The sequence below is a fragment of the Acartia tonsa genome, chromosome 12, assembly GCF_053477335.1.
Source record: "Acartia tonsa isolate MP-2025a chromosome 12, ASM5347733v1, whole genome shotgun sequence".
Lineage (NCBI taxonomy): Eukaryota > Metazoa > Arthropoda > Copepoda > Calanoida > Acartiidae > Acartia > Acartia tonsa.
The window spans coordinates 35,847,916-35,920,004 of NC_137271.1; the positions used below are offsets into that span (position 1 = coordinate 35,847,916).

At 35.9% G+C, this 72,089-nt stretch overlaps 1 protein-coding gene and 1 long non-coding RNA gene across 2 annotated transcripts; both read left to right on the forward strand.

The window, feature by feature from the left end:
• The first annotated feature begins 5,714 nt into the window (after positions 1-5,714).
• LOC145333659 (uncharacterized) lies at positions 5,715-6,397 on the forward strand. The gene is made up of 3 exons (XR_013884572.1): positions 5,715-5,846; positions 6,138-6,190; positions 6,362-6,397. It is a non-coding gene; the product is annotated as an uncharacterized LOC145333659 (long non-coding RNA).
• An 11,348-nt stretch (positions 6,398-17,745) lies between these two features.
• Positions 17,746-29,242, forward strand: LOC145333074 (uncharacterized). Its single transcript, XM_080178220.1, has 10 exons — positions 17,746-18,045; positions 18,559-18,618; positions 19,066-19,291; positions 19,719-19,768; positions 20,144-20,240; positions 20,737-20,815; positions 21,233-21,376; positions 21,828-22,110; positions 22,389-22,729; positions 28,053-29,242. The coding sequence occupies exons 2-10, from the start codon at positions 18,576-18,578 to the stop codon at positions 28,524-28,526; spliced, it is 1,737 nt and encodes a 578-aa protein (XP_080034346.1). The 5' UTR covers positions 17,746-18,045; positions 18,559-18,575; the 3' UTR covers positions 28,527-29,242.
• The last annotated feature ends 42,847 nt before the right edge of the window (positions 29,243-72,089 follow it).

Sequence of the window (72,089 nt, forward strand, 5' to 3'; positions counted from 1 at the left end):
AAAAAAGTAGATTCTTATGAACAAATGTACCTATTGGGTTTTTATGTTAGGAAAGCTTCATATGGGTCTTATTTTTTCCTACTCATCCGCCAGTCCCATTAAATGCAGTATTAAAATGTTTTTTTTTTTGTTTTGTCCATTAAGTATGCACAAACATCACCTGTTTATCTTTTGTGTCATATTGCCTTGGGAATAATCATTTGTGACAAATTTTTGTGTTCAAATAAATAGAATGGCACATGCTAATGTGATGTATAGTCCCTTCCTCCCTGCCTTGAGAGCATTGTATGTATTTTATATATTAACTTTTAGTTCTTGTGTCACCCGTCTCGGAGCAAGTCTTTGCTCTGCGATTCGGCACGAACCTAAAAGTGTAACCTTGTTATTATATTTAATATCTATATTTGTATGTTTAATCTGTCTTTGAATTAATACACTTTATTAGAATATTTAGCTGTTTATTCTTACTATTATTACACGTCATTTTGGCGCAGTAGTGTAGTACGAATCTATAGCTCAGATTTTCTTTTGACTGTATTATTTCTTTGCTTTGTTTTTATTCAGGATATTTTTGTGAGCGATGAAGGTGGACATTGCTCATTTCAAGAAGCTGTCTCCGGAGGAGAAGCTTGAGTACATCTTCGAGTCGATAGCCTCGTTGCAGGGTGATATAGCCTCGATGCAGGGTGATATTCAGTCCATTGGGGATAAGCTGGATAACCTGATTAACCAAATGGCGCTGCTGGAGACGAAGGTTCAGGAGTTGACGGATAATGTTGATACCAACAGTGCTGCGGTTACAGGATTAGCTAACAGTATGGACGATTTCGAAGCTCGAACTGCTAATGAAAAATTTTGTTTCCTTGAACAAGAAAGTTTGGTGGTGTTGCCAACACTTTCTATGGACGATTTCAAAGCTCCAATTGCTAATGAAAAATTTTGTTTCCTTGAACAAGAAAGTTTGGTGGTGTTGCCAACACTTTCTATGGACAATTTCAAAGCTCCAATTGCTAATGAAATATTGTGTTTCCTTGCACAAGAAAGTTTGGTGGTGTTGCCAAACAGGTTAGGGGGGGGAGAGTGTATAGGTGGAGAGGACCAGGTAACAGTCAAGGAGATGGTGAACCAGGTCGAACCTCTGGAGGAGGAGAGACATGTGATGCTGGACCAGGTCGAATTCCTGGACCAGGAGAAGGATGGAGAGATGGTGGACCAAAAGAAGGATGGAGAGATGGTGAACCAGGTCGAACCCCTGGTGAAGGAGAGATATGTGATGGTTAAGAACACCATGTCACCATCCTGTCCATTGAAGGACACCACGACACCATCCTGTCTAGTGAAGGACAACATGTGGGTGGAGGACACCAACATAATGTCCAGGGAAAGATATGTGCCGCCCTGGACATGTACTATGTTGGTGGAGGACACCATGAAAGGGGAAAAGGTGCCGCCCTGGACTTGTATCAGCAGGGAGAGAAGGAGAGACATGTGTTGTTAAAAATATATCCTTTTACAGTTTGTTTCTACAGGGAGACGAGGACAGTCGAGTATTGTTAAATATGTATTCTCTCTACAGTTTATTTCAGGGAGACGAGGACAGTTGAGTATTGTTAAATATGTATTCTCTCTACAGTTTATTTCAGGGAGACGAGGAAAGACGAGTATTGTTAAAAATGTATTCTCTCTACAGTTTATTCCTTTCTACAATTTGCAGGGAAGCAAGGATTACATGTATCGTAAACAAGGACAGACGTATATTGTTAGACATGTATTTCTTTCTATAGCTTATTCAGGACAGACGTGTATTGATTAAACGAGTATTTCTTTCTACAATTTGCAGGGAAGAAGGATTTTCTCTACAGTTTTGGATTGTATCAGCAGGATATACATGTACTACGGCGATTTGACGGCGGTGTGGCGGCGATCGATTTTTGTAGTTTTGAAATTAAGATATCTATAATTGAATAAGTTTTGTATCTGATAGATTTGACATGACGGCTTATAAAAATGTATAGAAGTTGTGCCTCTGGAAGTATTTTTATTTAGGATGAAAAACTCGGAGATGTTATGTTGACATACAAATCATATCAATTATTTGTGGAGCAACTTTTTCTAGAATGAACGAAAATTTATTTGCTATTGTTATATCCATGTATATTACTGATCTTACTCGATTTTTTGGGAATGAACGTCAATTTATTTGCTATTGTCGTATCCATTGCTAATCAATGTAGATCTCTGATATTATTCGAATTAGTGGGATAAATGTTAATTTATCTGCCATTGTTGTGTCCATGCATAAGGTTAGAAGTTATAACATGTATAATTTGAAAGTGCTGACATTGTTTAAATAATAAGGAGAGAAACGAAGCAACTCTATAAAGTTTGTGATGGAAAATATTTTGATTTATGATAATTATTTGAATTCTGGAAATATAACATTTTGTTAACTGTTGAATACGAGTTTATGAGATTATGTTATTATGAAAATCAAAATATATGCATTTAGTTTTTTGTTTTGTTACACTGGAATTGGATATTTGGATATATTTATTTTTGTTTCAGACTATTGTGGAGTCTAACAGAGATAAGAATAATAAAGAATTGAAGATGGATTAATTTCAACGAAAATAGGAATACAATTTTGTAAAATTGTTAATGGAAGAAAATTGATTTTATTAAATGTTAATATCGTGATTTTATGAAAATTGGATAAAAATTTGAAATTGGATATTTTAAAAAGTATTAGAATTTTAATAAAAGGCTGTAAATTGTTTTAAAAGTTGAGTCAGTTATTATGGTTCTAAGTATTTAATTTTAAAAACAATTATATTGCGGTTTATGTATAAATAAGAGTAGAGCTACTCTTAAGTTTATATGTATGGAAACAAAATATTTTGAATATGGTTAAAATGTGCTATGAATAATAACGATTGTACTTGCGTGAAGATAGATATGTGATCTTTGATCTGTGATATATTATTCATAGTACGAAATTTCTATTATAGATAGAACAGAAATTTTGTTTGTTTTGTTTTTGAATTTACGTTGATTTGGATTGATACATACTTGTCATCATGATCAGTAGAATGTGATATTTGATTGGTGGGCGGAATTTTTGTGGATTTAACTAGATTTATTTTAAACAATTAAATGGCGATTTAAGATTGGAATGCATAACTCAGCAAAAATTTTTAATGAAGCAAAAATTGTTATTCAGTATTTGATTATGATGTGAGATAGAGAGAGAGAGAGAGAGAGAGAGAGAGAGTGAGAGAGAGATATGTGTGTAGAATTGGATTGTACAATGGACATATTATATGTGGATTAATTATGATATGTGTGCAGAATTGAATTGTACAATGGACATATTATATGGATGAATTATAATATGTGTGCAGAATTGAAATGTATAATGGACATATTATATATATATGAATGAATTATCGGAAATATTTGTATGGTACGGAAATGAATGTTATTGGAAATATTTGTATGGAGAGCAGAGAAAACTTGTTGATGTGTGTACAATGGATATATTATTTATGGATGCTTGTTGAAAATAAAACTTTGTGCAAGTTTTGACAATAGATCTATTATATATAGGATTGTGTAGGGAAGAGATGTCTATTGTGTATATCTATATCCAATGATGGGTGATGCAATATAGATTAATACTAAATGTGTTGTTTAGACTTGGTGGTTAAATGTTGCAAGTTTAGTTTGACTTATATATGACTTCTATTGTATATGAAACGTTTTCGAATATGATGTATAAACCAAGGATATTAATATTCATAAAAATGGAGCATTAACACTTGTATAGTAAATGTTGATATATGATTTATATGATATATGATTTTTATTGTAATGAGGATATGATGTATAAAAACAAAGATGACAGCATCCGTAAAAACGAAGCAATGGAATAGCAGGACAAACGAACATCAACACTTGTATAGTGTCAAAATTAAATAATCAGAATATACGCGTATAAGATTCAATGCAAAATTGTAAGCAAATTTGTTTGTAATAAACAAGGAAGACAACATAAATAAAGGCGAAGTATTGAATGGTAGGACAAACATCAACACTTGTATAGTGTCAAAACTGAATAATCAGAAAATAAGTGCATAAGAGTCGATGTAAAATTGTAAGTAAATTTGTTAAAAAAGAACTGATTGATACAGATTGATGTTTTACTTACATTTTATGAACTTGCTTATAGAGTGGCTTCGCTTGTAAACCGCTTAACACGTAGCACATCTACTTGTCGTTGGGTAGGTGATAGGTTTGAATCTCGGTCTGACACTGAGTCATAACTAACAAAGTTAAAAATGGTTCCTACTGCTACTATGTGAGATGTGTGACGTAAAAGTTAGAGTGGGGGAAATGTTTTGGCCAAAACCGGTGAAACTCGTTACCATGCACAGACGTTAAAATTGGGCCAAAACATATCATTATTATGCATAGACGTTAAAGTTGGTTCACTGCTACTGTGTCAGATGATTAGTTAGAGTGAGGGAATGCCTTGGGCTAAAACAGGCGCAATTCAATACCATGCACAGTTAAGATTTCTCGAAAAAGGTTGTGCATCTCAGAGTGTTGGTTGTCTGAAGGGTGATTGGATGCTTGACACTGTAATCATAAAGTATTGTACTTTGTTGTCCCAGGAATCAATATACATCAAATCAATCGGATAATTAGATTATATGAAATTATTGACACCGCAATCATAAAGTATTGTGCTTTGTTGTCCCAGGAATCAATATACATCGAATCAATCGGATAATTAGATCATATAAAATTATTGGATAATTAGATATTTTAACTGCTTCGATTATAATGTTGAATTTTGTTGTTCCCGGAATTAGTATACAATCGGATAATTAGATCATATAGAAATTTGTGGTCAAATCAACATGTTTACAAATGGAAGTACGGACGTCATAGAAATGATTATAGTGTTGCTACGTTTTCTAAATTGTACCTACCTGCTGCAGAAATCACCATGTAAAGTTCGAAATACAAAAAGTAGATAGATGTAAAGTTTGGAAGCGATAGGACAATGCTGACATGTATTAATTAACGAATAAAGCTAAAAGGATTGACGTACAGAGTGACGGAAGGACGAACGGTCGTATGGATGGGCGGACCGAATCTAATTATTGAAAACAAATATATCAATAACACAGGGTGGTGAATCAAAATGGTCGTATGGATGGGCGGACCAAACCTAATTATAGGAGAAGCAATTATATAAATAACACAGGGTGGTGAATCAAATTGCACTCAAACTTGAAATTGAAACATTATGTGTTGCTAAATTTTGGATGAATCAAAATAAAGTGAATAGATGTGGGCGGATTTCAATCTATTTAAAAACTTGGAATATAATGAACGTATTGCGAAAGTTTTGGTGGATCAGAATAAAATGGAAGAATATTGAGGGGCGGATTGAAATCTACTAAAACTTGGAATTATAATGGATGTGTTAAGAAAAATGTTCAGACACTTATTTTAAGTTTTTGTTTAAGCTTAAATTTTATTAAGGACACTCGATATAGAATAGTATATATTGCGATTTAGTGATGTTGATTCAGTAAAATTATTTATGAAGCTTAGAATTTCATGAAGCAAAATTGTTATAATGCATTAGATATTTGTGTGGAGCTGTCTCTCTTCATGGAGAAGGGGGGTGGGCAAAAATTTGGCAAGGAAAGTTTGCACTGTCTCTCGGAGTTGGTATGCGCAAGATGGGGTGGTGCAGAGAGGTAGCTGCAATGATGAGCAGGAGTTGGGCGTTGTATGCGCAAAAGTTGAGCTGCGCAAGAAAGTGCTCTCAGGTATAGAGAAAAATAGTTAGTTGTGCTTCAACTTTCAAGATTCTAATACATAAAAATAGTTGTGAATGATATAAGTTATTATTCAGATATTTCATAGAATAAATAGGTAAATTTTTTACTGTATTAGACTAATATATTGTATTAAGAATTATTTTTATGTTGCTCGATTATTGACAAACATTTGATTAATATTATATTTCTTAATACATTTTTAAGTAGACATGTTGAAATTTTATTTGTTAAGTGATAACATTTAAGTATGGCATCTAAAATAATTGTATTATGTTTTAGATTGGTCGAAAAGAGGAGTAGTTGTGGTGGTTGAGATACAGTATTACCTGTTGGTGAGTTTTAGTTTGTTAAGATTTTATTTTTAATGATGTTCAATATTGATATACATTTGATTAATGTTATATTTCTAATACATGTTAAAGAAATTATTTTATTTTGTTGAGTGAAAATAAAATATGTATTAAATAAGTTTTGGCATCTAAAATGATTGTATTTTGTTTTAGATCGGCCGCAAGAGAAGTAGTTGGTGGTGACTGAAATCTAGTTTTGAATTTGGCCATTGTTTTGTGTTGACATTGATATTATTTGTAGGTGAGTGATTTGTTTTGTTTTATGACATAGTTAAAAGGTGTGAGAGAGAGTGGAGGCTGGTACATGATACACTTTGCTCTGACCGATTATATGTTGAATTTTATCGATATTAAAGGAGCGTTATTTATGATTGTTTAGTAATTAGGTCAGTAATATTGTGAAACATGCTATTGCTGCTGGAGAATCTGTTTATAGATTAGATGTGAAGTCTGTTGAAGTTCAGAATGTGAATTGTTGGTGGAGAGAGAGTGGAGGCTGGTACATGATACACTATGGTACATGACCGATTATATGTTCAAGTTCAAGGTTCATGTATTCTCTGGCAACTATAAGGAGATTTAGTGATCATGAAAAGTACCTGAAGCTAACAACTGAGTGCTTGCACAAAACTCCAAAGGAAGCCTGTGCTGGATTGACAACATATTTGGAATGTATGGAGCTGCTGGAGTTTATGGATGTTTATGGATTTACTGATATTCTGTCTATTGTGCAACAGAATATGTTTCCTCATGATGTACTAGAGCTGAAGAAGAGAGTTGAAAGTAAAAGAAGAGCTGATGATGTTACAGATTAAATACTTGCAAACAATGATTGATGAAGCTATCTTTGAGCTTGAATATGATATCTCTATATATGGGAAGACTATTACTGATCTTGGCAAGAAGAGTCTTAAATCAACCAGTAGTGGCAAATCATATGCAGCTAATGATAGTACTGGTGATAGTGATGATCATAATTCTACTGAAGCAAGTCAATCTGTTGGTACTGTTGTTGCAACCCTTTCTCAATCTGTTACAAGTACTCCAATCAACAGTCCAACTGCTGCCAAGGAGAAGAAAAGTAATTTAGATTTATAGATTGCTAGATTTATAATAACTGTTGAAAAGTTTTGAAGACTTGGAGGTGTTAAATTTAAGCATTTAAGCAACAGTTGTGGATAATAAGACGTAGGAGAGTAGTTTTGAAGCTTAATTTGAAAATTGAGGATTCGTATGTCAAGGATAATGAAATAACATTGAGTTAAACGAAATATGTTGATATTGTAACATTTTGAACAGATGTGCACAGTGTGCCAGAATAACGTAAATAAATGCACAGTGAGTCAGGTAGATACAAAGAGCTAAACGAATTATGTTGATATATATTTTGAACAGATGTGCACAGTGTGTCAGGATGATGCAAATAAATGCACAGTGAGTCAGGTAGCTACAAAGAGATGTATTTACAGTTGTCAAAATGAGAAGTATTTAGTTGATAGATAATGATATACAGAGATATACACCATGGGCTAGAAGCTATTGTGAAGTTGTGCAGAATTTTCAGTAGCATGCATTGTATCTTAAATATATTTATGACTGATAAAACGGATATTTGATATTTGTAAGTTGTTAATACAGTGGGCAGTTAAAGTAAAATGCTGGTTAGTGAAATTTTAGCTGTTCTAAAGAAGGCGGGGCTTAAAGATGATGTGGCTGTTGTAGATTTGACTGCCAGGTTGGATATCTTACTTGTCAATAGCTGGTGTTTTTGTCGATAGTTAGTATTGAAAAACGAAATGGATCAGATTTCGAATCAATCTATGGCGAAGGTTTTGGTTGCTTTTGTTCGGCTGCAGTTTTCTCTGTGTTTGTTGTTTCTGTTCATTGTTTTCAACATTATCATTGGTTGGAGTGTCGACAGTAGCATCATTGTTATAACGAAAATCATTGGCAGTTTCTGTATTTTGAATGACATGTCGATTTTTGGATTCTAACAGAGATGTTAATAGCAGTTATTGTGGTTGTCATTATTAGGCTTAAGTCATGCCTGACTATGCAATAGATATAATCTCCTGGATGATAAATGTGAACAGCAGTTCTGATTTTTGACCTGAGACCTCAAACATTTGGCAGGTTTGGTTACTAGAATGGTTGAGTTAGATGCTCGGTTGGCTAACCTGCAGGATCAGCAACGTATTTTGAATCAGGAAAGGGTGAATTTTGGGAAGTAGCTAGAGTCGATGCTAGAAAGGATTCGATCTCAATTTTTTGAAGAGATTGGAGGCTTCTTGTGGTGGAGGTGAATGGCTGTTGTGTTGTTTGAGAAAATCACAGTTGCTAAGTGGAAACCAGTTTATAACTAAGTTTATAACTAAGCTAAGGTCAACTGGTATGGTTATATCGTTTGTGGTGTTGTAGCATTGGTATGGTTATGTCATTTGTGAGATGTTGATGGATTGATGGATAATGATGGATTGATGGATATGAATGATACTACTATGGTTGGTATGGTTATATCATTTGTGAGATGTTGATGGATTGATGGATATGAATGATACTACTATTATCAAGAAAAATCTGGCAAAAGAAAATGAATATTATGATCAAGAATAATTATAGTTTTATGTGTGTTAATTCATAGTTTTATTTTATGTGTTAATGTTTAAGTATTTGTCGAGGCAGTAATAGTCTCTGATGAATATATGTTAATCAATGTTTTTTTTTATATATCAATGCATATTTGATGATTATATGTTAATCAATGTTTTTTTATATATCAATGCATTTTTGATGATTATATGTTAATCAATGTTTTTTATAACAATGCATCTCTAATGATATGTGTTAATCAATGCATTTCTGATGGTTATATGTTAATCAATGTTTTTATATCAATGCATTTCTGATGATTATATGTTAATCAATGTTTTATGAAAATATATAAAAGAGAAAAAAAAACACATAAAGAGTAAAAAAGGAACATAAAAAAAAACATAAAAGAGTTTTAAAAAAAAACTAAATATAAAAAAAAAAAAATATATATATATGAAATGTTAAAAGATCTGGAGAGAAAATAAAAAAGAAAAAATAAAAATTTATGACAGGTGTCATACCAGATCAATCATTATTTAATTGATAAGTATTTAATGCTACCTATACCATTTTTGATAAATAACATGTAATAAACATATTGTTATATTTAACATGTAATGTTACAGTTTCGAAATTTATGTTCATATTAAAGCCGGGGAGAAATGTGATGTATAGTCCCTTCCTCCCTGCCTTGAGAGCATTGTATGTATTTTATATATTAACTTTTAGTTCTTGTGTCACCCGTCTCGGAGCAAGTCTTTGCTCTGCGATTCGGCACGAACCTAAAAGTGTAACCTTGTTATTATATTTAATATCTATATTTGTATGTTTAATCTGTCTTTGAATTAATACACTTTATTAGAATATTTAGCTGTTTATTCTTACTATTATTACACGTCACTAAAACTAAAATTTTCCAATTTGTAGCGCAGCATTTCTATTATATGTTATAATTTACAAAAAAAAGTATAAATGTATAAATCTATGTGTGTTTATCTGTATATAAAATATGAGAATGTCATGCTGATTTTTCATTCACTGAAAAATTCATCAATTTGTTTGTTTATACAATCACGCAGTTATATCATTCAAATATAGCTAGGCTTCAATAAAACTTCCATACAAATATAGTAAAGAATTAGACGAAAGAAACCTCTCTAAAAAGCATAAAAAGAAGGAAATGTTATTTAAAAATGGTATACAAATATTTAATTACTTATTATCTGTATATATTTGACAGAAAAAAATTTAATTTCGTGCCATTTATTTTTAACAAGCTGTAATAAGTAAACTCCGTATACGTCATCGAAAAAACATTCACATCTTACAACTTAACCTTTGAATCTACTGCAGTTCACGGTAAAATATCTATGGATTTTAAAGGCTGCTAGCTGCAAAACGGCTGAACGTACAGATAAGGCGGCATAAAAAGGTCCATAGACGTCCAAGAGGGGGGGTGTAAAGTGGGGATTACCCCCCTGAACGAATTTGGGGGTGCCATAGGCACCCCCAACCATTTAGGAGGGGGTATTTAGTAATTTACCCCCCCCCCAAAAAAAAAAATGAAAAATCCCTAACAAAAAAAATTTTGCGCGCTATGCGCGCATTTTTAATACTAAATATTTAATAAAATTTAAATACCCCAAACAAAATTTACACCTGCCAACAGATTTCAGGGTGGGTAATTACCCCCTAAAGCAAATTTTACCCCCGAGGTAAATTTTTACCCCATCCCCACCAAAAAAAAAAGCTTGGACGCCCCTTAGAAGGTCTACAAATAATCTGGAATAGCCATAAATCAATAATGCATAATTATCTCGCAGTGCAGAGAAATGCGCGAAAAAGACCTATTTTACGCGTTATTACTTCAGTGAAGCTTTCCCTGTGCATAATTGGATCTTGGCTATTTTAGATTATTTAAAGGCCTTCTTATGCCGCTTAAAATGGTGTGCGGGTATGATCTGTACGTTCAGCCGTTTGGCAGCTAGCAGCCTTTAAAATTCATGGATTTTTGAGAATATTGCTTACCAGCAATATTTTACCGTGAAGCTATTTTTATCTTAATTAGTAGCAAAACTACTCAATCTATTATTGTAATTGTATTTAACATTTCAGATAACTTAGCTTTTATTGAAAGTAATCAACCTTGTTTTTTATTGAGATTAATTACAAATAAATGAGACTAACCCAGGTGTTAAAATCACTAAAGTTTGGCGCAATTTGTCAGGGATCTTAAGACACAAAACAAAGAACAATGAATTGGTGAACGCTCCCAATGATGATAAATAAATTGCCCTTCTGTTGATTAAGTTTGGACACTTCCAAGCCAGACAATAAGACTTTAAAAAAAACTTTGGATACCAGTTTTTTTAAAGTTCACTAATGTCCCCTCCCCCCAAGAAAATTAGCGCAATAATCATTAGTCTCTTGCCAATAAATTTTTGCAAGGTAAGCTTTATGTAAATTCAATAACGCAGCTCTTCGTCCTTTCATCATTCTTGCTTATTGATGACTATCTTATCATTTTCTGAGCTTTATATAAGCCTGTATTGTAGTTTACTCTTTTTTTATTAGTTTAATGTAATTACATTTTTTTCTGAAAAACTTTCGAAATGCCACTTATCACTTCTGTAAATGCATTTAACTCTTAGATTTATTGATGAAGTCAACCAATAGTTAACTTTTTACCTGGTTGGTCCGGGTAGCTTTGCTGGCATCCTGTTCAATCATTTAAATTCCCAATTATGTCTAATTACTCAATTTTAAGGGTCAATAAGTTATACACTTTTACACGCAGAAAATGAGACAGAAAAAACAGAGTAATTTGGAAAACATTAAAATGAAAGTAAATTTTTATTGTCCATTGACTGTTTATGTAATTTTAGAAAAGTCTCACCTTTAAACAGGGGGAAATTAATCAAAGAACGTGTCCTAACTTTTGTTATATTTTTTTAATAGCTAGTTGGTGCTTTTGGTAAGAAGTATATGTAAAATAATCCATAGAATTTAGATATGCAATCGGTTTTTTTTGTAGACCTCTTATTTTCATGTTCTACGCATGTGCGATGAAACGTTGTTTTAAAAGTAGCTGTGCGTTTGATTGAATGTCATATCAAAATAAAAAGTGGAACGATAAAATAAAAACCTGAATATAAAAGTACAATATACGGTGTTTAAAATGTATAGATTATATAGATATATCACTCAGGGAAAGATGAATAGCAACAAACATTATTTCTTTTCATTGTAATAAAGTTTACAACATATTAATCTTTCATAATTAATATAATATGTTTTTTTTACAGCACTAACCTTTTAATACTTTACATTATTCTTTTTAATACTTGACGTTGAAGATTCAAATCTGATCAAAGTGTAAATGCACTTCTTTATCAAATCAAATTTCATTGACAAATGTCTAAATCTAATTTTGCTTTTATAATAATTTCCCCATCCATGCTAAGGAGTTTCCTAATTTTTTAAAGAAAAAGGAATTGGTTTAGGATTTTCATTTGTTAATAATGAGTCATCCTAATAATAAAGTAAAAGGATATCTGTCTGTGTGTTTGGACCGAAGGATGTCTGTAACAACTAAACTGATATGGTTCTCGTTACATTGTAGCTTCTCAAAGATCCTGGGAAAGTTCCTAACTATTTGGGGGAAGGTTAACACTACCCTTCCAAGAAGAATCAACCATAGATAAAAGATTAAACTCCTAAAAAAACTGTTTTTAACTTTATGTTTTAAGAACTACAATTAATTGTAAATGGTTGACTTAGCAACCCCCCATCCCTCAAATGGACCTAGAGGTCTCTAGGGGCATAGTCACGAACCCGGTATTAGTGTCGGACTGATTATGACGTAACAAAAAAATTAGCCAATAAGAGGCCACTATGAATTTTACCATTGGTCAATAATGTCCTCTCATTGGCTAATTTTTTTTGTTACGTCATAATCAGTCCGACACTAATACCGGGTTCCATAGTCACAAGTTTTAAATATACTTATGTCATTTTATCTTCACTTTTTTACTACGATGGAAATGTTACTAAAATAGAAAAAAATAATTTGCTTTCAATTTAAATGAAGCTTACTCATATTTCATGCATTATAAAAGTATTGAAAATGATTATAGACAAAAGCTAATTCAAGTTTTGACAAAATCGAAATAAGAAGTATAATACTATCTTGATATTTTCTTTAAAGAAATCATTTTAAAACACATATTTATTTTAAATCTCATTGTTGTAATAAAAATCAAACATGTTACAGGAAACTGTTTAGTTTGACTTGCATAAAAGTTAGAAGCAAAGTATTTATTCTTCATATGGTATCTCTCTCCCTGTTTAGAACTAAAATATTCACGTGTTTAGAAAAGTTATGACATTTTCAAAAACTACTAATTAGATATATTTTGAAGAAAAAAACAAGGATGTCTGCCATAGTAGTAGCGCTGCAATTATTGGTTATAAAATTTGAGATTTTTAAATGCAGAATTATTGGTCAACTTTTAAAGTGAAGATGAAGTCCCTCAACAGATTATGACGCCATACGATAGAATAGCCAATGAGTGGAAAGTATACACTGTAATTGACCAATGGTAAAATTTATGCTGGCCTCTCATTGGTTATTTTATCGTATGACGTTATAATCTGTTGAGGGACTTTAATCATCTTTTTTTTAAAGTGGATCTCAATAAAACCCATCACCCCAAAAAAAAGTTTTCGTGAGCCCAATAAAAAACTGATATCTCCTTCTTACAAGGGCTAAACTAATAAAAAAAATTTAAATGTTATAAAAAAAGGCTTTACACATTTTTCTTGTTTTCCTAAAATAAAGAACGACAATTTAAGAGTAGCTACACAACGAAAAATGTTCTGACAGTATTGGCAGGCCCCCCCAAAGTGTCTCTAGATTTCAAGTTCTCTTTTTTTAGAGCAGTTTCTATAGACTTTCATTAATTTTTGTGTCACATCACACAACCATGGCTGGTATGAGCCAGCAACAAGATTTTTTATCATTCATTTACACATTTTCTGTACATCAAACTGTCAACCAATTGATAAAGTTACTTTGTCAGGAAGTCCTAAATGTAATTTGTAATTAGTTTTGCCTCTTTATTGGCTAATAAATTCCTTCTTCATTTAATATTTTAAGATAAGGCCAGTATTTGGCTAGTATTTAAAAGCCACAATGTGCCTATTGAACTATGTATAACCCTCCTCTTGTTTTTGCAATAAAGTAAAAATAAAAAGGGATATTTTACTAAGCTCTAACAATGAAGGGCTACCTAGTATCCAAAATAACCTAACCTAACCTTAAGATATTAACAGACAAACAAAAAACTTAAGCCCTCTCGCCCTCCATATTTAAATTATTAAAAGAATTTGCGTTGAATATTAGTCTAAAGTCACGGGTATTATGATAAAATGTGATTTTATTTTGAAAAAGTGTTCTAGAAACCACCTTTTTATCAGCTAGCTCCCTCCCTCCTACGCATCGTTATTTTCTAAATTTCAGACCTGGGCATTTTTTCATCATATCCATGTATATTTTTTTTTATAAAAACTGGAATAAAGATTTACTTAAAAGTATACCTAGTAAAATTGATTAATAATCTAAAAGATCTTTGCTGAAAAAACAAACAAACTAAAAACAATTGTTAAACAGATAAACAGAAATACATACGGACAGACAGACAAAAGTTAGAAGCAAAGACAGTCGGTCAGACAAACAAAAAAGCGTCAGCTTTAACAAACCAATATAAAAAATTTCCCTGATATATTGTAGGCCTAATATGTATATTTAAGGCCTGCTCATGGGCCTGTGCGCTAAGGCCTTAGTGAGAGAAAGAAGGGTGTTTTTACAAAACAATACACAATTAGAGCTAATAGCGAAATATATCAGTTAACATTTAAATTGCCTTATATTTACGTCAACAATTCATACAGGAGCCGTCAAATGGTTCCTACTGCTGCTTTGAATTACTGTTTGAAGAGTTATATCATCGATAAGAGTATAAAGAATGCCTTTCATCGTAGACAGAAGCAACTCAATTGTTGGTAACGAAGAACCTTTTATAAAAGTCATGCAATCAAAGTTTCGCCGTAGCTTTAAGAGGCCCATCCATGACGTTTATGGACAAGATATCTGGACGAAAGTTATACAGTATGACTTTTGCTATTAATAAATATCTGGTGAATTATATCGACACTGGATGGGGGTCTAGAAGTGCATAGAATGATGTATTACCTCACTAACTTTATGTGTCATCGACAAGAAACTTTTTTGTAGCGAAGCTAATATATAAATCCGACCGTATATCCGTCGGCCTCAATTTAGAATAACTTAACTCAGTTTTCCATCATTCTGAAGTAGTTTATTTCAGACAATGTTAGTCAAAAATGTCTTTCGGATGACGGTCTGGTTTAATCGATTGGTTTTTAAAATTTAAAGCATCGTCTTTGGAATGTGCATAGTATAACTTTTCATTTACTAAATAATTTGTTGACAAAACTACTGTGAAAATGTATATCAATTTTAGATGACCCAACATTCAAAGTATATAAAGTTAAGTAGTAAGTTGTTTTTACAGCCACTTAACTGATTGAGTTTTAGAGTCGTTTTACATTAGACCCTGAGTAGTAATCTTTGGATGTTTTAAACTATTTTTCAGCCGCTTGACTCCCCTTTAGATACAGAGCCCCTATATGCGAATGGAGAATTTTTATTTTGATGTTTATTTTCTTTATTTTCAAAGTACACTACATATGAATGACCCACCCAACCAGTTTCTGAGGTCATAATGCAACAAAAACAAGCCATGAGAGGGAAAAATGTAAAATAATTAGAAATATTGATTGTTAACTGAACACGGTTGATTTTTTATTAAATGAATAAGTTAGGGTACAATGTTTGGCACTTTCAATATAAGTAAATGATAATAACAAAGCCACAGAATACGATAATACCTTCAGAAAAATCGATGAAAATAGTTTTTATACTAAATTTTGTTTTTTTTATATTTTTTCTAAAATGTCATGACAGAAGATGTAAAATGTCGTCTTAGTTTTTTGAAAGGATTAATCTTCTCTGAAATCTAAATTATCAAAATATTTTTTTTGGTAAATGATTATACGATATATGTCAAACATTTTATCAAAAAGAAATATTTAAAATTGTGAGGTAGAAACCTGAATAATTTTTCTTGTGGAAATAGCTTTCTGCAAATGTTGATAAACATATGTCTGCTAGCATTAAGATGTTTGTACTGCCAATACACGTTGGGTTTTATTTAAATAATTTTTTTAAAATGTTCTTTTTTTTACCTCGTATACTAATAACGAAAATCTGATTCACTTATAGTCGGAAATTCATTATGAAACAGGGGACATGCACAAAATTTTTGAGCCCTGATCAAATAGGAGCTGAGATAATAGGGGGGCAGGCGCCCGACTGATAAGTGTTAAATAGAAGTTGATTGAATATTGGTTGGAAAAGGTGATCATTAACCACCCCCCACCCCCCCAATCGACTAAGACTCGCCTACGGCCCGATCTTTTAGGATTGCTTTGTAATTCACATTTTTGAAAGTCTTTCAACAGTATACACAGCAAATTCTCTCTTTTTTAACTAACTTTCCGAACAATATACCTAAAGCATTTGAATTAACAAAGGATATGCTAATATTTTTACCATTCAAGTTTATTTAATATTCTAATAAATAGCGCAACCCTCCAAGTTATGGCTACTTTTCATGAACATATGATCTAAAGAATAAGCTCTGACGCAATGTCATGTAAGGATATTATAATATTCATTAAAAAAATTGTTATTTTTGCATATATGTTACATTTTACAGTGTTTTGTGGCTCAAAAGAAAGACAATTAAAATTTATTTCATATTATATAGTTTAAATTGCATAAGATAACCTAGAAATAGTAAAAAAGTCCCTTTCTTTTTTTGTCGTAAAACAGAAATCAACAAAGATTTTTATTAAAAACACCTTAGTGTAAAAATTAAAAATTCTAAATATGGTCACAAAAAGATTCAATTAGTTTATTAAATGTTTCATTTTCAGCAAATGACGATTAATCTCTATTACAAAGAATAAAGTGTAAAAAGATATTCTCGTTTTAATTTTAAGCAACTTAAAATGCATTTTAATACCTTTTAATGATTTATTTTTTAAAACATCATTTTATAAAATGTTATTGATTTTTAAAGTTCTATATTAGAATGTTTTTAAATTTTGTTAACATTTTGTTTTAAATGTAGAAAATTGGTAATTCTAAACATTCAAAAAATGATTTTATTAAATTTTCATCACTTAAATTGCATGTTTGATGAAATTTTCAACTGATAATACAAGAAAAATCGTTTAAGTTTTATTATATTTTACTTTGAAATGTTAAAAAATATAATTATTGTCAAAAATGTGGAAGTTATACTTTCCTCAAAAAAAGACCTAAAACATGCAAATTAACACGTGTAATGAGATTTTTTTCTTTCAGGTTTAATTTTAAGTAATTATTGATATTTTTTGTAAAAAGGATTTTATATAAAAAGTTTTAAAACTCGAGTTATGTAGTGGTTCTAAAAAAGGTTGCGAATTTATGCAATTTTCTTGCAAAAAAAATTTTCTAGGATTTTAAAAATAGCATAGGGTGTTATTAGACGTACTTACAGATACAATTGCTAAGTCATTTTGGCCAAACACTAAAATAAAGTTTTGACATCTGAGGGACCATACGTGTGAAGTAAAACAAATAGTAAGCGTCATTGCATCGTGCTAGGTCTATAAATCATGTTTACCCCGCATTTCTTAAACTCAATTATCTGGTAATCAAATAATAAATAGAAGCATTCAAAAATCCACGAACCACACAAGCGTAGAAAATCCGCGAAATAAAGTTCCATGAAAAAAATCCGCATGTCTTGGCTAGTATCTAATGGTACCGGCGCGCCTGCACACGAGCTAGCCTTGGCCTTGGGCCTTAAAATGGGCATTGGAGATAATTTAGGTTGGCCCGGCACGTTTTAGCGAAACTTTTTTTGGGGGGGATAACCCAAAATTGGTGAGTGACTTCAACGGTGGAATGAAAACATGTCGTGTGTTGATGGCTGTGGGCAGCATTTTTCAAGCCATGTCTTTCTAATTAGTGTTGGGAAAGGCCTAGGCTTGTTATGTGAGCTAAGTTAATATTAATAACTAACCTACAGCAAAAAGTGAATCTATAGCTGGTAAGTGAAAAAAAGTTTATATTTTTAGTGTGCCTTAAAGTAGTTTATAGTATATTCCTTTTTTTAAAAAAGCATAATAGTGAGTAATAAAAATTGGAATTTCTACATAGTTCTATTTCATTATTGAATAGATCGACTGTTTTAGAGAGTTAAAAACATCTTTTTTAATGGAAAGTGTTGTTTTATGACCCTGGGATATAAGTCTATGTATCACCCAATAGACAACCAATGCTTTCTAAGTAATAAGTTACGCATGTTTAAGTGTCACAACATTACCCTATCTCTTAATATTAACCTGAACACAGTGATTTTTTTTTGATGAAAAGGGGTTTTATCTTATATTAATCAGAAGTTACAGATATCTTGAGGGTCAAATAGGAAGGGTATATAAGTTACAGAAAGATTGATATGCATACAAGAAAAAAAAATCGATTATGCAACAACGTTAGTGACGTGGTAATGACAGACATAACGTAATTATAAAGAAGCTACGATATATAATTTTTGATTTAGGAAAATAATTTGTGAATATGACTGATATTCTTCAAGCAAATTGGCGATACCAAAAACAAGGCAGGCATTTAGGGATAAATCAATGTATTATTAATTATTATTCTTTCCCTAGTAATTTTGGTATGTAAGCAAGGAAAAATCATATTTTTATCAACCTCCTCTTCACCCTATTGTCAAAACTGGAAGCATTAGCTGCCATCATGCAATTTAAATAGTTAATTTCGACTACGTGTTTAAACGAAAGTAGTAAAGTAAAGTATCGACATACCATTACTGAAATGATATTATTGAGATTAAGATTAAAACAAGAGCGAATTAATGCTGCTTGGGGTTGTCAACTCCTCCCAAAATTAATAACAAGTAAGGCCTGCCTTTATCTTTTTTTCGTCGCATCAAGAAATACACCTTCCTTACAAAACCCCGTGCATGCCACTGGTTAAACCATTAACTTAACAGTATTAAGATTGTACATAAACATTGTCTTATCGCTATATCCCTGAAACGCAGGCCTAAGCACAAAATATACACTCAGAAAACAAACTAAAAAGAAATCAAAGAAGGACGAAAATGTTGACGGCGATTACAAACCATCCACTGGCGGCTCAGAACGGTCAGCCTCCAGCAGTCGGCGACAAACAGCGGCGGGTAGTAAACGGCGGGGTCCAAAGCCAAAACATAATAACGGACAGACAAATCCGTTGTCAAAATATCGAAGGAAAAATGCTAATGCAAGGTTGGTCTTTTCGTTTTTTGGATTTAAAACCAAAAAAATATAACTTTGATAAAAAATTTACATGCAATTATTTCTTATATTAATAGATATACGTGGATATTATGACAGGAAAATTGTTTTCTTCGATTTAGGTTGCTATTACCCCTGTCATTGGCCAGTTCGTTCATCTAGTAGGAGGGGATGGGATAAAGGGTGAGGGGTGGAGGATAAATGTATTAGCCCGCCACAAGTTTCACTTTATAAGAGTACATGATAAATAAAAATCCAATATATTCATACTTTCAATAACTTATTATGTATTACATACATACGTATATTCTTTAAAATTAAATGTTGTTTTGCTTAAAAATAGAACAAAAACATTTAAATGAAATAGAACATAGCGTATTATAAAAATTAATTTTAGAATAATGTCTTATTTTTTTAGAGAACGTATGCGAATGGGTGAAATAAATGCAGTTTTTGATAAACTTAAAGGCATGGATAAATGGATAAATAATCAAAGAAATAAATCATATTATGCTACTGATTATGATGTGCTTGTATTGCTTTTTTGGTTAGGTTAGGATAAGTAGAATCCCCCTAGAGCTAGTGTAAAATATCTCTTTAAGACTAGATCTAAGAGTATCAAAACAAGTTTTTTCATCAATGAATAAAGGTCCTTGAAAAGGAAAAAATTTTATAATGTTATTCTTTCTAACATACACTAAAATTTATAATTTTTACTGGCTGAATATCTTCAGGCTTTGTAAATAATATCATCGGTCTTACCTCAAAATTCAATACAGTAAAAGTGCAAAAATGATTGGGTATTTATCCTTTTTTACTTATCCATTTATCCGTATGAAAAAGGTCAGATCCCTTTGCAGACCATAGCCCACTATGGCAAGATAAAACCTGAGAAATTGACCAAGATAAACATTCTTCATATTGCCATCAACTATATCAGGTTTTTCATCGCAAACAAAACAGAACTTAAACAAGGATGGCAACATCCATATGTAGTCAAGCACAAAAATCATGAATGATCAAGTAGATATATGTTTTAAAGCAGATTCAATAACTTTTGTAGCATGAACGACAAGCTGATGGACCACGTGTATTCAATATTGTATAATGAATGCTTGACGGAAGGGGGAGGAGGTCTACCCTCTATCTTACATTTTAGCTTTAAAAAGAAATTTTATTTTTGTTTGTTGGGGGTTAGGGTTTCTCCCAGGGTCGATTTCTCTTGGGAGGGTAAAGAAACTCTCCTTAAAAAGATTTATAAACTCATATCTGGACATAAAAGAAGCTTTACTGTAAAGGATAACAATATATATCGATCTAGCGGTTAACGATCTCCTGCGGTACAAAATTTTAAGTTTATCTTTTTGAAATTTTATTTTATTGTAAAACTTTTTGGCGGAGTATTTTTTGTTGATGTGATTGAAATACTTTATTAGAGCTTTAGAGGATATATTAGATACAGGAGAGCTTGGCGCCAGTATTTTTCATGAAAACCTTCTCCAGAATCCTTTTAAAGTAAGTAGATTTATAAAGAGCAAAGCCTCTCTATAATTAGGGTTTGTACATCGTAAAATGTAACAAGTTACAAACCAACTTTAGTCATGGTATACAATGTAAATACAATTTTAGAATTAAACTTAAGATCAAATTGTTTGAATCGGAAATGTACTACATGAACTACATATTCTTTTAAATACTTAATTGCATTGATATTTAGGTTGAAATCTTACTTTGTTCGACAAAACTATTAAAGAATAAAAAGGGGGCACGAGCTATATATATAGGGAATCTGTGCTGACTTTCAATTTGGTCTTTGAAAATATAAACCCAGGCAAGTCGCCACAAAAAAAACAGAAAGCAAATTGCTAGCAGACCCCTTGGGCCAGATATTTTTCTGGATTATGTTTCTAAACTTATACATTCATTGTTTAGCCCCACGAAGAGATAAAGTGTTGTGACGGAGTAACATCAAAGCCATCCCCTCCTTCACATGATGAGACTATGGATATGGATACTAACAATCAAAATAGAAATATCAGAAATCAAAGCCCTGACTCGGGAATTATGCTTCTTGAGGTAATTTGAAATATGATGGCTTGTCACTAGCTATTTCTGTAAATAAATAAATCATAAATTCTTAAAAGCATGAACAAATATTAACACATATTTTTACATCCTATAATATACAGTAGGTTTTTTCCTAAAGCTAAAGATAAGTCAGAGTCGATTGTTCTTTTCAGAAAAGCTTTTAAATGGCTTAAGTGGTTTAAGACTATGACCTTCCCCTCTCTCCCATAGAGGCCAGGGGCAAAATGACTAGTGGTAATCCAAAGTAAAAGATGATTTTTATTTCTATCAAACTTTTCTGCCAGCTACGAGTTGTAATTTTTATTAGCTCATGTAAAATATATATTTCAGTACGGCTTGGAAATTAATTAATATTAAAACCGGTTCTAAGGCATACTGAAAAATCACGTAGACATCGTATTAAAGAAAATTTTCAACTTATAAGTTTGATTTTTTACAGGAGGATGAAGATGAAACAATGCAGCCACTTGAAAAACCTCCAGAACCAGTTCTGCCTGTCTCTAGGGGTACTGCACTACCTGTTCTAGTTCCAGAATCACACCAGTCTGCAGGTACTGCAGTACATATGTTGGCTCCAGAACCAGGACAACCTGGAGATCCTGCAGTACCTGTGTTGGCTCCAGGACAGCCTGGAGGTGCTACAGTACCAGTGCTGGCTGATAATGATAATCCTGATGATGATGATATGTGTCCGGATTGGACTGAACTTACTTCTACCATAGGTTCCTTTTTCAATTGTGACTGCATTTTAACTTTAATAGCAAAGCACCTTAAACGTGAAATTGAAAATCTGTAGGTGGTGTATTTTTTTGTTTATTCATTACTTTAAGTATAGGTTATATTGGGTACTGGGTAGCCCCGTAGAGTTAGGAATAGAATGAAAAACAATCCTCCATAATTAAAGTTTAGTTAAGGGTGGGGGTTTCAGTGCTTAATAGTACTTTGAGGGAAAGTATCAAACAAGTTATATAGACACATGATTGAAAAATTGCTAATAAAGATCTCAGATGTTTACCATCACAGTCTGGGAATGGCCGAAACAGTTCCGAGGCCAATAAAAGCATTCCTACTACTACAAGCGACCTCAAACATCCTGAATGCAAAAGTAAACTCTCTAAAAGAAACCAAACTGACAATTCCATCGCCCCGCTGTTTAGATTACCACCTGTGCCTGTTACAAAAGACAGCCCCCATACCAAAGAAAACAGAGCGGAGAAGACATGTTGTATAGATGCAAACCAGGTTGCCAGCTTGCTCAAGAGTTTAAAGCCAGTGTCGACGCAAGGTGTTGAGGTTGCCAGAAAAACAGTCACTCTTTCTAGTCGCACAAATAATATTGAGGTAGCTTTTATTTAAATTTTAGCTTTACAGATTTTTTAAAATGAAGCTTTTCTGTACGAAGGATCTGTCTATTTGTCACAAACGTATAGCTATTTTATGTATATGCCATAATTTTCCTATCGATTTAAGATTGACACGATCATTCCTGGATTGGTTGGGTATAATTCAGAGAGCTAAGCCACTATATGCCAATTCAAAAACATATGTATTCCTGTCTTAAACACGATATTTTATATGCGCTTTTTGTACGATGTATATTCAGTTAATTTTTTAACTATTGATTACGTGAGGGATTACACACAATGTTATAAGCCAAGCATTTCCATAATTTATGTAGGTCCCACAGAAATTGAGACAACAAGGTTTAGAAGTCAAATGTCCCCTCCCTCCCTGTAATATTTAAAATCAAACTAAAACCAACAATAACCAATTTGCAAACTGTGCAATTTTACAGAAAGTCTAAATTTTTAAAGAACTATTATATAACATTTAAATTAGTTTCCCCATAATAAATATTGTCAATTAAAGGAAAGAAATGGGACATTTTTGTAGTGGGTTGTTATGTACATACTAGAACTTAATTGTAGATTTAGGAATTAGGAAAAAATGTATATATGTGTGTCCCCCCAACCACGCACTTAACACAAACCCTTCTTAGATGAACGACGTGACCAATAAATGAGGTCCATATTAGCAAACTGAATTGACCTGTCAATATAACCAAGCATTCTTTATCAATACCTTCACCTACAAATAGTTTTACTTATTTAGTTCTAAACTAAACTCAATAAATTCAAATTTGAGCGGAGAGTCGACCCCTAGTCTACCTTCTCCCAAGTGCCCCTAGAGACCTCTAGGAGCGTAGCAGCTGCCTAAAATAAAATGTATGTCAGCACAAAGCTTCCAAACTTATCAGGGATTTCTCCCACTGAAACTAAAATCAGATGTGTCATCACTTAAAATGGTTTGCATTCACAACCGCACATAATCATAGTGTTTCATATTCGCTAAAAGACACAATAGCAAGTATATTTGAGGGGATATTTAATACTAACTGTTTAGCAAAACGAAATGGAATTTTTTGCAATTGTTGTAAATTGCGGTTTTAATGATTTGATAATGTGATACATATGCAGAAGTGAAAGCACAGCCTTAAAGTAAATGTTAATATATAATTTGGTCCCTCCCAATGTAAATATTAGAATCAGAACATCCATAACAGCACAGCTTATACTTTGAATGACAATAATAATGCACAAAACTTATTTCAAATAAGAAATGAATCATAAAAAGAAACTATGTTTTCCAGCTTTTCACTTGTGAAAATTACTATTACTGAGATGATATTAAGAAAGAAGACATAGCTAGTTTTTAATGTATTTATTTCAGTATTATAACCAACAGTAAGCTTTGCTATCAGACCCCTATTAATGGATTTAGAATATATTCGTGGATATTGTGACAGGGAAAAAATTGTCGACAATTAAGGTTGCTATTTCCCCTGCCAACTATTATTAGTTTGTTCTTCCAGTAGATGGGGAAAGGATGGGTTGGTCATTATTTTAGCCAACTACAAGTTTCACTTTGTTAGAATACATGATAATCTGGTGCAAGATCCAAGTAATATTAAACCATTCATCAATATCTTGTAAAACACTAATAAAATAAAGTTTCAAAGGTTACCCAAACGTATTTGAATTATAAATTAAGATTCTTTCTTTTAATATAATAACAAATGTATTTTTTACGCTTACCGACAAACGGCAAAACCCAATTATAGAATAGCTTTGCTGCTATGCTAACTGCATTCCTTGTTGTATAAATCAGAGACTAACTGCACTGACAACATCTTGTGTCTTAGTGTAATTAGCATATAGATTCATACTACAACTTATACATCACAATATGTTTCAATATAAAATAAGTTGAGTTATACTACAACTTATAAATCACACTATGCTACAGCATAGAATAAGTTGATGCATAGTATATGATTTAGAGACTAACTACACTGGCTACATATTGTGACTAAGTGTAATTAGCATACAGATTCATACCACAACTTATAAAACACATTATGCTAGAGTATTAAATAAGTAGAATCATACAACTTAAAAAGCACACTATGTTACAGTATAAAGTTGAAGCATAGTATATAATTCAGATGTGAATTGCAATACTATTTCTTTTGGCTGAATGTAATTAGCATTCATACTACAACTTTTATGGACTAACTAAAACTAACACACTCAAAACTTTAATTTTTATAATCATAAATTGGGATGTTCATTAATTTATCATCGTCGATTGTCCTATCAAGATTCAAGATCCTTGTTTCAATGTTTAAACAAAAAAATAAATTAACCATTGTTCTTTATATCATTAATTAAACCTTAACTTATTTTATGTTTTAACAGAGTGTGAAAACTAACAGAGGGGGTAATGTCGTGTATCGCCTACATATTCTTTAATATTTAAATTCCTTCAATTTTCCTCAAAATATAATTTGTTGTATTTTAATATAAAACAGGGATTATACCATCCATGATAGTCGAGCTAGATTTATAAACAAAATATACACAATTAAGATATATAATTTAAAAAGTTGAACTCCAATTGTTAATGCAAAAACTGAAGCAAAGACATAATTGCAATATGATTGTAAGCATGCATGCCTCTTATTGATAACACTGTATTACTAGTGACATTGCAGCCTCTATTTGCTGTATCCAAAAACCTATAACTTTCTATATCTATTTTATTGTAAATGAAAAAAAATCTGTTCTGGAAATATTAATCAGAGGTCATTTCGTTTAGGGGTTGTTGGGGTTCACCTACCCTCCCATACGAGAGTTAGGTACTACCACAAAACTTCCTCTTTGAAAATTCCAGCATTTAGCGAGATCTTTTGGTACATAAAGACACACACACGCACAAGAATGTAACTTATATATCATAATTTTAGAAAATCTCTACTTAAAAACATTTAGGAGGAATATAGACAACAATTTACTGATAAGCTAAAATATTCTAAAATAATTAAGTTTTTTTTCCTCCTAGATGATAAACGAAAGTTGTAAAAAAGTTTATGTGTGCCTGTTTTGTAAAAAGCATCATTTAAAATCAACCAGCCCCATTTTGGATTTCAATATCATAGCATGAAAATTCATGGATTTTTTCTTCTTCAATTTAATCAAATGCAGAATAAATACACTAAGAAATGGCTCCAAATAAAATGTATTTCAGCTATGTATATGCAAGTAGTTTCTCATGCCTTTGAATACATTAATAAAAATTATAGGATTTATTATTTTTTGCGGCTTGCAGCCTACAAAATTATTAGTATATGTATAATAACTCTTTTAATCCCGCGGACGTTATTACTCAGAGTTAGTATTTGTTGGGGCTTCAGTAACTTTACTAAACCTAACTTAAGATAGACATGAAAACAATTTTTTTATTCGTTCTTTTTTGTGGTCCACAATCAATATCAACTCAGGGACAAGGGAAGGCTATTCTGGCAAACAATGCTTTAGAGTTGATTTCTTAGATTTCCAGTTTAAACTTGATGATGAGATAAAGCAACTTTTGGCAGAATTTGATAAGAAACTAAAGCATTAATTTAGCACTTTTTGCTTTGTTTACTAAAAGCCGTGCTAAAAGAATTGTCAGAGTTTATCTGCCCGTTCAGTTTAAAGATGTATGAGCAGAAATAATGCCTTTTTACAACTTTTAAGTATTTTATCTAAATCATAAACTACTCGTAAATTATATGTTAAATAGTGAATAAATATATTAAAAATCCTAAAGAGTGAATAGCTGTAATACTTTGAAAAATATTTAAGTTTGTTTAAATATTTATCTCATATACAAATTTAAATTCAAAAAGGTTTTTACGACACCTAGCAATAAAATTCGAAACTACATAGCTATGTATTTTCACAATCATACATTTTACAATATTTGTTGTAGTTTAATTTTGCCTTTCTTAGCAACTTCTTGTATCTAATGGCTAAACACGTTGGAGGAAAGTGGCGAAATAGGAATCTAAAATAAAAAAGCTTCCCTGAAATCATGATTTAATAAGTACTGCAATAATCAAACCTAAAAACTTCTAATCTCCTCCGAATATTACAACTTACAAACTTTTTTAATCATTTAAAATATGGGTAATTTCCCCCAAAGTGCCTTGTAGAGCACAGAGTCCCCCCTTTCCCTACCATTAATGTAAAACAAAACAAAAAAACGATCAAAGGGGCGGCATGTTAGAATTGTCCTATTGTTTTAAAACTTTGCATGTGATTCCTGTAGTAGTTAGGTACAATTTAGAAAGCGTAGCAACTCTATAATCGTTACCAGAATGTCTGTATGTCCATTTCAAACATTATGTTGATTTTTTCTTACTTTTTAATAACAAATTTTTATGTGATCTAAATATCCTATTGATTTGGTATACTGATTTCTAGGACAACAAAGTACAATATTTTAAGCGAAGGAACTCTATAATCAAATCCTAGAAATGTGAGTATGCCCATAAACATTATCCTGTAATAAGCAGTTTTTCAACAAATTTACTAACAATTTTGCTTCGTCTCTTATACATTTAAATTCTGATTATCCAGTTCTGACATTCTACAAGTGTTAATGTCCATTTGTCCTATCGTTTCAGAGCTTTGCTCCCATAGATGTTGTCATCCTTGTTTGATAAGTAATGAACATTGAATTTAATTTTGAGCTTTAGGCATAAGTTCTAATTTTTAATTTTTTTGTAAAGATCCAAGATGCTGTGAGTATTGGGTTGGATTTGTCCTATTTATTTATTTATAGATTCATAAAGTGAGATATTATTTAGTTATTGAATCGTTTTGAAACTTTTGCCTTAACCTGCCTCAAGGGGTTAATCAAGGTGTTGATCAAAGTGCTTTTGATTAAAAATTTTTTAAAATATTTTTTTTTGTTTGTAAACAGTTACAAATATCTTGAATAAGAAAAATATGTAAAGATTTTAATTTCAGAAAGTATTTTGGAATATTTTTTTAAATCTCCCTAATTCTAAATTCTTTAGTAAGAAATCTTTGTTTTGATTTAAGAAGCAGAAGCTAGAAGCTAACGAGGTTTGGTGATAGCTTATGATTTATACTATCTGAAATGAACAATAGTGCATTATAGAAATAGTTGCACCTTTCTTTTTGCTATATCAGCTGACGATTACCAGGGTAGGTTTCGTGATTTTCCAAGAATTGTTGAATAATTGTTGAAGAATTGTTGATGAGACGGACCGCCCCTGATATCAACTGTCTTGACAGACTTTTTGTATTTTCAGGTCCAAAATAAAGGCAAACTATCCGTGGCAGTGAAGCAAGGGATGAATTTTCTGCTGACAGAAAACCAACCTCAAACCCCATCCCCAGTCAAAATATTAACCCAGCCGCTGTTTCCCCTACAGCCACCGCCGCAACCACCAGCCACTGTACCTCAAATTTGCAGTCAACAACCGCAGGTTTTGGCCCATTTACCACAACCCCAACTACAAATGGGAGCTAATACCCTAACTAATTGTGATCTTATATGTGAATTAAATGTGATTTCAGCAACTGCAACATCACCAACAGCAAAGTCAGCTGCAAATGTTGTTGCAAAAAAGTCAGCTTGTTTAAGCAGCTGTCCCACCGCCAATGCAATGCTGCCGCCGCCGCAAAAAGAACAGTTCCTCGATTTTCTGAGTGAATTTGAAAATTTTGAGCCAATCTATGATGATATTGAGTTTAGTTATGACGATCCCTTTCAAATTCTTTAATTTTGTATCATTTTTCAGCGCAGCTGCTATATTATTTGTACAGGGAAGTCCGTCCATCCGAAACTCATGTAAAATGATTTTTCAAAGAGGTGTGTTGCCACCCACCTTAACCCTATATTGAATAAACAAATCAATTATCTTATTTTATGTCTTAGGCTTATAAAATACCAAAATACTAGAATTTTGTATTTAAAATTATGTGATAAATATAAAATGTGTTATATAATTTTTTTAAAAATGAATAGAACTTTATTATTTTACAATCATTTTACAAAACATTCACCTTTAATTACAAAAACTATTTATAGTTATCAATGGATTTATTATTGCTTGGAGGTTACACCAAATTTTCATGTTCTCTAATAAAGTGAAACTTGCAGCGGGCTAAAAAAACGTTAACCCCCCCCCCAATCCACTTTCTTTAACCCATCCGCTGCCTTCCAACTGAATGAACAAACTTACCAATAAATAGTTCCATGTTAGCTACCCAAATTGATGACAATTTCCCCCCTGTCATAATATCCACGTATATTCTATAAAATTTTTAAATTTTTAAAAAAAACTGTCAAGTTTAAGAAATACTCAAATTATAATTTTGCTTATGATTCACTAATTATCGCCATTTCTTGTCATTATACGTACAAACGTAATATTGTAATTTTTTATGTAAAGTTATTGTATTTTAAAATTTAATTTAAATAAATTTTATGATTTTATGTCTTTTTTACTCGTAAAAGCTTCGTCCGTAGCATACAAGGGTAATGACATTATTTTGTAGGATAGAAAACTAGGACAATTACATCCAAAATTAGCAAAGCTGTTTAAAATCATGAACAAAAAATACGGGAGAAAAAGAATAAAGTAAAAGAGAGGGAAACAATATTTGGTTCGATACCTGAAACATTGTTGTCATTGCAATTTAGCAAATGTACTTTTTACTGTAAAGTATAAACGAACGTTAATATGATTCATTATCTAGAATACACTTACTATTACTAGGTAATTATTGATGAAAGTGTCTTGGGTATATTAACTTCAATATTTTTTTTATAAAAAATTACAATCCTTTAAAGTGTTTATAAAGAATAGGTCAATGGTAAATTAAATAAGCTTTTTTTGGTTTTAAACAGTACCCTAGTCATAAAAGCATTATATGAAAATTAACCTTACCCAGAAGCCTACAAATAAGCAATCGACTTGCAAGATCATTTAAATTTAAATTGCATATAGACCTTATGGGGCGATTCTTCGTATTTATCATAGTAGCTTTTCTCCTATTTCTAACCCTGCGAAGCCAATTTCCTAACCCTGTGGGGCAATCACCTAACCCAATATAACCTAACCTAACCTAAAATAACACATAAAAAGCCATTTTAAAAATACGACGAATCACCCTTTATGTGGCGATGTTACGAAAGGTACTATTCCCAAAATTTCCTCATAAGGGTGAGGCTGCTGTCCATGACACTTTAACGTCTGGTCCAACAACCTAGGATAACGTAGGGGAACCAAATCTCTCCATATCCGCCCAAACAAGCTGGGTATTAGGCTACGTAAAACCCAACAGACAATGAACTCTTTGATTGCACGACCTCTGTCTGGAAAGTCCCATATGTATATAGGAAAGCTTTATGTACGTTCTTTGACGTACAGATATACCCCAATCATAGAACAGCTACACTACTAAAAATAATGAAAAATCACGCAACTTTAGCAAGGTTTCGTGATTACAAACATTTTTTCGCAAATATTTATTGCGCAATCTTCATATTGCAAATTGTCGAATTTCATGATAGAAAGTAATTAATCATCTTATTTGTAACAAAACTGTTATATTACAGCTTTTAAACTGTGTCAAGGATATATAGTGGTAAAATATAATCATGTTTTTTTTTAAATGGAGCATTATTGACCTAATATTTTTATTAATAGTTTTTATCACATCGTATTATAGACACCTTTCTGAGGATATTATAATGAAAAATTATTAGATTAAAACTAGTTACGTTAGCTAACAAAACATGTATCTTTTTTTTATTTCTAGTTATTTACGATAAATATTCACGAAACACATTATCGAATAAGTAATCATCAAATACAGTGGCGTGCACATTAATGACATAATTAAGGGGGAGCCATTGAGGAGGTGAAATAGGAAAGACAGACATTGCCAATTTTGTTTTTTAAGTTTGTATCGAAAGAAAGGAGGAAGGGCGATTGATTATTTCTTATATGTCAAATGTAAGAATTTATTTTTTTTTAAAGATCTAACGAATAAAGAATTGCTGCACTAATACAATAAATAATATTTTAAACATAGCCAAGAGTACTTTGAAAAACTAGGATGACAACATCAATATAAACAACTTCGTCATAAAGATGGTACAACTTTTATAGTAGTAAAATACATAGTTTAGTCGACTGCACCATATATGTTTTTCATAAAATTGCAAGATAATAAGGTAATTGTTGAGTGTTGATCCACAGCTAAAGTGATTACACTCCTAAATATAGTCTGTCTTATCGTTATAGTAATCACCAATCACCATTATAGTATTTGTTGTGTATCAAATAAGGCATTTAAAACTAAGAAATCTAATAACCTAGTGCTTAAGAAGGGTTTCTAATATATATTTGGATTATAATAAGAGCTATACTCTGGTAAGCCGAGCGTTCTCGGCCCACGGGGTAACGAGTTCGAGTTCAACGAGCCCTAGCCTTGAATTATTCTACCAAAATAAACTAGCAGGATTTAGTCATACAGAAATTATATATTTAACTGAATAATATTTACAAGCAATGTTTACTATATATATACAACAGATTATAACAATGGTTAGGTTTGAAGGGGGTGTGGGACGCTAGGGCTTAGCTCCCGGCGGTAGACAGGCTGTGGGGGCAGCGGTGGTAAAAGGGGAGGCAGCGCCTCCCGGTTATATAAGCGCGTGAGGGACGCGTGATAGTTGCATGTTTGAGTCCCCTCCCCACATTTAGGCAGGCCAGTTTGACCGCTAGATAGCGGGGTCAACATCGGTCATGAGATAGATGGTGATATAATAAGATTAGTGCAGTGGGTTTGTTATCATAAGTCACAGCGTAGCAACTCTGTAAACTGCCTGTCCGTCTGGTTGTCGTATTACCACAACCTCCCCTTCAAGGGTTGCGTGGCTCTCGAGCCACCAGGCCTTGAACCTGGGGATACGACAACCTATGTCTGCGCAGGACAGGCTCTTCCTGGGGCACAGCTCGATGGAGGACAGATCTGGCTACACAGGCTCCACGGGACACTCGTTGCTCGGTCTGGCTGTGGTTGGATATCAGCATTGTCAGCTCCTGGTTGGCTTCTAGACGGGGGTTGGCGACGGCCAGGCCCCGGCGCTGGAAATTTTGCCTTGTCTGCAGGATTAGCTCTGCCTCAGCGGGTAGCTGGACACGGAGGCCTAGGCTAACTCTGGTGGTTCCCAAGGGGGGAATGACGATGGGTGAGGGCGCATAAAATTCCATGGGGGCGCCTGCTTGGTTCAGGTTGCTTGGCCTCCTAGCCCCCACACGGATAGGGATGGCTGTCATCAACAGGGGGCACATGGCTTCAGCTTCGTCCTCTGGGGCGGCCTCTTCCATTGCAACAGCTGCTTCTCCTCCTATAGGCTCGCTGCTGGCTGGCAGGTGCTCCATGTCTGTGTCAGGATTCCAGATGGCATCTCTGGGTGGCTCTGGAACTGGCGGCGGCGGCGGTGGTTCGTTGGGTTGCTCCTGCAGGTCCTCTTCTACTGGGTCACGATCTTGGCCGCTGGGCTGTGGGGCGGCTGTGGCCGGCTGGTGCACTGGGAACTGTCCTGGGTCGCCAGCTGCGGGCGCCGCCGCTCCAACCGGCAGCTCGGTGGCATCCTCGTCGCCGTCCACATCAACTTGGATGTCTGCTGGAATCTGGTGGGCAGTCACATCTCCAGTGTATTTGCGCAGTCGGCCTACATGCGCGGTAACCTCCGAGATCCTGGCGATTGGAGAGGCAGGTTTGATGACATAATGGACTTCTGTAGCTTTCCTCACTACCTTCCAGGGGCCAGTCCATCTTTTGGTGATCTTGGCTGCCTTCCCTGGCACCAGGCGGGGGGCCAGGTACCAGACCAAATCTCCAACCTCATACTTGGCCGTGCCTTCGTAAGCTGCCGCGCTCCTCCGGATGGCCCCCTCCTCCTTCTGCTGGATGGCATCATACACTGCATAGTAACGTTGCAGGAGGGCTTGGACGTTGGCTGGAACCGAGGCATATTCCGTTTCTGGCAGCCGGAGCACCATGTCCACCGGAAGCTTGGCCTCTCTCCCAAAGTAGGCTAGGAACGGGGTCACGCCGGTAGATCTGCAGGCCTTGGTGTTGTAGGCGAAGGCAATGGCAGGCAAGTGGGGCTCCCAGTTGTTGTCGTCTCTGTCTAAGAACAGACGCATGCCGGTATTGAGCGTCCGATGGAACCTTTCCACTCGGTTGGACTGTGGGTTGTAGGGTGGTGGATGTGTCAGGCCAATCTCAAGCCTGGAGGCCAGTTCCTGGAATACCTGGCCGGTGAACTCCATCCCATTATCAGAGTGGATCTTCAGGGGGCATCCAAACGTGGCCAGGTGGCGGTGCAGCAGGGCTTCAGCCACCGTGAGGGTGCGCTTGTTGGGGATGGCGTAGAGGCTGACAAACCGGCTGAACCCATCTTGGCAGGTGAGGATGTAGCGGTTCCCATCTGGGGTCTCTGGCAGCGGCCCCACCAGGTCGATGAACAGGACTTGCTGTGGATACCCCTGGCGGGAGGGTACATGTATCCCTTGCTTCAACCTTTCCTTGGTAACCTTCTGGACACATTCAGGACAAGTCTGAACCATCAGGCGGACGTCACGGGCCAGGTTGGGCCACCAGAAGTGCATGGCCACACGGGCGATGGTCGCGTCCATCCCAAAGTGTCCGGCCATGGGGGTCCCATGGGCTAGAAAGAACGCGTCCGGCTGGAGGGCCGAAGGCAGCAGGTATCTTGTCCGCTCCCCTGTCAGGGTCTGGTCAGTGGTGGTGAGGCAGCCATGCTCGTCAAGTCCCAGGGCTGAGAAGCGGCTGGCGTACTGCTGCTCGTCTCGGTCCTTGCCGCGCAGCTCAGCCTTGGTTGGGGCTCTGCCATCAGCCACCCACTGGCGGACACGGAGCAGGAGGGGGTCTTGTGTCTGGGCTTCTAGTACTCTAGCTGGGTCCAGTCGGGCGGCAGGGGGCCGGCTGGCTGCGGACTCCCCTAGCTGGCAAAGGTTATGGAGATACTCAGCCTGCTCTGCTAATTCTTCGGCGCTGGCCGTTGGCATGTTGGCGTCCTCCCGGCGGCTGAGGGCGTCAGCGTTGGTGTTCTGGGTGCCAGGACGGTGGCAGACAGTAAAGTCTAGGGCCGCTAGCTCCTCTTGCCAGCGGGCCACCATTCCTGTGGATGTGTTCAGTGACTTCATCTGCAGCAAGGCTGAGGAATCAGTGTTGATCTGGAAGCTGCGGTAGGACAAGATGCCATGGAATTTCCGGATTCCATACATAATGGCGGCCATCTCTCCCTTCCAGGACGGGTAGCGAGTCTCGGGGTCGGTTGTCTTGCGCCCCACGGCGGCAATCAGCCTCTCCTTGCCGTCCTGGCATTGACTCAGAATGGCAGAGATGGCGCGGCTGCTGAAATCTGTGGTGAGCTGGAATACCGCTGGCAAGTCAAACCTGGGCGGCGCACGGATGGGGGCTTGACGGAACTTGTCCTTGAGCTGCAGCAGCTGGGCTTCCATCTCAGGTGTCCAGGTTAGGGTCTTGGCCGTCTTCTGCCGATTCATCTCGTAGGTGAGGTCGGCATACTCTGGGATGAAGAGGCGGTAGTATCCAAAGAACCCCAGCAGCGCCAGCAAGTCTTTGGGGGTGCTGGGGGCCGGCCAGTCCAGGATGCGGTCAATATAATCCTCTTGCATGGCTATCCCCTCACGGCTGAGGGTGTGGCCCAGATAATCCACCTTGGCTCGGAACAGCTTAGTCTTGGCTGGCTTGAGGCGGATTCCTCCCCTGCGGTGGGCTTCCAAGACCTCTCGGAGCCTAGCCAGGTGGGCCCAGGTATCCTGGTGGAAGGTCAGGACGTCGTCAAGGTATGACTGGAGGTTGGCTGTGCCTAATGGGTTTAGGACCCCTGCAATCAATCTAGAATAGACGGATGGTGCCGTAGCCAGGCCAAAGGGCATCCTTTTCCATTGATACAAGCCTCTGGGGGTGGTGAAGGCGGTGCAGGGCCGGCTGTCCTCAGACACACGGATGGTGTAGTATGCGGCCACCGCGTCCAGGGCACTGTAGACGCGGTGCCCTCCAGCTCATTCTACCAGCTGCTGGATCCTGGGCAGAGGGTAGCTGTCCAGCTCCAGGCACTTGTTGAGGGCTCTGTAGTCGACGGCCCAGCGGGTGCTCCCGTCCTTCTTCTTGATGGGCACCAGGGGGCTGCTCCAGGCGGAGTCTGACGGCTCTATGACTCCCTCCTGTAGCCAGGTGTCCAATTGTTTCTCCAGTTCAGCCTCCTGCCGCGGGTTCAGATCCCTAAATCTCTGGCGGATCGGCTGGGTCCCTGGCTTGAGGCGTAGCTGCAGCTCGACTATATCGGTGCAGCCGGGGGTAGAGTTGGAGAAGACGTCCCTGTACTCTGATAGCATGGTCCAGACCTCCTTCTTGAGCAAGGGGTCCTTGCGCAGGAACTCGTTGTCTTCCATCTCAAGGGCCTCCCACAACTCTTGCATGTCTGGGGGCTCAGCAGGCTCTTGGAACGAGTGGAGACTCGGGGGAGGCTTATCAGAAACCTCTAAAATGTCAGGCTTGACCAGCTCCCCTGCCACTGGGAGACCAGCGTCCAGCAGGAGGGGCGTCTCCCCTTCATTCACCACCAGTACTCGAAACACAGTGGCGGATCCAGGCCTGTGGGCATACAGGCCTTCTGGGATGACAAGATCCTCCCCAAACCTCTGTTCTGGGGCAGCTAGTTGGATGGCATCCTTGGTGCGGTGGCCTACTAGCTCAACAGGGACCGCCATGACACCGCGGCCAGGCAAGACCACTCGCTTGGCCGTGCGCAGTTGGGGTGGCTGGCCGTCAGTTGGAGTGACAGTGCTTAGCCTATACGTGGCTGGGGTGGGGCCAGCTTCGGCTCCGGGACCCACCGGCCGCGACTTGACGGGCTCGGCCTCGGGAGGGGCTGACGTGTCGGAGCCAGGTGTGGCTCCGAGGGCGTCTGGCCATGATTTGACGGGCTCGGCGCTGGGAGAGGCCAAAGTGCTGGGTCCAGCCTGGGCTCCGTGGGCGTCCGGCCGCGACTTGACGGGCTCGGCGCTAGGAGAGGCCAAGGCAGCGGAGCCATGCATGGTTCCGGAGGCAGCCGGCCACGACTTGACGGGCACGGCGCCGGGAGAGGCTGATTCCTGGGAGTTGAGTGTGGCTCCGGGTACATCAGACCGCGACTTGACGGGTCTGGACTCGGGCTTGGCTGGTGGACTGGCTGGAGGTCCCAGGTAGAGGGGGCCAGGTGGACACGGCTGGCCGTTGATAAAGGTGTCGGCGGAGAAGATTGGTTCTGGAGGGCTGGCAATCTCAGGGAACGTTGTTGGCAGGTTCTCCCGCGGCACCTTGGGCACTGGGGGCAACCCCATGGCTAGTAGGTTGGTCCCCCTATGGGCGTTGAGCGCAGCATCCACCCAGTGCGTGCCTTTCTCGACCACACGCGGCTGCTCTGGCAGCGGGCCTGGCAGAGGCCCCTCATAACTCAACTCTCTCTCGGCTGTCTCCCGGTCAATGGGGACGCCACGGAGTGGGATAAACTCCCCACGCACCCACAAGCAAGGTGGTTGCATGTCGAAACAGAGCCTAGTTCTGAACTCCTTGAGAAAATACCCTCCTAAGTTCAGAGGGTGTGAGAGGTTCCGGACCACAGTCACGTGGTAAAGATGGAGTATAAGAGTGTGTGAGACTGCCATATATAATTCTTTCAATTTTCCTATTACCTGGAGGGGTTGGCCTTCCTCGTTAGCAGTCAGGATTTGGGTGTTGTCCGGAATCAACATGCGTTGCACGCCCATTGCGTGCATGAGGTGTTCAGAAATTACAGCAGACCCTGGTACACGGTTGCCAGAATCGATCATGGCATCAACCTGTACATGCTGGGCAGGGTCAGGAGTAGGAAACCTCACCCTGATATGGCAGGGGAAGTGGAGGTCCTGCCCTTGAGACAAGGGGGCCTCCCGTTCGGCTGGGGTTGGCAGAAACTTTGGTGGTGGCCGAACCGCAGCTATGGTGGTATCGCTTACCATGGTGGCTTAGACTGTAGCTTCGAATCACTAGAGCTTATTAATTATCACTGGGTCAACAATTTTATATTTATTTTTATCACTTGGTTGACATTTATACACACTTGTGTGTTGTTATCACTAGGAGCTCTAGGTGTGATTCTGGAAGCACTGGCAGCAGGGAATGTCCGTCCTGCAAGGTTCAGAGGGGTGACGGCGGTAGGGAATGACCCGTCCTACAGCGCCGCTGGTTCGAATCCCGAAAATGGCGGCAGGGAATGGCCCGTCCTGCAGCGCCTCGGGTTCGAATCCTGGAGGGCAGCGGCAGGGAATGTCCCGTCCTGCCGTGCCTGTGGCTCAAAATCTGCTATCCGTCGCAGTGGTAGGGCTTACTTGTGTGCTGAAGCTTCGCAGCCACACATTGCCTTCTCAAGGAGACCAGCACCCAGCTGTCTGTCTCGTAGGTTTGGCCTGGGTGTCCTGGGGCTTGTCCCAGCTACACTGGCCAATTTAGACTCAGTTCTGTAGCCGTCTGAGCTAAATTATCAGATTACCGTGGCTGCGCACCTAGCGCTACTCCTACACGGTACGGAAAAAGCGTCTTAACTGGCGCTTTTAGCAGGCTAAATCTGCTTGCCGTAGGCCAGAGGCCCACATATTGCGTTCAAAATGATGGAAATTCGACCTAAAAAGGCCGTCTCGCGGGTCAGTTGGCTTCTCAGTTGGCGGCTGATTGTCCCCTTACTAGCCAAAGGGTCCAATCAGAGGTAGAATAGGCTAGTTTCTGTAAGGCTCGATTGAAACACGCTGACACCAAGTTCTGGTAAGCCGAGCGTTCTCGGCCCACGGGGTAACGAGTTCGAGTTCAATGAGCCCTAGCCTTGAATTATTCTACCAAAATAAACTAGCAGGATTTAGTCATACAGAAATTATATATTTAACTGAATAATATTTACAAGCAATGTTTACTATATATATACAACAGATTATAACAATGGTTAGGTTTGAAGGGGGTGTGGGACGCTAGGGCTTAGCTCCCGGCGGTAGACAGGCTGTGGGGGCAGCGGTGGTAAAAGGGGAGGCAGCGCCTCCCGGTTATATAAGCGCGTGAGGGACGCGTGATAGTTGCATGTTTGAGTCCCCTCCCCACATTTAGGCAGGCCAGTTTGACCGCTAGATAGCGGGGTCAACATCGGTCATGAGATAGATGGTGATATAATAAGATTAGTGCAGTGGGTTTGTTATCATAAGTCACAGCGTAGCAACTCTGTAAACTGCCTGTCCGTCTGGTTGTCGTATTACCACAACACGACATTTCAAGGACAGATAGACGTACAGACATTAATCAAGAAGATACTTTGCATCTAAAAATTTAATTTTATTTATGCTCTATAATTATCTACACTTGTAACATGTTTGGATGACTTACAATGAAATGAACAAAATAAAAATCATTTTTTTTCATTCAATTTTACTTCAGCATTGCCAAACAAAAGTTAAATAAGCTTCAAATTTACATTTTTTGTTTGTGTGAAAAATATTTCAAGAGGCGGGGATATGGCAATCAAAGAAAAATCCTCCACTTGTAAAATATAACAACAATTACAGCATGCTATTGTAAGCTGATTTGAATAAAATATATTTTATACATGTTTTACCACTGAATTAATTAAGTTCTCCAATTTAGCGAAAACTCGCATAGAAAACGGGTTGGTTTTATTCTATTTTCCTACCCCCTCAATCCCTTTTTGATAACAAAACCCATAGATACTAGGGGTGAAGCAACTAGTACAAGTATAAATTTTAAAAATCTTGGATTCTTCACAAGATCATAAAATTAAGAAAAGCCGCACATACTAAAATAAAGATTAAGTAATGTTAAAAAATTTGGGGTAGAGGTAATAGTCAAATAAATTTTTAAAAGTTATCCTTTTTCTTCCAAACGTACATATTTCATTACTTATGGATGATCAAACCATTCTATCGACTTTAAATTTTGCATGCACCATAAGCATCTTAATTATTTTTTACAAATCATAATTGGAACGGTGAATAGGCATAATATTAAACATTAACCCTTACAGATCGGGCCCCTATTCCCACCGGGGGGGATCGGGGGGGGGGGGGTCATATTGACCCCCCCTCTATCTCGGCTTCTGTTACAGATAAAGACGTAAAATTTTTTTTCTGGTGGTTCATGTGTATTTTTAGAGAAAATTACTTTTTCTAGTCATAGCGGTCAGGCCGCTCCTTAGCCGCTTTTTAGCGGCCAGCCGCTAAATTTTAAAACAGCTGTAGAGCGGCCAATTTTGCAGCTAGGATGACCAAATTTTAGGACGAACTTTTATTTTTCATAACAAAAAAAAATACTTTTTCTGATCATCGCCGAAAAACGGCAAATAACGGAAACCGCCATTTTCGGCGGTTACGGCGGTAAAACGGCGGTTGGCGGCGCCAATTAATATTTTATCTGTTTATTGTTGCTCAAGAATTTACCAAAAAAATTTATAGGTCTCTAGCTGTAATAGAAGCAACGATATTCATGATATATGTCTGTAGTAAAATCCGGACAAAAATCGGTCATAAAGTCGGTCAGGGTGCGGTCAAACGGTCATAACACCACTTTTCTCATAAGGTCATTGATATCTTAGTATTCACCAAAAAAATTTTAGGTTTCTACCTTATATACAAAGTCACAATGTAGAAATTAAGATTTATTTAGAATCTTTTTTTAAAATTTTGTTGCTACCCAACCGACTTTGACCGGACACCACGACCGACACAGACCAGATATCCTAATAAAATCAACTCTTGCCGACGTATAATTACTAAACTTAAAAAGTCATGTAGTCACAACTCTCTATCTTACCTACAAAAAAAATGACATTGAAAAAATAGAGGGGGGGGGGGTCAATTGTGGAATCTTACATTTCAAAAATCGTATCGGCGTTGAAGATATCTTCACCAAGAGAAGGGAAAGTAGAATCTTACATTTCAAAAATCGTATCGCCGTTGAAGATATCTTCACCAAGAGAGGGGAAAGTGGAAAGGTAGATTACAGTTTTAGAGGGTCCAAACCATAATCATAGATTATATTTCTGCTTCTATAAAAATGGATTCAACTCCCTAACTGTTATATCTATAAGAAATGTTTCGAGAAAATAAGAATTAGTGGAAATTGTCTTATCCCTATATCCCTGGTAAAACTGCATAAAATAATATTCCAAGTCTCGCATAGTAGTACAGATAAACAGTAAGTTACAAAAATGGATTTATTTTCATATGTAATAAGTTAATCGATATATCATAATTACTTGGATGTTGCACCATTTTCTCATCTACTCTAATAAAATGGTACTTTCAGCAGGCTATTATAACGATAACCCCCCTCCCCCTCTTTACCTCATCCCCTTCCATCCTAATGATTAAAATAGCAATTTGAATGGATGACAAAATTTTTCTTTTCATAATATCCACATATATTATATCCATTAATAAGCTATCTTTTAGACATAATTTATAAAATTTTCATAGAATTTGATATTTAAGAGTAAGAAAATGTACGATAAATACATAATAATCTTGATTTAATTTTAAAATCTCAAAGTTTTTAGCCAACAAATGAGAAAACGTATTTATAAAACATCATAATACAGAGTCATCCATTCGCGTGTCTTACTGGATTAACTTATCTACAAGTACTCTATATTTTTGGGAATGTTTAAAGCTGTATAATTGATGTAAAAGGAATAAACAAACGATAATCATCTTTACGGCCTAGACATCAATAGATAATACAGCTAGGGCCCTGTCCTGCAGAAACAAAGCAAGATTTATTGCGGCAAAAACCACGTAAACGTGCAAAATTTAAGGCAATAAAATCCGTGAAAAAAAATGTTAAAAAATCACGCAACCTTGGCGCGTCAACCAACCGCGCGTTTTTTGATGATGTCATGAATTACGCGCTCTTGATAGGGGGGATGTGATTGGACTGAGGGGAAGGTGCATGCACGCACGAGATGAAATACAAACACGCGTTTTTTCAAAACATGAGGATAAACAAATATTATATCTTTAATAGTGCAGCTACCATATAACTAATATACGTCTGTTTGTTACTAAGCCATCTATTTAATATTGTTTTGATAAAAAGTAAATTAACTATAAAATCTTTGTTTATAGATAAATTTTGAAAACTTAAACCATTAATTGCTTACATTTTTGTTTATGTTTTTGCACTATCTTCCCAAAATTGCAGTCAATTTTTATAAAAAATTTAGTTTGGCTGTTATTTTTGGATATTATAATCCTTGTCATTTTTTTCAAGTTTTGCCTAGAAACAAGATAATATTTTGAAAGTGGGGGTAAACACAGGAATCTCAAGGGATAAGACAATGTATTATAAATAAGTGTACATACCCAATGATGATAATCAAAATTGACACTTCTTTAGTTTATATGTTTGGTTGAAAAGTTTGGCGCAACTAGTTTGGAACCAACTAAACTAATCAAAATTCAATAAAAGTAGACAAAGTTTTTAAGCCAATGAATAAGATAACGTGGTTATAAAACTTTGGGTAAAAGTAAAATTTACAATTGAATGTCCCCTACCTCTCTGGGGGTAAATAAGTCCACATTTTAATTATGAAACCATTAAAATTATTTTTAAAGGAGGAAAAACTATTAAAATGCCTAATTAAATTTTAAATGCAATTCCCAAAACTTGTTGAAAATTGTTAATTCTGTAGGGTAGCTACCTAAAACTTGGGTTTGTAATAAATTATTATTATTTTTATTAGTGGTTTTTATAACATTCTAAAAATTATTCTATTTTGAAAAAAATCTTACAAAAGTCCTATTTGTAAATTAATGCTAAAACTTTTGATTTATTGAATTGTCTTCACAATGACTATAATTCTGAAGTGGATCAAAAATTTATCCCCTGTCGAAAAATATACAAATGTCAGAATCTTCCTAATGATTTTAAACTTTGTATAGTATGCCTGGTATTAAATTTATAGTATAGATGTGTATACCTACCTCCTTTCATTTTTCAAAGACCTCTTTCGTCTGCTTCTGAATTATTTTCTGCTACTTGGCTGTGTAATATAAGCAATTTCATGGTTGATTTTAATTAATCCAATAGGAAGGTTGCACAAGACGGTTGCGATGGGGAGATACAGTTATTTAACCCTTTCTCCCTCTTGTGTTTTACACTAATGTTATAACAAAGAATCATTCTATTTATCAATTTTGTTTTATATAAATTGGCATAATGTTTCAATCAGAAAAGTCTATAGCCGTTGCTTTATTTAGGTAGCATTATAATTGTTTCGTTTCGTGGATGTTGTCAATCTTGTTTTACTTTGTCTGTGTTTGAAATGTTTTTCATCCTTGATTTATTTCCTGCCCTTCTAAGCAAATGAAATAAGCAAGCTTGATAGATATAGGATTTTAGACAAATATTATAAGAAATAAAAAAACTAACAAGGATAATCGCTCATCATATCCATAAAAATATACGCAGCGCAGCAGAATCAAGCTAAAATTGATTAATTTATGTGAAATATACTTAATGACAGTTTGTCATACTTACACTGTTAAACGAACCTACAAGCTTTACCTATTTATGTTGCAGTTGCACTACTTATCTTTGAAAAATGACTTTGTGGTGCATATTTTAAATTTAAGTTAGGTTAGGTCTACTTAGGGTTATAATAGGTGTGCAGCAAAATCTGTATAATAAAATATTCACAACTAGCGGTTACGCCCCTAGAGGCCTCTAGGGGCACTTGAGGAGGAGAGAGTCGAATTTAATAACCCAATTCCTTATTTTAGATTTTAAAAGAAAAAGAAAAGAAAAAATTGGGGGGGGCGGTTTTTTTGGGGTGGGGGGGTGGTTAGGGGTGTCCCACCCCCTAAGAAAATAGTTGTAAACCTACCCGGGACCTACGAGAAGCTACCCTGTTAAGGATAACCCAATCGGTTCAGCGGTTAGCGAGATCCTTCGGTACAGACACACAAACACAGAGACATCCTGTTACTTTAGTATAAGGATAGGAAACAATTGCTCATTTTGAGAGAGGTGTTTATGTTGCTCTAATTATTTGATAATGTGATACAGTTGCGGAACTTAATAATCACCTTTGTAGGGCTATGTAGTTATTTTAGACCCCACAGGGTTGATCCTCAACCAGGGTTTCCTTGTCTACCATTTGTTGTTCAGAATATTTGTCTTGCACGATGATAGATAGAAAGGTAGATATGTTTGTATCCATATGTGAGATTCAAGTATGTATAATATGTGTTTATATCATCAGGGAGAAAAGAAAAAGTAATAAGATTTTGTTTGTTTGTTAGTATATAGTTATACTTCACTTTGATCCCGTGATGGTTTAACCTATTTTAGTTTGAAATATTAGTCTTTAGGCTCTATCGTTCAACATAAAGCTAGTGACGCAGTCGCTAGTTCTTATAAAATTATGTCTACTTGTTTGTCTAAAATAAAAGATCCCTATAATCACATGCAGCTTTTCTGACAATTATAATCTAATTGTTTCAACGATTTTTTTCTATAGGCAAGGAATCCATATAGGTTTAGCAGTTAGCGATGTCTTTCGGTAAAGACAGATGCACATACTGTTATTTTTATATAAGAATTTACTTGTCCATTGAACCACATGTTTATCTCTAAATATGGTCGTAGCTAATCAAATATATTTCTCCTATAACACGTCTAGCATATATACATTAAACATATGGATGTTAGAGGATCCATGGATTTAGCAATGGTAAAATACAGCAACTTACCCTAACTTAAACTTTATTGTCAACATTACGTCATACCTAAGACGTTAATACGTTCCTCTAAAATTAAATACTGGTATTTGACATTTGTCAAAAAACAGGTGCATTTTACTTTTTGGAACTTAGTTTATTAGAAGTATTGGTTGAAAAGTTTAGACACTGCCGATATGAACCAACCAATAGGAATTTGATAAAAGTACCCTAATTGTTTTAAGGCAACGAGTGAGATTTCATTTAATGTTAACAAATTACTAATTTATAAACTAAATCAGTCACTGGTTAAAACTTCAAACAAGGATGACAACATCCATAAGTAGCGAAGCACAAAAAATTGTGGATGGGAATACGTAGAAGTAGATTTAAAGTGTATTTATTAAAATCAAGAATAGATGTATTGGAGAAAATAAACACGAAACCTTGTTTTATTTTGTATGATGAAGACGGTTAAAGTAAATTACATACTAGATGCACATAACAATGGGGGAAAAAAATTTGAAACTGTTAATGCAAAAAAGTTTTAAAATTGGACCAAAAATACCAAAGATATGGGGAAATATGTCAAACATATAAAAATAGCCAAAAACCTGCTAAAAGGCAGTTTGGCCGCCATTGTTTCTTTGTTTAAAACACCAGAAATTTAATGTTAATATCTTTAACTGAAATTTTTTTGAAAATTGGACTATAAACACCAAAGATGTGGGTAAAAATGTGATAAATACAAAAATAGCCAAAAACCTGCAAAAAGGCAGTCTGACAGTCATTGTTGTTTTCTTCAAATGACAGGAAATTTAATTTTGATATCTTTAACTGAAAAAATTTCGAAAATCGGACCATAAACACCAAAGATATGGGGAAAAATGTGAAAAATATAAAAATAGCCAAAAACCTGCAAAAAGGAAGTCTGGCCGTCATTGTTGTTTTCTTCAAATGACGGGAAATTTAATTTTGATATCTTTAACTGAAAAAATTTTGAAAATCGGACCATAAACACCAAAGATATGGGGAAAATTTGCAAAGTATAAAAAATAGCCTAAAACCTGCTAAAAAGCAGTTTGACCGCCATTAATGTTTTATAGTTAATTGTGCTCCTTAATGATGGGAATGTTGTCAAAAAATTTCAGCTCTCTATCTTTTATAGGAGCAAAGAAAATCACGTTTCCCCCAATTCATTAATTACGGACGGACAGACGGACGGACAGACGGACAGACGGACGGACGGACATTGTGAATTATAGAGTAGCTTCGCTACTAAAAATAATGAGCAATAATTAAAATGAAGTCTTGTTTATGTGAATCTGTATTCAAACTGTTAAAAATCCATGGAACCCTAAGGGATATACACACCATGTAAATAAAAATGTTTAGGGCATCTAGGATAGTGGAAAAAGAGCATGTTTTTTGGAACGTTTACGACATTCCATTTTTCAATAAAATTCATAAAAATAATAATTTTGTATTATGAGCAATCATAATTGACTGGCGGAAAATCATGAGGTTGCAATTAAAACTGAATATGAAGGGGTAGTTGTTTTCTTGGATAAAACATCAAATATGAATATGAAGTTGGAATAGTCTTGAACCTGCCCTAGACCTCGACAGAGTGTCTGTAAAAATTATAAAACTTTCGTTCCGGCATTTTACGAGATCTTACTGAACTACTTTAATTTACGCTTTGATATGGACAAGACATCCATGGTTTAAATTAGATATAGAAATAATAATAAAACACATTGAAATAAAAAGAAATCAAACAGTTTCTTTGCATGGTGTGTCTTTTCTGCATCACATTGTAAAATCATCATAATAGTACATTATTACAACAGCACAAATTGCTCCTTTTCACTCTAGACATCATATTTTACAAGGAGGGAGGGGACATTGAACTGTATTCAGATATTTTGGATACTTTTATTAAATTTTAGTAGGTTTTGTTTATCATCATTGGCGATATATATAAAATTATCGTCCATTGTATTATACCTGATATTTTGTATACTTTCGCTATTCAAATATGGTAATATGCGAAAGTTAATGCACAGCTCTTTTGATATGGAAATCAAACATTTTAACATGATACAAAAACACTTGGAACAAATATTTCACCTTTTTATTCAATACATTTGAATTTTTATTTTGATGTTTTTAAATAGCTTATTTTTATAATACAACTAAGGTGGATTCTTTAAAAAAAAGTTACTAATAGGGTCGCTGCATTGCTGCTTCACCAAAATTGTTTTTGTGAAAAATCCTCCCAAATCACATAAAAATCTCCAAAATTAAATAAAATCTTTAAGTTAATTACCCTTCTATCAGGGGCGTCCAAGCTTTTTTTTTGGGGGGGGGTAAAATGGCGCGCGAAGCGCGCCGAAATTTTTTTTTCCCCCAAAAAAAATTTTTACCCCGGGGGTAAAATTTGATTGGGGGGGGTAATTACCCCCCCTAAAGTCTGTTGGGGGGGGTAAATACTCCCCCCAAATCTGTTGGGGGGGGTAATTACCTCCCCCAAACTAATTTACCCCGGGGGTAAAATTTTTTGGGGGGGTAATTTAATTATGTAAAAAAAGCACCTACCTAATCTATTAAGTTAATAAGTACTATCCTATAACATAAAGTATCAAGTAAGGTTTATTTGACTATAGCTTCAGATTTTATTACTTTTAATACTGAGTTCTCCTTTTTAGGAAAGCTTCACATAGATCCCATGATGGTTCCACACTATTATAGGTCAATCCTTTGAGTGGTTTTAGGCTATTTTCTCCTCCCTTTTTACCCTTTAGAAAACACGAGTTCTTAGATGCTAAGGGCGCCACTACTATTCAAATATATAGTAGTATCTCATTCTTTAGAACATAAAAATACAATAATTAACTCACTAACCAATGAACCAATATGATTATACTTTAAAGTGAAGCGTCTTATAGGTCCTGGTAAGTTTTATAACTAGTTTTGAGACACCCTGACATCCTCCCAAAAGAAATCGTCTATAGAAATTCTTTTTCATTATTTAATGAAATATTTAATTTAGTTAGGTATCTATTTTATGGAATCTTCAGTGCTTTACAATTGGTGCATTATTTGCCAAATGTACCACTTTTCTGCACTACCTCTCCGATTTTGTTAATACTCTATATTTTGGTCCGTTGGGTCATTCAAGGATGCTGGATGGCCAAAAAAAAGTTTCAGAGTCCCTGGATGTCTAGATATCTAGCTATCTATGAAGGTAGGTAACAAAAATGTAAAAAACACCCATTTTTTCACAATTTTAAAAATTAATTTTTTCATCAATCTTACATCCAATCTATACATTTTATACACCAAAATGATCGTTTATTCATGTAAAAAGCGCACATAATGCTATTTTGGCCAAAACTCTAATTTTACAGGGTGTCCAACAAAAAGTGTATTTTGGATATCTAGCGTAATACCCAAAATACCTGTCCGAAAAAAATCATTTTTTTTGGCTTAAATCCTGTGTTTTATCTGTGTGCATAAATGGTATATAACGGTTCGAACCACCCGGGACTATAAGGTTGTCAAATTTCACTTTGGGACACCCTGTAAATGTGATTTTTGCGTCTGTAGAGCTAAAACTTGGTCCAAATTGGCTATTTTTTTAAAATTACTCTAATATGTGTCTTAGTATGTTTGGCCATAGTGTTTTCTGACCAGATCAATATTTTCATATTTTTTGGACACCCTGTATTTTCAAAAAAAGAGAGAAAAATTTTTTGTTTTTTTTTAAATTTTTTTTTCTATTTTTAAGTTACTTAAAACTGTCATATAGATACAGATTTTGACCAATAACAATAATATTTGCCTATTTTACAATTTTTTACACTTTTGGGACACCCTGTGCATGTTTTTGATAAATGATTGTTTTTGCCCATTTTTGGGGGGAAGGAGTCGTTTTAGGGCCATAGACTATTTCTTCATTTTTGTAGAACTTTTCAAGACACATCATTTGTTATTTATGCAAAAACCGCAAAAACCGAACCGTTTTGCCGTTATTCAACGCCAAAGGCGGAATTTTTTTACGTTTTTGCCGTTCCGGAGGTTGTAATGGGCATTTGTGGTAAGAAAACGTTGATTTATCAAGATCCCTCTTAAATACTTTTATTTAGGTAATTTAATTTACTAAATTTCATATTAAGTAAAATTTTTTGTGCAGCTAACCGTTTTTCGTCGAGATGGATTTCAATTGTTAAAACAAGAAAATTAAGTGAATATAACATAAATAATTGCTATAACATAAGTGATAAAAGAAACATAAATCATGTGCATTTGAAATTCCTTTTGACAAAAATCGGTTGGATATACAAAAAAATTTACTTCACATGAAATTTAGTAAATTAAAATGCCTAAATAAAAGTATTTCACAGTTATTTGATAAATCAACGTCTTCTTACCACAAATGCCCATTAGAACCTCGGGAACGGCAAAAAACGTAAAAAATTCTGCCTTTGGCGGTGAATAACGGCAAAACGGTTCGGTTTTTGCGGTTTTTGCATAAATAACAAATGATGTGTCTTGAAAAGATCTACAAAAATGAAGAAATAGTCTATGGCCCTAAAACGACTCCTTCCCCCCGAAAATGGGCAAAAACCATCATTTTTCAAAAACATGCACAGGGTGTCCCAAAAGTGTAAAAAATTGTAAAATAGGCAAATATTATTGTTATTAGTCAAAATCTGTATCTATGTGACAGTTTTAAGTAACTTAAAAATAGAAAATTTTTTTTAAAAAAAACAAAAAATTTTTCTCTCTTTTTTTGAAAATACAGGGTGTCCAAAAAATATGAAAATATTGATCTGGTCAGAAAACACTATGGCCAAACATACTAAGACACATATTAGAGTAATTTTAAAAAAATAGCCAATTTGGACCAAGTTTTAGCTCTACAGACGCAAAAATCACATTTACAGGGTGTCCCAAAGTGAAATTTGACAACCTTATAGTCCTGGGTGGTCCGAACCGTTATATACCACATATGCACACAGATAAAACACAGGATTTAAGCCAAAAAAAATGATTTTTTTCGGACAGGTATTTTGGGTATTATGCTAGATATCCAAAATACACTTTTTGTTGGACACCCTGTAAAATTAGAGTTTTGGCCAAAATAGCATTATTTGCGCTTTTTACATGAATAAACGATCATTTTGGTGTATAAAATGTATAGATTGGATGTAAGATTGATGAAAAAATTAATTTTTAAAATTGTGAAAAAATGGGTGTTTTTTACATTTTTGTTACCTACCTTCATAGATAGCTAGATATCTAGACATCCAGGGACTCTGAAACTTTTTTTTGGCCATCCAGCATCCTTGAATGACCCAACGGACCAAAATATAGAGTATTAACAAAATCGGAGAGGTAGTGCAGAAAAGTGGTACATTTGGCAAATAATGCACCAATTACATCATAGATCCCCACCCAAAAAAAAAATTTTCAGTAAAATTTTTTTTAAGAACATTTAATTTGGGGGGGGTAAATACCCCCCCCCAAAAAAATTTTTTTTAAAGAACATTTATTTTGGGGGGGGTAATTACCCCCCCCCCCCAAATGGTTTGGAAGGGGTAAATACCCCCCCCAAAATCGTTGGGGGTGCCTACGGCACCCCCAAGGTAGGGGTAATTTTTTTTGGGGGGGGGGGTATTGTTCAAAAAATTTTGGGGGTGCCTACGGCACCCCCAAAATCGTTTGGGGGTGCCAAATGGCCCATTACCCCCCCCCTTGGACGCCTATGCCTTCTATGATTTAATTTAATTTTTGTACATTTTTTTATCTGAATTTGGATGATTTTTCACAAAAACAATTTTAGTGAGGCAGCGATGGAGCGACCCTAATTTTTAAAAAAAAGAATCCATTCCTGGTTGCTTCCGTAGCTTTCCTGAAATGGAGAACTCAATTGGTTAAGTATCTTATTAGTGTCTGTAAAATGGACTTACGTACTTTTTGATAAAAATTGTAGAGTTGCTTCGTTTTCATAATTGTATCTTACTGTTACAAGAATCATCATGCAAAGTTAAAAGTTACAGGATAATTCTAACATTCCTTATACAACGATAAAAACTTTCTCTAACAGACGTACGGCAGTATGAAACAACCCTAATTGTAGTAATGCTTCGCTTTTACCAAATAACTCAGCTTGACGCTAGAAGGTGTAAAATTAATTTGACATGAATACTGATTATTTCTTAAATAGGCCTTTCAAATATTTCAATACATAATTTAGGTCATTAAATATTTTACATTAGACCTGTCCATTATTACTAACGAAGCAACTCTATAATTTTAGATGTCCGGCCGTCTATCCGTCTGTCTGTAAATAACATTATGTGCGAAACGTGATCTTATCAGCTTCAATTAAAGATAGATGGATGATTTTGTTTCATGAAGTTTCTAAATACTGATCAGCATCCTGTATATATAATTTACATGATGTGCCGGCCATGCTACAAATAACAGACACTTGTTTGTTACACATTTTTGTGCTTTTCATCCTTGTTTTTACTGAAGAAAATAATGTATATGCCTAGCGCTGCAAATACAAGCAATCATTACATATAAAAAGTAAACTGTAATAGAACAGAAATGTCTATTCATATTAATAATCAGTAATAAGTCAAGTTATATAAAAAGTTGTTGAACAAATGATTTGCAAACTTTGATATAAAAAAATTTCATGAAATTGAACCAGTCTATTCTACATTTTAAATATTTACATGTAAGTATTTAATATTATAATATGTATATTGATATCTATTAGTACGTATATGAATTTTGTATACGGAATTTAGTATACATAGAAAATAAGCCTTTCAATTTACATCATAATAACAAGGAAAATTATATCCATAAGAAGCGTAGAAACAACATTATATACTATTACTATAACATGATGTTTATTAGATAAAGCTTAATGGATGTAAAATATACGTGGATATTATGACAGGGAAAAAATTGTCCTTAATTTAGGTTGTTTACATGGAACTCATTTATTGATCATTTCGTTCATCCGGTAGGAGGGAAGGTGATTGGGTAAAGAGGGTGGATGGGGTAGTCTAAGATATCGTTATTTACACACCTTTTGGGACCAATACAGTTTAAAGTCTAACGTTCATTTCCTCCCTAGAGTACATGACATAATGCGTCAGTGTGAGACAGTCGGACGTTCGAACATACCCTAATAGCTACGATATTGATCATCATATTCAATTACAATTAGCTGTGGTCTATTAAAATCAAGGTCATAGGAATATGGAAATGGACGAAACATTAATCTTCTTTATAATTATTTAGTTCAGAATTCTGCCTGTGTTAGATGGAAACTAATATTCAGGGGGAAAAAAGTTGAAGATTAAAATACTTATACTGCCCTCTCCCTCATTGAACAAAATTAAGGACCTTCTAATCCATAGAATTTGAATCTTTTCATATTCTAACATACGTCATTCAGAAATTACATATATAGAACATAACAAATTACCATAGGTTAAAATTATTTGTTGAAATGTTTGGACACAGATACTTTGAACCTATCGATCAAGATTTAAAAAAAAAATAACCCAAAGTTTATAAGCCATCGATTTAGGGAAAGTGTTTATAAAATTTTGGAGAAATACTAAACTACATAACTTTTGTGTCACTTTTGAGCAGGGTTCGGAAGCCGCAGCCGCAGCCTCAGCCTCAGCCACCATCAGCCGCGCGGCTTACGAGAAGCCTCAAAATCAGCCGCGCGGCTTCCTCAGCCACCCAATAAGCCTCAGCCTTAGTCGCAGCCGCGCGGCTTAAAGAAAACATAAGCCACTGTAAGCCTCAGCCGCATTCAGCCACTGTAAGCCTCAGCCACTGTAAGCCTCAGCCACAAAACTCCAATTCAGCCACATTAAGCCTCAGCCGCACTAAGCCTCATTCAGCCAACGCCCCTCTAAGCCTCAGCCGCAATCAGCCGCGCGGCTTATAGTTGGGGAAGCCTCAGCCACACTCAGCCGCGCGGCTGTTAATAATTTGAAGCCGCAGCCGCACTCAGCCGCGCGGCTTCAAGAAAGCCTCAGCCGCAGCTGCAAAGTTATGATTATGCCGCAGCCGCGCGGCTTGATATTTGTAAGCCGCAGCCTCAGCCGCAGCTTAATTTTTTAAATTCAGCCGCAGCTTTGACACAGCCGCGCGGCTGAGATATTGTAAGCCCCAGCCGCAGCCGCAGGTGCTAAATTAGTACAAGCCTCAGCCGTCAATTCAGCCGCGGGGCTTAATTTTCATTTAATTTTGTCTGTCTGAAGCTTAAGATCTCAGCAACCACTGAACTGACAATGTTGTCCTTCTCAGGAATCCTTTTACTAAAGTAACAGGATGTCTGTGTGTCTGTACCGAAGGATCTCGCTAACCGCTAACCCGATCGGGTTCTCCTTAACAGGGTAGCTTCTCATAGGTCCTGGGAAGGTTTATAACTATTTTTTTGGGGGTGGGACACCCCCAACCCCCCCAAAAAATTAAAAATCCCCCCCCCCAAAAGAAAAATTTTTTTTTTACTTTTCTTTAAAAATTTAAAATAAGAAATTGGGTTATTAAATTTGACTCTCTCTCTTCCTCAAGTGCCCCCTAGAGGCCTCTAGGGGCGTAGCCGCTAGTTATATATATATTGACATTGGATGGTTTTGAGCTAATTTTGGGGTGGGGGTCAGACATTTCCATCGCCCAAAAATAATTTTTTTAAATGTAGTTTTTTTTTAATGTTATACTTTTAAATTTTTTTATATTCTTTTATAAAAATTTGATCTTAATTTTTTTTTTAAATTACAACATAGAAACTACCATCTCGAACAACTACAAAAAGTTTGAACTTGTAATGTAAGAGCTCCAGTGGCGCAATCAGTTAGCGCACGGTTCTTCTACACTGTTATGCCGGGGTTATAAGTTCGAATTTCACCAGGAGCAATACGTTTTTGAACGTTGATACTTATGAATATTATTGAATACTATTTATAGGGTAACTGCCCTACTGACGTTTGCCTAATTTTATTGTTTTTAAAAGATACAAATTCTTCAGAATTTACTTAATATTCACTATGAATTTGTATTATCTTAAATTTTATTTCTTGTACAAGTGGCCTATTTAGCTCAATGGTAGAGCACTCGTCTTGTAAACTAGGGACCAAGAGTTTAAACCTCACAGGGGGCAATCAATTTTTGTGATACTCAAGTTATATAGTAGCTTTTCTATTATTTTTCCGTTTAGGTACGCAATGCTTGTTCTATATAATTAAGCTTCTCCTACTTAGATATTTCTTCAATTTTAAATGTATTTAATACTTTGTGGTTGATGAGAGACACTGAAAAAGTTATGCAAAAAAAAGATTTATACATATTTCATTTTTCATAGTATTTTTAAATTAATGAAAATAATTAAATTAAGATTTGGGGAGGGGGGAGGGTGTGTGTGTGTGTTTATTTTGAACACAAATTATCCTAATATGTTTTCTAACAAAAAAAATTTAAACAGCGATGTATTTTACTTTTTAAAGTTGGTTAAAAAAAGGTCTGTAAAATGCAATAAATTGTCCTGTATAATATGCAAAAAAATCTACATAATCTTTATGTACTCGATAGATTGAAATAGTTAAATGATTATCATATATCATCCGATTTTGTTTATTTTACAAAGATGCTTACTAAAATTGATTTTATTTTCGAAACTGCAATTATTATAAAAAAAAATGTTTCTTTATCTTTATCATTATGTTATACAATTTCTGAATTTATAAGCAATACATGAATCGATATATTATTACTTTGATGTTGTCCATATTTTCATGTACTCTGATAAAGAAATAATCTCAGCTAGCTAAAATAACAATAACCCCCATACACCCCCTTTAATCCATCTCTCCCCTCTTATGGGATATATAAATGAACTGGCCAATAAATGAGGTCCATAATTTTATTAACAAATTTTCTTTTTTTTAATATATCCACATATTCTATTATATAAAGTGGTAATGTGAAGCTTCTTATTGATCCAGGGAAGGTTTATAATTTTTTGGGGGAAATGTATCTTTTCCCTCCCAAAAAAAGATGACCCTCAAAATAAATTATTTTTGCTTCCCTTAAGTATTCCTAGAGGTTTTAGGGGCGCATCCACTAGTATCCTTTAACCATTAACTCATTACATATTAAAACAGGTTTTAAAAGTATGTACATAAGAGTTATACCTATGAAATTTAGCACCCAATAATTTATTATAATTGTGATATTTAGACCTAAATTTTTCTTCAAAATTTCTGTCACCTTTGGTCTAGGGGTTAGTATGGCAGTCGTGTGTTGGAAAGGTTCTTGGTTCAATTCCACCAAGAATTGAATGTGATTAAAGTTTTTATTCTGCTATGGACAATAGACAATAATTTTTGTTTCCTCTCATTTATATTTAGTTATTTTCCTCTCAAGTTGAAAAAAAATTATAAAAGGAGGGTGGATATAATGTGTAAAAAAAGATTAGAGGAGATTTGTTCTAGGTAAACTTACTTTATTTGTAATATTATTAACTAAATTTTAATATAAAATTGCTTTACACCTATGTTCTAAGGGTTAGAACACAGGGAGTAAGGGAGGGGACAATGGATCAAATATTCAAAGTTTAGGAGTCTCAGACTTTGGGGACTGGCTTAAAGGGAATGTGCAAGAATTTAGCAGTTTCTGACTGAGTTTGGGGACTTGCGCATGAAATGCCGCTACTCGTTATGTATGTTTTGAATATTGCAGATGGGGAGAAGGGATAAGGGAAGTGGGGGCAAGGGAAATAAACACTCGTTGTGTTAGTTTGGAATGTAGCAGACGGGGAGAAGGGAGGTGGGGGCAAGGGAAATAAACAGAATAAAAAGGGGCAGTCATATTCTTGCTAGCAGCTGGCTGGGTCCAATAATCTTTTAAGTTATTTTGTCTGTAGATTAAGAATTTGATAACTACTGAACTAATGAAAACTTTTTAAATTGCCTTTTCCAAGTTTTTGAATTAAAAAAAAAAAAACTCAACCAAACTCCCCCCTATTTTCCCATAAAAAAATAATAAAAGTCACCCTTCATCCCCCCCAATTTTTTTTTCTTCTGGGATTTGAACCCGGATGATAGATGGTTCAAAGCTGTTACCGTACCAAAAAGCTATCAGAGCTCCAATATTTCAAAATGAAAATTTGTCTTATTTTTAGATCATTAAGTATTATGATGTCTGTTTGTTTGTCTGTCTATCTGTTTGTACTACAGGATCTCGCTAACTACTAAACCGATATGGTGCTCCTATTCAGGGTAGTTTCTTATAGGTACTGGGAAGGTTTACAACTATTGTTGGGGAGGGTACCATCACACTACCAGAAAAAAATTGCCTTAGAAAAAAAATTAAACATCACCCCAAAATTAAAAATGGGATTTACTCGCCCCGGCCCTCCCCACCCAATAAAAATCACCCTACCCCCCAAAATATTATTTTAATTCAGTTCTTCTTTTTCCAGTACCTATTGTTTAGTATTTTTTGTAATAACTTCATAATTACATTTGTCATTAAGATTATGTGACATAAAAAGTTTGTCATAAAAATTATACCCATGAATAATTGTAATAAAAAGCACTTTTGTAAAAAAAAAACATTTTTCATAAGAGGTAAGTTAGTAATACATTTATTGCAAGTGTACATATGATAAGCATTTTAAATACGATTATTTTTAAGACAAATGTAACCTGCGTACCATGGCTCAACATGTAGCGCATCTGCTTGTCATCATGGAGGTAATAGGTTCGAATCTTGGCCAGACACTGCGTGAAAACTGAAGACTTTAAATGGTTCCTACGGCAGCTATGCCAGGTATGCAACATGTAGAAGTTAGAGTATGAGAATTTCCTTGGCTCGTAAACAGGCGTAACTCATTACCATAGGACTTTCTGGCAGGTAGTTGGTTGCTGGATAGATGTCACTTAAATTGGAAAGAATTGGTTCTCCTTAGTTATCCAAGGTTCAACAAGAAGCACATCTGCTTGTCATCAGGTAGGTAATAGGTTCGAATCTCGGCCAGACACTGCGTTATAACTGAAGACATTAAATGGTTCCTACTGCTGCTATGGCAGGTGTGCAACATGTAAAGTTGAAGTAGGAGGATTTCCTTGGCTCATTACCATAAAACTTTCAGGCAGGTAGTTCAATAAAAAAAAGTTGGTTGCTGGATAGATGTTACTTAAACTAATACAGAAAAGGAAAGAATTGGTTTCCCAAGGTTCAACAAGTAGCGCATCATGTAATAGGTTTGAATCTCGCCCAGACACTGCGTTATAACTGAAGACATTAAATGGTTCCTAGGTGCTAGGTGTGCAACATGAAAAGTTCCTCGGCTCATAAACAGGCGCAAAGGAAAGATATAATTCCCCTTAGTTATCCAGGGTTGTTGGATCTTGAGTTAATGTCATAGAAACCCTTGACCGTGGCTCAACATGTAGCGCATTGGCTCGTCGTCTGGGAGTTGATAGGCTTTGTACTGCATCATAACTAAAGATGTTGAAATAAATTCTTACTGCTAAAAAACTTGTATAAAACTTTGGGTACCAGTATAAAACTTTGGGTATCAGAATAAATTTTTGTCTATTAGTATAAAACTTTGGGTACCAGTATGAAACTTTGAGTACCATTATAAAACTTTGGGTACCAGAATAAATTTTTGGCTATTAGTATAATATTTTGGGTACCAGTATAAAACTTTGGGTACCAGTATAAAACTTTGGGTACCAATATAAAATTTGGGTACCAGTATAAAACTTTGGGTACCAATATTAAAACAAAATTTTAGGTATTAGTATAAAATTTTGGGTACCAGTATAAAACTTTGGGTACCAGTATAAAACTTTGGGTACCAGTATGACGTATGAGGGGATGTACAGACAGACCGGAATACGAGTATAGAGTAGCTTCGATACAATTAAATATCAATAATATAACAAAGGTATTTCTAAAAAATACAACATTTATTAAGCAATTAAACTGGTTAGAATAGGCAGATTAATGGGATTATTATTATAGGATATATTTAATATGATATCAATTAAAGGCTTGGACGTCTCGTTTTCTGTACAGGACAGAAAACCACGTGCACGGGAATATGGGACTAAGACTGTCGACAACCTAGCATATAGGTATACAGTCTACCAAGTGCAAGCTGAGGGAGAGATGTTCTCACAAGGCCTGCATAAAATCAACTAGCCCCTCAACACAGCAGGATGGAGTATAGTGGCGGTTACAAGTGGAGGTCTGACTCAGCCAGAGAAGTATAGGAATGTGGACAGGGATGGAGATGCATAAACTTGGATGGTGAATACCACACTCGCCTCCTTCTGAGGGAATATGAAATATTCCCTCACAGTTGACCTGCACGCCTGCTTCTGCGGGTTGCTGTTGTACTCGCAGGTTCTTCGATTGCGGCCATAGCCCTCTTTACGATATCAACAGGATTGGGTTCTGAGGAAGTAGGATCTTCTGGAGCTGCTGGAAGCTCTTGAGCAACAGCATTCTGGAGGGCCAACACGCCCTCACAGGGAGCCGTGGCCACTGGATCTTCAGAGACAGCGCCAGCCTGCGGATTAACAGGCAGATCAATTCCAGATGGAAAGAGCTCACTGATTTGAGCATCGAGCTCTGTGTCACTGTTTTCCTCTGCAGGATCCAGGACCTCGGGATTGCCTTCTCTATCGGTGGGCCTGTACTCATCAGAGCACTCAGAACCGCCATAGTGGGAAACCAGCTCAACTCCATCATCATCTGGCCGGGATACGTCCTCAGCGGGAAGGGATGCCTCTATGGTCGCCACATTCTGCCCAGGTACATTCATACTATTACAACGAGTATTAATATATTTAATTACCCTGTCAGAGTTTTGGTCCAACAATCGACTAGTGGCCTCAATAACCGTGGTCATTCGTGATTTTAACTCAACGGTCGAGTCCTCAGAGACAGTGCGAATTTTTTCGCGCAAAGTTTTGCGGTTCCGCAGTAATTCTGCGGAAATTTCAATAAGGCGCTTGCCATGTTGTATATATGCTTTCTCAACGAATGAAGCATTGCTAGCAATTTTAGATTCCAGGCTTCTCTGGAAGGGGAGAAGAGCTTCCTCCATTGCTTCTTTTACAGTGGAGGATAGGACTTTTTTCCATTCCTCAGCAGTCACCCAAAAAGCCTTAGGCTCAATTTTGCTTTCTGCTAATGTCTCTTTCTTTTTAGGGGGTAATGGAGGCGGTTGAGTTTCCACCTTAGCCTTCTTGGCTGCTGGGCCGCCGCTGCCTGTTGGTGTTGGCGGACGTTTTTCTACCGCTTTTGGGGCTGATTTTACGGCGACTACCTCCAGTTCAGGTGAGGCACTACGTTTTGGTGGCGATTCCACCCGATTTTTTTGCGGTTCCCCTCCCCTATTTTGTTCCATTAGAGGCCTGGCCCTAGGCCTGGCTTTATCGGGATATTCGTTGGCCTCTAAATTTTTAGCCTGCCGCAATTTTTCTTGCAATTCAAGGAGTTCCTTTGGAACATCTTTTCTCGCGGTGCGGTAGACGTGGATCGATCTTGAGACGCATTGAAGTTCACTGAGGTTTTCAGGGTTGCGTGGCGGTTTTACTCGCGGCTGATACCTGTTCTCGTCAGGTTCATAGTAGGCTTCCTCAGGGCCGCCCTGGGGATAGCCATGATTGCTGTCGTAATAATAGTCCTCTTCATTGTAGAAGGGTGCCTCTTCATATTCTCGACGGTATGAAGAGTGACCGGCCCCATGGGAGTGGTGGAAACCCCTTGAAAAATTCCGCCTGGGATATCCTAAAATAAAAATAATAAACTTAAAATTAAGGGTCATTAATTCCTTATACCGAATAAGGAAATATTTTTACAAAGACGACCTGTAGGGACGACAATCTTATAGGTATATATGTCTGTTTACAGGTCGTCCGTTTTTTTTGGAGATTAATTTTCCCCATTATTTGTAAAATCCCGCAATTCGTGTGTTTCACTCGTACCTCCTTCTTTGTACGCGTGAATTTTGGTGCAGGCTAATATATAGATGATAAAAGCGACGCATAATAACGACCCTATTCCTGTAAGGATGGCTGCTACTACAAGCACTATATGATACCAAGTACTAGATAGAAAATCAACCACCTTATGATAAGTTTGAATAAACCAGGAGTCAGTTATTTTTACTTCAAAATTATTGGAGTCTGCGGCAAGTTGGCTGAGGTATAATTCCTCGGCACTTTCTGAGAAGTTAGTTTTTTCTAGGCTTTGCCAAGAATGATAAAGAAATAGGCTAATCAGTTTATCCATAAGATATTGGTTTACATTTAATATTTGCATACCCTGCCCTTGATTCCCAAGGAATTTTCCTTGGTACAAATGTAAGAAAATTGGATTTTCGGAACATTTAGTCGGAGTTAAATGGGTGGTGTTAACCAATCTGCGTGAAAATGGTGATATTCCCATAGTCTTATTATTGATTGAAACCGAGAAATGATCCACAAAACAGGGTAAATTTTCTCCCAAAGAAACATTGATTTTAAGACTATCGCACTGTATTACCAAATCCAGTTCACCGAGCGCCCTAACTAGTTTTTTACGATGAGTCTGAATACTACTTTTAGACAAAAAATGGTTCTGTAAACAGCGAGTTTCGGGGACAATTAATTTACTATATTGTTGGTAGGAATAGAAAATCTCTAGTGGTAACATGTCATCCTTTTCCTTAGCGTTTAAAAGTGGGAAATATGGTTTTACAGAGTTTGTGAACCATACCATTAAGTTATCAATATTAGTTTTGTAGTAAGATAATTCGGGAATTAGATTTTCAAAATGTTTTTTATCTTTAAGTTCTAACGCTAGCGTAATTTGGGGATCGATCACTAGATATTTTTGGGCACCCTGTTCTCCTTCAAATGTAAACAATGAAATATTAAAGATGTCTACCGTTCGCCAAGGAGAAGTGAATTTTTGTGCGTTATCAGATTTATCATCTGAGATAATTCTATCGTAGCCTATTCTAAGATTGTGATCTAAACAATTGTTTCCCACCCAGTGACTGCCCAGGTAACAGCCCGCTTTTGTTTGTAATAATTCAACAGGCTCAGCCTGGACCCCTATTTGTTTTTCCTCAAATGTCCCAGGGATAAAAATGCCGTTAATGGTTACGCCGTTTCCCTCGCAGGCGGGGTCGATGCCGTTAAGGAGGTCGTTGGGGTAAGTAAGTGTCCCGTTTACCAGGAAACGCGTGTATGACATCTGGTGTTCATACACTGAGACTGATTTTCCTTCAAAGTTAAATATTTTAGTTTTGGACATGGTGTAACAGTCTTCATAAGTTACGAGGCTCGGTATCTCCACGAGTGCTGGAGCAGCGAGGTGGATGTGGCTATATCTGCCACAATACCAGTAATGAGTACTGGTTCGGAGGTGGCAACGGATTCCAGGTATAATTTTTCTTTCAACCTTTTGAAGTAGGTGAAATTGTTTTTGTTCAATATTGGTAATATTAAGAAACGCAGCGCATTCAGAGATTTTCAAACGCGGATTTTCGTTTGCTACACATTGAGTCGCATCTATTTGTATTATTTCGGACGCATTTGATTTTGCCAAAATAATAAAAAGCCCCAAGAATCCCAAAATAAATTTACCTTTGAGCTCCTGGTGCCTTTGCCAAATGATGCTGCATTTTATTTTTATGCTTCTTGTTTTTCTCTGAAATATGTTAATTAGTTAGTTTTAACATATATTTTTTGTTTATTTTCGTTATTATACATACGTAGATTAAGCTATATACATTTGCCACCTTGGTTTTATATAATTATACATTTTATATACATTTTATTTCTTCCTTTTAATTGGGTTATGCAGTCCGATTTGGACATGTATGCGGTTATCCCCCCCTTGTGACCTAGTTTTTCTTTCTTCTTCTAATATATATTTGGGTACTATGCTTTGTTTGTTAACATTAATAACCTTTTCAGGGCTGGATTGTTTGGGTCTTTGTGCGAAGAAAGAAGCCTCGGACGGGACGGTTTCTTCCAAGAAACTATTTTCGACGTGGATGTTAGGACCGGATGACTGATCTGCGCCAGGGGGTTCTTGGTCTTTGGGCTGTGGCTCAAATGGTGAGTTTTTTTCCATTATATCCCCTCCCCCATCACAATCCACCTCCCCCTGGGGTAAGTCCTGACTAGTTTCAGGGTTTTCTTCTATAAAATCGTCACCATCGTTATCTAGGTAGGTAAAATCGTCATTTTCCATACCTTTATTATCGTTTATTTCGGTTTGTCCGGTATTATCTATGGTCAAGGTTATTTCCTCAGACGGGACAATTTCCTCAATTGGAAAGACGTTAAAGGAAAGTGTTTCCCCCAATAATTCTACTTTAGAATCTATTTTTCGTATTTTATCTCTACTAACAACTTGGTTAGTTTTTATTGGATTTGATCCAAAGGGACTGAGTTCAAAAAGGGCCTCTGAGAATTTTTTTGTTACAATAAAAGGACCCCCATAGAAAGATTGCAATTTTTTACTGACCCCTATCTTGACTAGGTTAAAAAAAGCAAAGCATACGTCGTTAACGAAAAGGGGAGATGAAGCCTTTCTAGATTTATTTTGAAACTCTAAATAGATTTTAGATTTTTTGGAAACCTGTGCAATAATTTCTTCCAAATTTTTTAGGTAGTTTAAGTAAGACCTGCAATCAATGTCTTGCCTTTTCTGCAGGATTGGAGAAAAGAAATCGAGATTGAGAGTTGGTTGTCTGCCGAACATAAGGTAATATGGCGTATACCCCGTTCTTCTAGACGTACTAGAGTTAATTACAAAAGTGGTCAGAGCTAATTTTCTTGCCCAGTCTTTACTTTCGAATCGGTCATCAGATCTTAGACCTGCATAAATGCTTTGATTATGCCTTTCACATGGGTTACTATTAGGGTTTCTTGGGGGAATAAGTTTAGTTTCGATACCTAATTCATCCATAACTTTTTTGAAAACTTCCCCAGTAAAATTTGTTCCCCTGTCACTCCTCAATGACCGAAATAAGCCGTAGGTGGGTACCACCTGTTCAAGGATAACCTTCACCGTGCTTTCCACGGTGGCGTCCTTGATGGGGTGGGCGATTATGTACCTAGAGAATAGGTCAACTAGGATAAATATGTAGCGGACATGTTGTCCTTGGAAATAGTTAGGGGTTAAAGGACCGATAAGGTCTACTGATACCTGGCCAAAAATCTCGTGACTAATGGCTGAATGGGTGATAGGTTGTTTATGTTTAGGTACCTGTCCTATTTTTCTTAGGCAGGTGATACAATTTTTGATGCGTGATTCAACAAACTTATTAATTCCTATAAGGAAGAATCTTTCATTTATCTTGCGTATTGTTTCGTTAACCCCCTTGTGACCTATAATATTATTATGTGCTAATTCAAAAGCTTTATTATATAATCCAATGGGTACGACGGGTCTTTCAATGAATGTTCCATTGCTAAGAGGTTGTCTAAATATTAGAAGTCCTTCCATAACGTATAAATGTTCTATTAATTTAAAAAGGACCTCTTTCCGGCCGGTTAGTTCAGCTCTTTCAAAACTCGACAACTTTTTTTTTTCGAATATCCACCTACGAATGTCAGATAATACTTGATCTTTTTGTGTTTCAGATTGCCAAACCTTGTGCACACCGACTTCCGAAGCCGCATGTAACTCAAAAATCTGGTCTTGGTAGGGGCAATCCTGTTCATAAGGATCCAAGGTAAATGAGCTAGTACATTTTTCACAATCGGTTTCCTTATGTTCTTTGCATAAAAATTGCCCTCTAGATAGATTGTTGGCATTGCAATGGTCCCTACCCTTCCTATGAATTACTGTAAAGTCAAAACTTTGGATAAAGAAAATCCATCTCAGAGTTACACCATTTATTGTTCCTTTTTGCCATTTTTTGTAATGAACTAAGGAAATCGAATCTGTACGTACAATAAAGTTTCTAAATCTTAAATAATGAAGAAAGGTTTTAAGAACAAATACTAGACATGCTAATTCGCCTTTATAACTTGGATAATTTTTCTCTGCCCCGTTACATTTTTTGGAACATATTCCAATAATTCTTTCTTCCCCCCCCTGTTTTTGGCTGAGAATTCCAGCGAAATAACTTGTAGAAAAATCTACATCTACTATAAAGGGGTTTGGATTATCCCACTGGGGATAGCCTTTACTTATAGAATTTGAGAACATATTTATGAAATTTTCCCAATCTTTTGATAGGGAATCGGTCCATTCGATAACTTTATCGTTTCTGTGTTCATCTAGGGTACAAGAATTTTTTGCATAGGATGGGAAATAGGCCCTATAATAATTGGAGAAGCCCAGGAAACGCTGGAGTTCCTTGCCTGTCCTGGGCCTGCTCCAATTTTTAATTTGTTCTAAATATGCGGGGTTCATTTTAAGTCCTTGGGAACTGACTATATGACCTAAATATGTACATTCGGATGTGAAAAATTTACATTTGGCTAGATTTAACTTAAGTTTTGCTATTTTTAGGACTCCGAAGAGTTTTCTGAGATGCTTCAGATGTTCCTCAACATTCTTTGAGAATATAATAAGATCATCAAGGTAAGAAATTATAAATTCGTATAAGCCAGGGATAAGGGTTAGGACTCTGTCCATCAAATGGCAGAAAACACTTGGCGCGTTACACAGTCCGAACGGCAGTTTCTTGAAAAGATACTGCCTGTTAAGGGCTGTGAACGCTGTCAAGTGTTTACTTTCCTCCGAAATGGCTAGCGCATGGAAGGCGCTAGTCAAGTCGAGGGTGGTAAATACATTGCCAGTGCCTAATTTTTCTAAATTACTAGAAATCAAGGGAAGGGGCCAGTTAATTTTTCGTGTTACACTATTAAGCGCACGAAAATCGATAACGAACCTAAGTTTGCCTTCCCCCCCAGCCGTTGGTTTTTTCTTTACCGCAAAGATTGGGGAGGACCACTCGCTGTAGCCCTCCTCAATGACGCCCCCCCTTAGCCAGTTTTCAATTTGTTCTTTTAATTTGGCTTCGTATAATGGGTTTAATTGAATGTTTCTAGCCTTAATAGGTTTAGCCCCGGGGATCAAGTCTATTTTATACTGTAAAAGATCGCAGTTACCGATATCGGCATCGTCAACCGAAAATATATCGAAATGATCAAGGCATAATTTTACTACCTTTTCCTTCATCCCTGGGTTATTTTTGATAAGATCACTATTTTCTAAGTCTAATTTTTCTTTAATGAATTTAATTCTTTTAAGAAGTGTAGTTCCTGACAATTCATTTATTTGATTAATATTTTCATTGCAGGAATTTGGGGAATCCGATTCAAATTCAAAGCAATATCCAACTTTAACGTTATTCAATAAGGTAATATTTTTTCCTGCTAAATTAACAAAATTTACCCAACATTCTCCCTTCTCATTTACATTATAAATACCCTCCATAAGCATCAAGCCGTTATGGCTTGTCATTTTAGAATTATTTGGGGATATATACAGCTTCCTATTTTTTTGGTGGATGGGTATTGTTATCACCGTTGTATTCCCCCCCGGCAAGAATGTTGTTTTCTTTGCTAATTTTACGCATGTTTTATTTTGTTTTAATGTCCCAGTCCCCCCCTGGTTACTCCAATTTATTCCTGGGATAAGGGAGTTTTGTTCCGTATGAACATTATTTGTAGGAATCAAGGGTATGTTTTTACTTTCTTCAACTATGTTAATTGTCGAATTTTCTATTGGGATTTGCTCGCCAGTGGGGAGCTCGAATGAAAACTTATCTAGTAACAAATTAATTCGATTAACTTTGAGAAATTCATATCCTAGATTTATAATTTTAGACGTCGTTTCAGGGATGTAAAACGTTTCTTCGAATATTTTATCTGACCCATCAAAGCTGAATTTTAAACTTACGTGTCCTATGATATTTACTGGTTTTAAATCTACAGACAGAGCGCTAAGATTGGCAGGGGTGAATGTGATTTTATTATCATCTAAGATTTCTCTAGAAATAAGGGACCTAAAGTTGTTTCCTGTATCCACTAAAGCGTGTTGCAGGAATTCCCCCCCCACGGGATTAAGAACTTTTAGTTTTGCACAGATAGGCATTATAAAACAAATTATATTTTTAGTCGAAGCCTAAGATGCATATTTTCCAAGATCCCCACCTCAGCGGTTAGACGATGGTAATCCTCACACAGAGATTTCCTGTGTTCCAGGTATAGTTGTCTGTCGAATCTTTTTAAATAATGAAATGTTTTAACAATATGGTTAATTGTTAAAATAATTATATATAACTTTCTGGGTTTCATTAAGTTTTTATTAAGCGCTTTTCAGCTCCAGAAATTTCTTAATAAGCATGAGAATGTTGATAGTTCTAAAGAAACTACTAAACTTTAATACGGGTCCTTATTTATATACTTGGATATATGATAAAAACCTATCGGAATAAAATTGAACTAAAAAGTTTTCGAAAGATTGAAAGGCTACAAAGTAGCTTAAAAATAAGTGTTCAGCTTGTAACTAACAAGACATTAAAAACAGACTGACTTATTTTTTGACTTATATCTGTATTTATACAAAATATAGTTTTACTAGTTAGTATTTGATTCACAATATTAAATAATATAAAGTTAGCGCCGAATTACAGCTCAAAAAATATTAGATATGGCTAATATAATAAAGAGGATCAATCATGACTGATTTATTATTCTGATATTGTAAGTATTTATACTTAATTTTTCCACCTATGGGGTAGAACGAGTTTATGTATTTACTAAAGTGTAATTAATGCTGAAGTCAGCTTCAAAAATAAGAAGTGGTTTGTAGTAACTGCTTTGATAGTAACTGGCCTTGATTAATAATATACATTCACTTTTATATAGTGACCTTTTATTCCGCTGGTAATCCTAGCGGAAGCTAATAGAACTAAGTTTATTTTATTCTGCCAGTAATCCTAGCGGAAAATGATTTAATCAAAATATTTTAAGATTTTATTAATCACGTTTTAAGTGATTAAAGTTTTTAATTTTTAACTGCTGCTTGATTGCAGCTCAAAAAATCAGAGAGGAAAAGATAATTAAAAATCTTCCTGAACAACTGAATTAGATTTGGGAATTCGCTCGTATTTATACAGATTTTCCAGTAGACCCCCCCCCTTCTTATTATTTACTTATATGGACCGCGATAGCATTCTAGGCGACATCTTTCGGATACATAATAAATTAAATATAGTTCTATTATTGTCACTGTACAAAATGCAATAATATTTATCCATATGAATAAATTATTATACATAATTGCTGAAATATTTCAGCTACAAAAATCAGAGGCTAAGAGTGTGCAACTCTCAGATAAAATTGATACTGAGGATTTAACTCAAAAATCATTGTTTATATACAGATAATTCGCTTAAGGTCCCCTAGCGGTTAAAAATTGAACTAGAATGTTTTAGATTCTTATATATATATACACTCAAAATATACGATATTTACATTTTAGATAGATCATGCGATATTAAAAATAAATACTACTAAATAGAAAATAGGTATTCACTTGTTGGCTTCTTTATAAAGACTATTAGATTTTAAAAAATGGAAATATTAAGTGCATGTGAAATGCTCCTCAGGTTACCTCCCTATTTCCCCCAATTTCCTGTATTAGCTACATTTGGATAGGGAAAGGAGGGGAAGGAGTTTATTTTGTGTTGCTTAGTCAGACTTAATAATAACAATTTGTTTTATTTTTTTTTTCGCGCCAAAGCATTGCTTGGCAAGGGATATTTGATATTAAGGAATTTGCAAGTTTAGCTTGACATGGGATATTTTGTTTATCTTTCATATCAAAATATGAAATTCATTCAGCAAATTTTTATTTTCTGGGATAGGGACAATTAATATCGCATATATCCACTTATTTTCTACATCTAATGGACGTGATTTTTAACAATCGCTTGTACATATTTATCTATTTCAGATTCCTCGCTGGCTTCCTGATCCATTTGGTTGATAGTTTTACGCGCATACTGTTCAGGTATTTTATTACTATTACCTGGAGCTTTTCTAGGTGGTGTGAATTTACTCCGTGTTTTACCAAAGCGGGACTCAGGATGTGGGGGCTCCCCAGCTTTCTTTTTGTTGCAATTCTGCACTACATGGCCAGGGATATTACAATGCCAGCATTTAATATTTTTACTCCTCCCATTAAAGGCTCCTATAACGCCCTCGATTTGATCCCAAGCAATAGGATCATCCTCATGATCTACCCAAGAGGGAACCTCGTCAGGTTCTTCGGTTAAGTTTTCCTTATACATTGCCGTGTTAGTGGGGGTATTATCTTCGATAATGCTGATTATGGGTTGTTTTTTCGTTTCCGCAGAATTTTTAGGTAGGAACATTTCCATGGCTTGGGAATAGCAAGCCGAAAGGTTTTCCTTGCTAATATGGCCAGACCCATCCCAATTAACGTATCTTTGTCCGAGGTTAATAAGTTTATTTAAGTAAGCGTTGTAATCGTCCAAAAATTGCATACTCTCAACGTAATTGGCCATGTCCATGGCAAGGTTGGTATACAGCAGATTTTTGCTAACGTTAAGATAGAATTCTTTCCACTTCTTTTTAGGTATGAGGCCAGGATTCATGAGTTTGAACACCCTAAGTTTGTTTTCAAAATAGGTGTCAAGGGGTTGATTAGTCTCCTGTTTTAGGTTGTAGAAGTACTGCGAGGCTACTTCTGGATCCGAGAAGGGAGTAACCAGCCTCCTAATCATCAGGTAATAACTTAAGGCAGATAAGGCCTGATTTCTTTCAGGCGTAATTAGGTCTCCTAATCGTTCCCCTCTAGAGTCATAAATTCGCTGGTATAAAATATCCTTAAAAAGGATTGGGTCACAGATTCTGTATGTCTTTGCAACCCTCCACAAATTAGAAAAGAAATTATCAAAGTCGGCCCTGCCGTCCCACCTAGGGGCATCCCTCGCAAAATCGGAATCCCATTTTTGTCCCTTAATAAAGCATTCTTTAATAAAATCATCGTCGGCGGCGCTAGTTGTTGCCGTCGCGGATGTGCCTGTGCCTGGTGTGTTTCTTGTAGAGGGTCTTGTTGCTACATTGGGTGCAGACCGTGTAGGTCTACGGAGGGGCTCTAACGACTTAATCCTATCAGGGATAAAGGGAAACCTTTCTAATAAGGTTTTTTCGTATTCCGTTAGAGAAGTTTCTCTTACATTCATCCAATTATCATTATCCGCCGGACCTACAAAGCCTACAATTGAATAGGCCATACAACCTGGGGCTGTAATTCTATCCTTGGCGACCCATTCGATCACGTTTATCTTTTGTTGGACCGATAGTCGGTCATAAAAAGTGGCATTAATTGAATCATCACCTATGGTGTTAAAATGAGTCGTGTTAAGACTTTCGTTTAACGTTTTTTCTGCAAACAATGGGCCAAGATTTCCGTCCGCTGGGAGTTTTGATACTCTACGTTTTAGGTCTAAGATGTCGGTGTCGGCTAATAATCTGCGATGTGATTCCGTGTCCTTAAACCCTGCCCATTTTGTTTCTATTTCGAGCTTCATAATCTCGGATTCTTGTTTTATTATATCTCTATAATGTGACGAGTATTCGTTTAACTTAACATTTAACGCTTCCGTTATGAGTTCTTTGATTTTTTCAGGGGAAAGCGGGTCTGACTGCTGCTGCGAGGTACCAGGGACGGCCGGAGCCGGCGGAGGCGGCGGATTTTTGGTTTTATCATCCCCTTTCTTGGCATTATCGGTCATGGTGCTGGAGTGTAGTGTTCGTTAACACTGCTTTGTCTACCACGAACTTTTTTAAAGAACTTGGAAATATCCCTTTCTTCCTGTTTTAGGGAGAAAATATGGAAATGTGTGAAATTAAATACTAGTGTGAAAATAAAAGGCGGGTTCCTTTTTATCTTTATTTGGCAGTTTGCCACGAAATAATTATTAGAAATATTCTGTAACAAATTGTTACTATAAACTGCTTCCGTGAATAAACTTAGTTATCAGGAAAATATTAATTTCACTTTGCAATTGAAGCTACTTTACAATTTAATTGTCTGTACGTTAATAATTATCTATACCTTCCCCCCTCAAAAATTGAGTGGTAGACAAGACTGCGCCAAAATGACGTATGAGGGGATGTACAGACAGACCGGAATACGAGTATAGAGTAGCTTCGATACAATTAAATATCAATAATATAACAAAGGTATTTCTAAAAAATACAACATTTATTAAGCAATTAAACTGGTTAGAATAGGCAGATTAATGGGATTATTATTATAGGATATATTTAATATGATATCAATTAAAGGCTTGGACGTCTCGTTTTCTGTACAGGACAGAAAACCACGTGCACGGGAATATGGGACTAAGACTGTCGACAACCTAGCATATAGGTATACAGTCTACCAAGTGCAAGCTGAGGGAGAGATGTTCTCACAAGGCCTGCATAAAATCAACTAGCCCCTCAACACAGCAGGATGGAGTATAGTGGCGGTTACAAGTGGAGGTCTGACTCAGCCAGAGAAGTATAGGAATGTGGACAGGGATGGAGATGCATAAACTTGGATGGTGAATACCACAAGTATAAAATTTGAATACCAGTATAAAATTTGGGTAACTGTATAAAACTTTGGGTACCAGTATAAAACTTTGGGTACCAGTATAAAATTTGGGTAACTGTATAAAACTTTGGGTACCAGTAAAAAACTTTGGGTACCAGTATAAATTTTTAGTACCAGTATAAAACTTTGGTAACCAGTTTAAAACTTTGGGTACCAGTATAAAACTTTGGGTACCAGTATAAAACTTTGGGTTCTAGTATAAAACTTTGGGTACCAGTAAAAAACTTTGGGTACCAGTATAAATTTTTAATACCAGTATAAAACTTTGGGTACCAGTTTAAAACTTTGGGTACCAGTATAAAACTTTGGGTACCAGTATAAAACTTTGGGTACTAGTATAAAACTTTGGGTACCAGTATAAAACTTTGGGTTCTAGTATAAAACTTTTGGTACCAGTATAAAACTTTGGGTACCAGAATAAAATTTGAGTACTAGTCTAAAACTTTGGGTACCTGTATAAAAACTTTGGGTACCAGACTAAAACTTTGGGTACCAGTATAAAACTTTGAGTACTAGTATAAAACTTTGGGTACTAGAATAAAACTTTGGATACCAGAATAAAATTTGAGTACTAGTATATAATTTTGGGTACCAGTATAAAACTTTGGGTACCAGTATAAAAATTTTGGTACCAGTATAAAATTTTGGGTACTAGTATAAAACTTTGGGTACCAGTATAAAACTTAGGGTACCAGAATAAAACTTTGGGTACCAGTATAAAATTTTGGGTACCAGTATAAAACTTTGAGTACCAGTATAAAACTTTGTGTACCAGTATAAAACTTTGGTTACCAGTAAAATTTGGGTACCAGTATAAAACTTTGGGTTCTAGTATAAAACTTTTGGTACCAGTAAAAAACTTTGGGTACCAGAATAAAATTTGAGTACTAGTCTAAAACTTTGGGTACCATTATAAAACTTTGGGTACCAGACTAAAACTTTGGGTACCAGTATAAAACTTTGAGTACCAGTATAAAACTTTGGGTACTAGAATAAAACTTTGGGTACCAGAATAAAATTTGTGTACTAGTATATAATTTTGGGTACCAGTATAAAACTTTGGGTACTAGAATAAAACTTTGGGTACCAGAATAAACTTTGTGTACCAGTATAAAACTTTGGGTACCAGTATAAAATTTGGGTACTAATTCTGAATCAAACATTTGAAAAAATCCTGCTGTCCTCCCCCCTCTTCCCTCCACTCCTATTCTCACAACCCCTAACCACCCTCAACTCTCCAAAAAATGTCCTAGAATGCATTTAAAAAATCCAATTTAGCCGAAGCCTCAGCTGCAAAGCTTATTTTGTAATCAGCCATAAGATCAGCTGCAAGGCTTAATATTGTATTCAGCCGCAGCCGCATTCAGCTGCGCGGCTGAATTTAATTCAGCCACAGCCTCAGCCGCACGGCTTTCAGTAAGCCGCAGCCTCAGAATCAGCCGCGAGGCTTAATTATGTTATCAGCCACTCTCAGCCTCAGCCTCACTCAGCCACGCGGCTTAATTTTCCAATCAGCCACTGTAAGCCGCAGCCGCTATGAGCCGCGCGGCTTTCAGTAAGCCGCAGCCTCAGCCACAAATCCTTCAGCCACTGTAAGCCTCAGCCACCCTCAGCCACTGTAAGCCTCAGTTGCTCGAAGCCTCAGCCACAAAATTCCAATTCAGCCACTGCACATTGGGGCAAATCAATCAAAAAGGGGATTTAATTATTTAGTACCCTTAAAATTCATCCCACTAACATTTCATTTTATACTTTTTTGTAGGCAATTTAACAACGAACAAATTTACTTTTCTGTTTTTTTCTGTCATTTGGAAGAAACATGGTGATAAAGGTCATTTAATGAAGGTAGATGGAAAATTACCGGATTAACCCCTCCCCAAAATTAGCGCCCCCTTACCCTATCCATCTATCTATTAATCTATCTATCCATCCGTCTATCTATCCATCTATCTATCCATCTATCTATCAATCTATCTATCCATCTATCTATCCATCAATCTATCCATCTATCTATCCATCTATCCATCTATCTATCCATCTATCTATCCATCAATCTATCCATCTATCTATCCATCTATCCATCTATCTATCCATCTATCTATCTATCCATCTACCTATCTATCCATCTACCTATCTATCCATCTACCTATCTATCCATCTATCTATCCATCTATCTATCCATCTATCTATATATTCATCTATCTATTTATCCATCTATCTATCCATCTATATATCCATCTATCTATTTATCTATCTATCCAGCTATCGATCCATCTATCTATCCATCTAACTATCCATCTATCTATCTATCCATCTATCTATCCATCTATCTATCCATCTATCTATCCATCTATCTATCCATCTATCTATCCATCTATCTATCCATCTATCCATTTGTCTATCCATCTATCTATCCATCTATGGATCCATCTATTTATCCATCAACTATTTATCTATCTATCCATCAACTATCCATCTATCCATTCATCTATCTATCCATCTATCTATCCATTTATCTATCCATTTATCTATCCATCCATCCATCTATCCATCCGTCTATCCATCTGTCTATCCATCTGTCTATCCATCTGTCTATCCATTTACTCATCCATCTATCTATCCATCCATTTATCCATCCCTCTATCCATCTGTCTATCCATTTACTCATCCATGTATCTATCCATATATCTATTCATCTACCTATCCATCTATCTATCCATCAAAGTATTCAAAATGTCAAATCCATCTATCTATCCA

Excerpts from the sequence above, each read along its gene's own strand:
- LOC145333074 (XM_080178220.1), top strand. The coding sequence starts at position 18,576 with ATGACTGATATTCTTCAAGCAAATTGGCGATACCAAAAACAAG. Across the intron at positions 18,619-19,065 it reads TTGGCGATACCAAAAACAAG|GCCTAAGCACAAAATATACA; the intron begins GCAGGCATTTAG and ends CCTGAAACGCAG. Across the intron at positions 22,111-22,388 it reads TGAACTTACTTCTACCATAG|ATCTCAGATGTTTACCATCA; the intron begins GTTCCTTTTTCA and ends TTGCTAATAAAG.